General features: G+C 39.6%; 2 protein-coding genes and 1 long non-coding RNA gene across 5 annotated transcripts in view; 1 reads left to right on the top strand and 2 right to left on the bottom strand.

Annotated features, from left to right (window-relative positions):
* The window catches only part of LOC141622328 (uncharacterized), a 2,296-nt gene extending 2,237 nt beyond the window's left edge, over window positions 1-59 (top strand). Inside the window, exon 3 of the long non-coding RNA XR_012532946.1 lies at window positions 1-59. This exon is cut by the window's left edge and continues 131 nt beyond it. This is a non-coding gene — a long non-coding RNA (uncharacterized LOC141622328).
* A 31,294-nt stretch (window positions 60-31,353) lies between these two features.
* Window positions 31,354-34,810, bottom strand: LOC141617344 (ras-related protein RAB1BV-like). Of its 3 annotated transcripts, none has more exons than XM_074434533.1 (9): window positions 34,650-34,810; window positions 34,321-34,377; window positions 33,224-33,312; window positions 33,018-33,118; window positions 32,647-32,712; window positions 32,295-32,392; window positions 32,105-32,167; window positions 31,709-31,801; window positions 31,354-31,625 (listed from the first exon to the last, which is right to left on the bottom strand). In XM_074434533.1, exons 1-9 carry the CDS (start codon window positions 34,782-34,784, stop codon window positions 31,542-31,544), a joined length of 786 nt encoding a protein of 261 aa, XP_074290634.1. In that variant the 5' UTR covers window positions 34,785-34,810; the 3' UTR covers window positions 31,354-31,541. The 3 variants fall into 3 exon arrangements, with proteins under 3 accessions (XP_074290634.1, XP_074290642.1, XP_074290637.1); XM_074434541.1 differs by having other exon boundaries at window positions 34,321-34,450; window positions 34,650-34,737; XM_074434536.1 differs by having other exon boundaries at window positions 33,224-33,296; window positions 34,321-34,450; window positions 34,650-34,737.
* Window positions 34,811-38,416: 3,606 nt separating this feature from the next.
* LOC141590784 (uncharacterized) lies at window positions 38,417-52,982 on the bottom strand. The gene is made up of 6 exons (XM_074411345.1): window positions 52,680-52,982; window positions 45,652-45,758; window positions 45,094-45,229; window positions 44,456-44,659; window positions 43,737-43,942; window positions 38,417-38,572 (listed from the first exon to the last, which is right to left on the bottom strand). Exons 1-6 carry the CDS (start codon window positions 52,919-52,921, stop codon window positions 38,499-38,501), a joined length of 969 nt encoding a protein of 322 aa, XP_074267446.1. The 5' UTR covers window positions 52,922-52,982; the 3' UTR covers window positions 38,417-38,498.
* Between the last annotated feature and the right edge of the window lie 19,107 nt (window positions 52,983-72,089).

Below are 72,089 nucleotides of genomic sequence, written 5' to 3'. Positions count from 1 at the left end.
TTTTTCTATTTTGGGTTGTATCATTATGTATTTTCTTACCTTTAGCGGTGTTAAGTAAATTAGATTGTAGCAATTGCAGGGTTTTTGACACTCTTCTTGAGTTGGATTGGTTGTGAATGGTTTAGGAAGAAAAAATTTTTGAAATTGCAGGTTTTTGGACTAGTTGAACCATTTACAAACATATCCTATCAGTTTTTCTGCAGAATTTACGTATTTAATTAAGGCTAGATTTAAGGGTGTCACAGTTGGTATCAGAGCTTATTTCTCCCGATGCACGTTTGTGCACCCCACTTAGAATCACTTGACCTTTGAATAATAAACTTGAGAGAAGGGTAGGATGGGTAGAGTTAGAATTTTATGTGGTAGTCTGTTTGTGATTGCTAATTGTTAGGTACTAATTGATTTTCTCCTTTGTAAGATGGCTCTCCAATAGATGTAGATAATGCAATCTTACCTTAGTTTTCCAATCTCGTTGTTTATTCGTCTTTCCAATTCCTCTTCTCTCGCCTTGGTAACTACCTTTCAATTCTTTCTCCCGATTTATCTTAGGTTCGTTTTCTTCTTATAATAAAGTCCATGTGGACACCTTCCTTTTATTCCGCAGCATAGTTCCCTTGTTCAAGAGAACCCAGTTTTGAGAGAATGTATCATTGGAGGGCGTGAACGAGTGGAGAAATTGATGGTTTAAGGTTTGAGTTGTATAGGAGAATATAATTTGGGACCCTTTGGTTAGTCTTGTTAGTTGTGCTTGATATGAGAATTTAGTGAATTGAGAAATACCTTGGGATTTATGTCTATAGAGAGCTTGTTTGTTATAGATGATTAAGCATGAGTACTACCTTAGCACATAAGATGGAATGAACCTAAGCTACTTCATTTGAGAGTCTCGATATTTCTTGTGGAGAATTAAAGGTATGATAGTTAGCCCTAATCCTTGTAGGCCTTGAAAGGAATACAATAGGACATAGATGTTGCTGAATGGATTGGTATTGTACTTTGGAATTAGTTAGTTTGTTAAACCTTTTAAGTTGACCAAATCTAGTATAGAGTAGCCCTTGTTGACCTTTCGAAATTTGAGAACACGTGGTTGATCTTAGTAATCATATCTGGATTTGGGAATTATGGTGGAATGTTGTTCAATGTAGTTCGTGAGTTCAAGGATGTGATTTGAGGATATAGGTTTGACTAAGTAGCCGAGTTTGGGTTGGGCTTCCATAATCATTTTGGATATGAGGGTTTAATAATGTATATGTTATCGTGTGGGAAATGTTAAATGTGGGATTATTTGTTGGTTTTAGTGGGTGATATTGATTACTACTTGAAGTATGTTATGAGAGTGAGAGTAAGCTACATTGTTGGGAAGTCTTAGCACTTGTTTTGGTAACTAGAAAGGGTAATGGTTTGGTTGACACCAATTGTTAGGTTAAAGAACATAGTTTCACTTATGGTTTTAGGAACTTTGAGGAGATAAAGTGTTGTTACAATTAAGACCTTGATCCTTGGGAATTTGATGGTAAGTAAGTTTTAGGATGTCAAATTTGAAAGAATATTCCTTGAGATGTGGATGACCATAATGGTTTGGTGATGTGATTTGGCATTCTAGTTGACTCTTGAGAGTTCTTGAGTTGAGAGAGACTTAGTGTTGAGAAGAATTTGTTAACCCTAAAGATTTATAGACCTTGAGGTCACATTGAGTACTTGAGATGATGGGATGATGTTGCAGCTGAGTGTAGATCCGCTTTCGGCAATCCTTAGTAAGAAAAAGGATAGAAAACTTGAGATCCTATTGATTTTTTCAGAGTTTGGGGTTGGTATGTTACTACCTTGTTTTGAAATGAGAATCTTGTGGAATATTTGAGGAACTTTCTCTTGGAGTTTATAGCTTGGTATTGGGATTCTTGAATGAAGGTTTACTTTTTGAGGGAATCGTAGTTGACACTAGTTGGATATGAATATAGCTTTGTTGGAAGCTATGACCATAGGCTTGTGGAAGTTGTTTTTGAATGTTTGAGGATTAGGAACGATGAGATTACGCTTATAGTGGAATACCTTGTTTCAGGGAATAGATTAGGATGAGGTAACATAAGCAATTAAGGAAACCCTTGGGAGAGATGTGATTATGAGTTTTGTTGTTAGGAAGTTTTTGGAACCGTTTTGGGTGTTGTTGTAGTTTGTGATAAAAGTGTTTGGCATTTCCGTGTTGTCTGATTTTCCTTCTTCCTTGATCATGAGCGTTACTGCTCATACCTCTTTTCCTTACTTCATCATACTCCTCTCATAAGTTTGATGTTGGTAACCTTTGAAACTCCGTCTTTGACACCCATTTAGGTTCGACTTCAATTCTTACCTCAGGATATTCATACAACTCTTTTGATTATTATTCTTATTATAGAACTTTAAGCTAAAATTTTGAAAATGCTTTTATGATTTTTTATGGTTTTAACATTAATGAGTGTTAAATCTCGTTGTTGGAGACGTCCCAATAATGGGTTTTCTCATTTATTGGTGTAGAAATATTTTTATATCTTGATATGAATGTGGATGTTCTTGTCTGATCAACAAGAGTATCACCGTTTCATTGGAAAGATACCTATATTTTCTTATAACTATAATTTCTCCTTCTGAGTTTCGAGGACGAAACTTTTTAAAAAGGAGGGGTGATTGTAACGCCCCGTAAATTTTGGATCAGATTAATATATTTCAAAATAATTAATTAATCAAGTAAAATTTGACATTAATGTATTTAAAGTAAAAATAATTCAAAGAAATATAATTTTATTATATTTTGAAGAAAAGTATTTATTTTGATAGTTTTGAAAGGTTTAAAAATAGTTTAAACCGTGTAAAACTCTTTATTTCGAAATAAGGGCGTATCGTGGGGAAAATGACAATTCTTTTGAACGTTGGGTAAATGAAATTGGAAATGGGTCGTATGAATACTCAATTTTCTTGTAATCTCGTGTTTAAAAACTTTGGTCTTGACGGAATTTGCGTTTGACTTACGGATTTAATTATTATTGAAACGAGTCAAACCCGACTCGTAAAAATCCCGACTAAAAATCCCGCACTTCCTTTTCCTCCTTTCCTTCTTCCCTCACGCGGCATCCCCTTCCCCTTTACCTTTCTTTTTCTGATTTTTTGTTCTTAGGATCATCATCATCAACATCAAACCAAATAAAACACCATTTTCATCATTTCAAGCTTAAAATCGCCATAATTTCTTCGTTTCTTATCGGATTTTCACGAAATTTACCTTTCCGGAATCCCCTCGCCGAGATCTACAACTTAGTATGTTCTAATTTAAGTTTTCATTAAGTTGTTTTAAGACCAATTTTCGGAAATTCGGTATTTTTGCTTAATTATTGTGTTTTTATTGTTTAATTAGGTGAAGATTTGGTAGACGAGTTCGGGGACTCGTATATCGTAGAGGATAGCGGCTAGTTGTTGTTAGGGTTTGGGTTTTGAGGTGCTAATTGCTTATTTTCTAGCTTAAGGTAACATATTTCGAGTTACTCGACGAAAGATCGTCACAATCTTTGTTGTTTTGGATGTTTTGTGATTTTTGGTTTAAGTAATAATTTTCACATGTTAAAATATGGTTGCATGCATGCTTAATTTATGCCTTTTGGTTAGTTTAAGTTAGGATATTAGTAATGGAACGATTAATTAATGATTAGATGATGTTAAAGCGAGTTAAAATGAAGAAAAAAACGGAAAAATAAGAGGAATAGGGTGACGGGCAGCAGGCCGGCAGGCCCGTGGCAGGCCCACGGCTAGCCCACGGCTGGCCCGGGTCGGCCCGTTGCTTGTTTCGCGGTTTTCCATGTTTTGTCCGTCATTTTAGGTTCATTAAGGATGTAATTAGAATAAGTACACATGGTTAAACTTGTGAAGTGAGTCATAATGGTAACTAAAAGTTATGTTAATGGTAGAAAAATTATGTTATATTGATAATTATCACATGATAGGATAGTTTACAAAATGAAATTGTAATTAATAGGCTCAAAATGAATTTTATAGTGATAATTGTAATGTTTTGTTGATTGTGTAAAATCGAGCCTTAGTCCCTTTGGATGATGAGATGTCGATTAATTGAGTGATTGGTCAGCCGCAATTTGACCCGTACCTGTCGCAGGGCTGGGGTTGCGGATAAAAATTCGGTTGGATGAAATTTTGAATGAATTAGATAGTCGGCCTTTTTCTTGTTTTAGGCCATTCATTATATATTTGTTTCACATGTGTAGTTAGTTGAATTCAAGTAGCTTCTTATATTGTAGAAACGGCCCTAGATTCCCTGAAGCCTTTAATTTGGTTAATATTGCTAGAATTGGAAATTTGTATTGAGGATTCTGTTGGTTTATCTGCTGAATAGACAATTATATAGCCTTTCACATGATAGAATATTAGAATTCATGTTGGTAAGTAGGACTTTTTGCCCTTTTATGGTTAAGTGGGTGTCTTACTTGACTTGTGTGGTGAGTCTTGTGTGGTGTGGGCTAAAGTATTCAAGCTGGGACTAGCTGGGACTAGGTCCTAGGTGAGTATTTCGGCCTTCATCATAGATAGGTCTTTATAGTCTCTGACGAGTATATGTTCACTGCTTGATAGCCTTTGTGTTCCTGACTAGTGGATTTAAATCCAAGTTGGGGCATGACCTCAGGTACTTATTTTGATAGTATGGGGTCAGCTTAAGTACTAGCCAACCCTTCGGTGGTGTCCTTAGGGTACTCACTTCACTTTGTTTTAAAAAAAGTTGTGGGTCTTGGGTGCGGTGGTGTGTATCCGCATGTCTAGGTCTGCGCAGATTTTAGGCTAGGGTTGTGTTGTCTCTTGGCCATGTTTTATTAATATTAACCGCTGAGCCAAGATACCGGTTCGATTACTTTCCCTACCTCGTGGTATAGACTCGAGTTACAAAGTGACTATTGACCGTGCTAAGAACTTATGCCTGTCTTTGATATATTGCCCTTTCTTGTATGGTGATTTTATGAACTGTAATAGGTGAGATGTAAGCGATTCTGATTGATAAAGTTTGGATTACTATTTGTTATATGATTCACATGATAGTTTAGTTTGGTCAGTTTAGGGGTCATTTGTTAGAATACATGATAAGTAAATGGTTTATCAAATTGTTTACATGTTACATTACATGTTACATTAATTTTGACGATTCGTGGTCGGGAGGACTCGGAAGTTACTCCCCACTGAATTGTGGCTTTCGTGTTTGTATAAAATGCGATTGACGGGTTGATGATGCTTTGTTGGGGTCACAGACGAGCTAGTGAGCAAGGAACCTTGGACCTAGTTTTTGGCTATTCTTATAGTAACCCTTTTATCTTTTGGTTTGTATATTATTTGAAGGGACATATGTCTCCCTTTTTCTATTTTGGGTTGTATCATTATGTATTTTCTTACCTTTAGCGGTGTTAAGTAAATTAGATTGTAGCAATTGCAGGGTTTTTGACACTCTTCTTGAGTTGGATTGGTTGTGAATGGTTTAGGAAGAAAATTTTTTTGAAATTGCAGGTTTTTGGACTAGTTGAACCATTTACAAACATATCCTACCAGTTTTTCTGCAGAATTTACGTATTTAATTAAGGCTAGATTTAAGGGTGTCACACTGTTTTTCAATCACGCGTCCTACCTCATTCCAGGAGTTAACCTGTTCGATTTCAGCTTCAAATAACGAGCTTTAACGCATTTTTCATGATAATCCGAGTTTCGGTGAATGCTGGTTTCTGGCACACCGGCACCCCCAAATGTCTTCCGTTGGTGCTCAAATTTTGCGTGGCCTCTTTATCTGACCCCAGGAATTTCTATGCGATTTCCGGAGAATTTTGTTCCGGGACCCCGGAATCCCGAAAAACCGTGTATTATACACTTCAATTTCAGCCGTTCAGGAGGTCGTACCGGATCCGGTTTCTTTTTCTCCCTGTTTTTCAATCACGCGTCCTACCTCATTCTGGGAGTTAACCTATTCGATTTCAGCCTCAAATAACGAGCTTTAACGCATTTTTCACGATAATCCGAGTTTCGGCGAATGCTGGTTTTTGGCACACCGGCACCCCCAAATGTCTTCCGTTGGTGCTCAAATTTTGCGTGGCCGCTTTATCTGACCCCAGGAACTTTCTATGCGATCTCCGGAGAATTTTGTTCCGGGACCCCGGAATCCCGAAAAACCGTGTATTATACACTTCAATTTCAGCCGTTCGTGAGGTCGTACCGGACTCGGTTTCTTTTTCTCCCTGTTTTTCAATCACGCGTCCTACCTCATTCAAGTAGTTAACCTGTTCGATTTCAACCTCAAATAACGAGCTTTAACGCATTTTTCACGATAATCCGAGTTTCGGCGAACGCTGGTTTCTGGCACACCGGCACCCCCAAATGTCTTCTGTTGGTGCTCAAATTTTGCGTGGCCGCTTTATCTGACCCCAGGAACTTTCTATGCGATTCCCGGAGAATTTTGTTCGGGACCTTTAATCCCGAAAAACCGTGTATTATACACTTCAATTTAGTTACCGTTCGTGAGGTCGCAGGACCGGTTTCTTTTTCTCCCTGTTTTTCAATCACACTTCCTACCTCATTCCAGGAGTTAACCTGTTCGATTTCAGCCTCAAATAACGAGCTTTAACGCATTTTTCACGATAATCCGAGTTTCGGTGAATCTTTGGTTTCGCACACCGGCACCCCAAATGTCTTCCGTTGGTGCTCAAATTTTACGTGGCCGCTTTATCGACCCAGTAATTTCTATGCGATTTCCGGAGAATTTTGTTCCGGGACCCGGAATCCCAAAAAACCGTGTATTATACACTTCAATTTCACCTGTTCAGAGGTCGCATCGGATCCGGTTTCTTTTTCTCCCTGTTTTTCAATCACGCGTCCTACCTCATTCCGAAAGTTAACCTATTCGATTTCAGCCTCAAATAACGAGTTTTAACGCATTTTTCACGATAATCCGAGTTTCGGCGAATTTGGTTTTCGCACACCAAGCACCCCAAATGTCTTCCGTTGGTGCTCAAATTTTGCGTGGCCGCTTTATCTGACCCCAGGAACTCTCTATGCGATCTCCGGAGAATTTTGTTCCGGGTGCCCGGAATCCCGAAAAACCGTGTATTATACACTTCAATTTCAGCCGTTCGGGAGGTCGTACCGGACCCGGTTTCTTTTTCTGTGACACCCTTAAATAACGCGATAAACTAACACCTAAAATCTACGGAAAAACTGGTAGGATATGTTTGTAATTGGTCCAACTATATAAAAACCTGTAATTTCAAAAAAATTTCTAAACCAATCACAACATTTCCAACATTCCCAAGAGGCGGGTGCCAAAACCTGCAATGCTAACGAACTAATTTACATGCCATAGCTAACGATAAGAAAATGTAAAGATACAAACCCAAAATAGAAAAGGGAGACATTTGTCCCTTCAAATTATATACAAAACCAAAAGTTAAAAGGTTTACTAAAAGAAAAAGCCAAAACTAGGTCCAAGGTTCCTTATGCTCACTAGCTCGTCTGTCTTTACCAAAAAAAAAAAACTAGCTCGTCTGTGACCCCAACAAAGCATCAACAACCTGTCAATCGCATTTTATACAAACACGAAAGCCACAATTCAGTGGGGAGTAACTTCGAGTCCTCCCAGCCACGAATCGTCATAATTAATGCAACATGTAGTATAACATGTAAACAATATGAAAAACAATGAAATTATCATGTAATCTAACCTATGACCCCTAAACTGACCAAACTAAACTATCATGTGAATCATATAACAAATAGTAATCCAAACTTTATCAATCAGAATCGCTTACATCTCACCTATTACAGTTCATAAAGTCACCATACAAGAAAGGGCAATATATCAAAGACCGGCATAAGTTCTTAGCACCGTCAATAGTCACTCTGTAACTCGAGTCTATACCACGAGGTAGGGAAGTTAATCGAACCGGTATCTTGGCTCAGCGGTTAATATTAATAAAACATGGCCAAGACACAACACAACCCTAGCCTAAAATCTGCGCAGACCTAGACATGCGGATACACACCACCGCACCCAAGACCCACAATTTTTCTAAAACAAAGTGAGTACCCTAAGGAGTCCACCAAAGGGTTGGCTAGTACTTAAGCTGACCACTTACTATCAAAATAAGTAATGAGGTCATGCCCCAACTTGGAAATAAATCCACTAGTCATGAACACAAAGGCTATTAAGCAGTGAACATATACTCGTCAGAGACTATAAAGACCTATCTATGACAACCACAACAACCTGCAAGAGATATTCAATACCCATTTCAATTCTAGCAAATTTTAACAATATTAAAGGCTTTAGGGGAAACTAGGGCCATTTTTACAATATAAGAAGCTACTCAAATCAACTAACTACACATGTGAAACATAAATATAATAAATGGCCTAAAACAAGAAAAAGGCCGATTATCCAATTCATATAAAACTTCATCCAACCGAATTTTTACCCGCAACCCCAGCCCTGCGACAGGTACGGGTTAAATTGCGGCTGACCAATCACTCAATTAACTGACATCGAATCAGTCAAAGGGACTAAGGCTCAGTTTTCGGCACAATCATCAAAACATTACAATTATAGCTATATAATTCATTTTGAGCCTATTAATTACAATTTCATTTTGTAAACTATCCTAACATGTGATAACTATCAATATAACATAATTTTTTTTACCATTAACATAATTTTTAACTACTATTATAATTCATTTCCTAAGTTTAACCATATGTTACTTAGTCTAATTATATCATTATTGAACCTAAAATGACGAACAAAGCATGGAAAACCGCGAAACAAGTAACGGGCCGACCCGGGCCAGCCGTGGGCCTGCCGTGGGCCTGCCATGGGCCTGCCGGCCTGCTGCCGCCACCCCTACACCTCCATTTCTCCATTTTTGTTCAGTATAAGACCGTCTGAAACATAATTAATCGTCCCCAATACAACTATGTTAACTTAAACTAACAAAAGACATAAATTAAGCATGCATGCATCAAATTTTATCATGTGAAAATTACTACTCAAACAAAAATCACAAAACATACAAAAACAACAAGGATTGTGACGATTATTCGTCGAGTAACTCGAAATATGTTACCTTAAGCTAGAAAATGAGCAATTAGCACCTTAAAACCCAAACCCTAATATACACTAGCTGCTATCTTCCACAATATACGAGTCCCCAAACTCGTCCTCCAATTCTTCACCTAAAAAAAACAATAAAAACACAAAAATAAGTACATAAACCGAAATTTGCCCAAAATTCGTCTTAAAACAACTTCAAAAAAACTGAAATTAAATTATACCAGGTTGTAGATCTCGACGAGAGGATTCCGGAAATATAAATTTTATGAAAAACCGATAAGAAATGCAAAAGTTATGGTGAAATTAAGCTTTGATTTGGGTAAAAATGGTGTTTTCTTATTTTTTTGGAGATAGAGGAAGATGAAGATAAGAAAATCAGAAAAAAAAAAAAAAAAAAAAAAGGAAAGGGGGAGGGGAGCCGCGGGATAGGAGAGGAAGAAAGGAAGGAGCGGGTTTGAGTCGGGATTTTTACGAGTCGGTTTTGGCTCGTTTCAATAATAATTAAAACCGTAGGTCAAATGCAAATTCCGACAAGACCAAAGTTCTTAAACACTAGATTACAAGAAAATTGAATACTCATACGACCCATTTCCAAATTCGTTTACCCAATGTTCAAAAGAATTGTCATTTCCCCCCGATAAGCTCTTATTTCGAAATAAAAGATTTTTACACGGTTTAAACTATTTTTAAACATTTCGAAACTATCAAAATAAATACTTTTCTTCAAAATATAATAAAATTATATTTCTTTGAATTATTTTTACTTTAAATACTTAAATATCAAATTTTATTTGATTAACAAATTATTTCCGAAATATACTAACGGTCCGAAATTACGGGGCGTTACATTTTCTCCCTGTTTTTCAATCACGCGTCCTACCTCATTCAAGTAGTTAACCTGTTCGATTTCAGCCTCAAATAACGAGCTTTAACGCATTTTTCACGATAATCCGAGTTTCGGCGAACGCTGGTTTCTGGCACACCGGCACCCCCAAATGTCTTCCGTTGGTGCTCAAATTTTGCGTGGCCGCTTTATCTGCCCCAGGAACTTTCTATGCGATTCCCGGTGAATTTTGTTCCGGGACCCCGGAATCCCGAAAAACCGTGTATTATACACTTTAATTTCAGCCGTTCAGAGGTCGTAACGGACCGGTTTCTTTTTCCTGTTTTTCAATCACGCGTCCTACCTCATTCCGGAGTTAACTGTTCGATTTCAGCCTCAAATAACGAGCTTTAACGCATTTTTCACGATAATCCGAGTTTCGCGAATCTTTGGTTTTCGCACACCGCACCCCCAAATGTCTTCCGTTGGTGCTCAAATTTTGCGTGGCCGCTTTATCGACCCCAGGAACTTTCTATGCGATTTCCGGAGAATTTTGTTAGGGACCGGATCCGAAAAACCGTGTATTATTATACACTTCAATTTGACCGTTCGGGAGGTCGACGGACCGGTTTCTTTTTCTCCGTTTTTTTCAATCACGCGTCCTACCTCATTCCAGGAGTTAACCTGTTCGATTTCAACCTCAAATAACGAGCTTTAACGCATTTTTCACGATAATCCAGTTTTGGCGAATTTGGTTTTCGCACACCGCACCCCCAAATGTCTTCCGTTGGTGCTCAAATTTTGCGTGGCCGCTTTATCTGACCCCATGAACTTTCTATGCGATTTCCGGAGAATTTTGTTCTGGGACCCCGGAATCCCGAAAAACCGTGTATTATACACTTCAATTTCAGCCGTTCGGAAAGTCCTACCGGACCCGGTTTCTTCTTCTCCCTGTTTTTCAATCACGCATCCTACCTCATTCCAGGAGTTAACCTGTTCGATTTCAGCCTCAAATAACGAGCTTTAACGCATTTTTCACGATAATCCGAGTTTCGGCGAATGCTGGTTTTTGGCACACCGGCACCCCCAAATGTCTTCCGTTGGTGCTCAAATTTTGCGTGGCCGCTTTATCTGACCCCAGGAACTTTCTATGCGATCTCCGGAGAATTTCGTTCGGGACCGGAATCCGAAAAACCGTGTATTATACACTTCAATTTCACTAGTTCGGGAGGTCGTCAGGACCGGTTTCTTTTTCTCCTCGTTTTTCAATCACGCGTCCTACCTCATTCAAGTAGTTAACCTGTTCGATTTCAGACTCAAATAACGAGCTTTAACGCATTTTTCACGATAATCCGAGTTTCGCGAACGCCGGTTTTCGCACACCGGCACCCCCAAATGTCTTCTTGTTGGTGCTCAAATTTTGCGTGGCCGCTTTATCGACCCCAGGAACTTTCTATGCGATTTCCGGAGAATTTTGTTCGGGACCCCGGAATCCCGAAAAACCGTGTATTATACACTTCAATTTCACCGTTCGTGAGGTCGCACAGGACCCGTTTCTTTTTCTCCTGTTTTTCAATCACGCTTCCTACCTCATTCCAGGAGTTAACCTGTTCGATTTGACCTCAAATAACGAGCTTTAACGCATTTTTCACGATAATCCGAGTTTCGGTGAATCTTTGGTTTCGCACACCGCACCCCAAATGTCTTCCGTTGGTGCTCAAATTTTGCGTGGCCGCTTTATCTGACCCCAGGAATTTCTATGCGATTTCGGAGAATTTTTTCAGGGACCCAGAATCCCGAAAAACCGTGTATTATACACTTCAATTTCAGCCGTTCCGGAAGTCGTACCGGATCCGGTTTCTTTTTCTCCCTGTTTTTCAATCACGCGTCCTACCTTATTCCGAAAGTTAACCTATTCGATTTCAGCCTCAAATAACGAGCTTTAACGCATTTTTCACGATAATCCGAGTTTCGGCGAATCTTTGGTTTCGACACACCGCACCCCCAAATATCTTCCGTTGGTGCTCAAATTTTGCGTGGCCGCTTTATCTGACCCCGGGAACTTTCTATGCGATTTCCGGAGAATTTTGTTCCGGGACCCTGGAATCCCGAAAAACCGTGTATTATACACTTCAATTTCAGCCGTTCGGGAGGTCGTACCGGACCCGGTTTCTTTTTCTCCCTGTTTTTCAATCACGCGTCCTACCTCATTCCAGGAGTTAACCTGTTTGATTTGACCTCAAATAACGAGCTTTAACGCATTTTTCACGATAATCCGAGTTTCGCGAATCTTTGGTTTTTTGCACACCGCACCCCAAATGTCTTCCGTTGGTGCTTAAATTTTGCGTGGCCGCTTTATCGACCCAGGAACTTTCTATGCGATCTCGGAGAATTTTGTTCCGGGACCGGAATCCCGAAAAACCGTGTATTATACACTTCAATTTCACCCGTTCGGGAGGTAACAGGACCCGGTTTCTTTTTCTCCTGTTTTTCAATCACGCGTCCTACCTCATTCAAGTAGTTAACTGATTTCGATTTGACCTCAAATAACGAGCTTTAATGCATTTTTCACGATAATCCGAGTTTCGGCGAATCTTTGGTTTTCGCACACCGGCACCCCCAAATGTCTTCCGTTGGTGCTCAAATTTTGCGTGGCCGCTTTATCTGACCCCAGGAACTTTCTATGCGATTTCCGGAGAATTTTGTTCCGGGACCCCGGAATCCCGAAAAACCGTGTATTATATACACTTCAATTTCAACCGTTCGGGAGGTCGTAACGGACCCGGTTTCTTTTTCTCCCTACTTTTCAATCACGCGTCCTACCTCATTCAAGGAGTTAACCTGTTCGATTTCAGCCTCAAATAACGAGCTTTAACGCATTTTTCACATTAATCCGAGTTTCGGCGAATGCTGGTTTCTGGCACACCGGCACCCCCAAATGTCTTCCGTTGGTGCTCAAATTTTGCGTGGCCGCTTTATCTGACCCCAGGAACTTTCTATGCGATTTCCGTAGAATTTTGTTCCGGGACAACGGAACCCCGAAAAATCGTGTATTATACACTTCAATTTCAGCCGTTCGGGAGGTCGTACCGGACCCGGTTTCTTTTTCTCGCTGTTTTTCAATCACGCGTCCTACCTCATTCCAGGAGTTAACCTTTTCGATTTCAGCCTCAAATAACGAGCTTTAACGCATTTTTCACGATAATCCGAGTTTCGGCGAATCTTTGGTTTCTCGCACACCGCACCCCAAATGTCTTCCGTTGGTGCTCAAATTTTGCGTGGCCGCTTTATCGACCCCAGGAACTTTCTATGCGATTCCGGTGAATTTTGTTCGGGTCCCGGAATCCGAAAAATCGTGTATTATATACACTTTAATTTCACCGTTCGGGAGGTCGACGGACCGGTTTCTTTTTCTCCCGTTTTTCAATCACGCGTCCTACCTCATTCCAGGAGTTAACTGTTTGATTTCACCTCAAATAACGAGCTTTAACGCATTTTTCTCGATAATCCGAGTTTCGCGAATCTTGGTTTTCGCACACCAAGCACCCCAAATGTCTTCCGTTGGTGTTCAAATTTTGCGTGGCCGCTTTATCTGACCCAGGAACTTTCTATGCGATTTCCGGAGAATTTTGTTCGGGACCCCGGAATCCCGAAAAACCGTGTATTATACACTTGAATATCGCCGTTCAGAGGTCGATCTAGGACCGGTTTCTTTTTCTCCTGTTTTTCAATCACGCGTCCTACCTCATTCCAGGAGTTAACCTGTTCGATTTCGGCCTCAAATAACGAGCTTTAACGCATTTTTCACATTAATCCGAGTTTCGCGAATCTTTGGTTTCGCACACCACCCCCAAATGTCTTCCGTTGGTGCTCAAATTTTGCGTGGCCGCTTTATCTCACCCCAGGAACTTTCTATGCGATTTCCGGAGAATTTTGTTCCGGACAACGGAACCCCAGAAAAATCGTGTATTATACACTTCAATTTCAAACTGTTCGGGAGGTCGTCATAGGACCCGGTTTCTTTTTCTCGCTGTTTTTCAATCACGCGTCCTACCTCATTCCAGGAGTTAACCTTTTCGATTTCAGCCTCAAATAACGAGCTTTAACGCATTTTTCACGATAATCCGAGTTTGGCGAATCTTGGTTTTCGCACACCCGGCACCCCCAAATGTCTTCCGTTGGTGCTCAAATTTTGCGTGGCCGCTTTATCTGACCCCAGGAACTTTCTATGCGATTCCCGGTGAATTTTGTTCCGGGTCCCCGGAATCCCGAAAAATCGTGTATTATATACACTTTAATTTCAGCCGTTCGGGAGGTCGTACCGGACCCGGTTTCTTTTTCTCCCTGTTTTTCAATCACGCGTCCTACCTCATTCCAGGAGTTAACCTGTTTGATTTCAGCCTCAAATAACGAGCTTTAACGCATTTTTCTCGATAATCCGAGTTTCGGCGAATCTTTGGTTTTCGCACACCAAGCACCCCAAATGTCTTCCGTTGGTGTTCAAATTTTGCGTGGCCGCTTTATCTGACCCCAGGAACTTTCTATGCGATTTCCGGAGAATTTTGTTCCGGGACCCCGGAATCCCGAAAAACCGTGTATTATACACTTGAATATCAGCCGTTCAGGAGGTCGTACCGGACCCGGTTTCTTTTTCTCCCTGTTTTTCAATCACGCGTCCTACCTCATTCCAGGAGTTAACCTGTTCGATTTCAGCCTCAAATAACGAGCTTTAACGCATTTTTCACGATAATCCGAGTTTCGGCGAATCTTTGGTTTTCGCACACCGCACCCCCAAATGTCTTCCGTTGGTGCTCAAATTTTGCGTGGCCGCTTTATCTCGACCCAGGAACTTTATATGCGATTTCCGGAGAATTTTGTTCGGGACCACGGAATCCCGAAAAACCGTGTATTATACACTTCAATTTTGTACTGTTCGGGAGGTCGTACGGACCCGGTTTATTTTTCTCGCTGTTTTTCAATCACACGTCCTACCTCATTCCAGGAGTTAATCGTTCGATTTCGACCTCAAATAACGAGCTTTAACGCATTTTTCACGATAATCCGAGTTTGGCGAATCTTCGGTTTTTCGCACACCGCACCCCAAATGTCTTCCGTTGGTGCTCAAATTTTGCGTGGCGGCTTTATCTGACCCCAGGAACTTTCTATGCGATTCCCGGTGAATTTTGTTCCGGGACCCCGGAATCCCGAAAAACCGTGTATTATACACTTTAATTTCAGCCGTTCGGGAGATCGTAACGGACCCGGTTTCTTTTTCTCCCTGTTTTTCAATCACGCGTCCTACCTCATTCCGGGAGTTAACCTGTTCGATTTCAGCCTCAAATAACGAGCTTTAATGCATTTTTCACGATAATCCGAGTTTCGGCGAATGCTGGTTTCTGGCACACCGGCACCCCCAAATGTCTTCCGTTTGTGCTTAAATTTTGCGTGGCCGCTTTATCTGACCCCATGAACTTTCTATGCGATTTCTGGAGGATTTTGTTCCGGGTCCTCGGAATCCCGAAAAACCCTGTATTATACACTTTAATTTCAGCCGTTCGGAAGGTCGTACTGGACCCTGTTTCTTTTTCTCCCTGTTTTTCAATCACGCGTCCGAGCTCATTTCAGGAATCAACCTATTCGATTTCAGCCTCAATTAACGAGCTTTAACACATTTTTCACGATAATCCGAGTTTCGGCGAATGCTGGTTTGTGGCAAATCGACACCCACAAATGTCTTCCGTTGGTGCTCAAACTTTGCGTGGCCGCTTTATCTGACCCGAGGAACTTTCTATGTGATTTCCGGAGAATTTTGTTCCGGGACCCCGGAATCCCGAAAACCGTGTATTATACACTTCAATTTCACTGCTCGTAAGGTCGCATCGGACCTGTTTCATTTTCTCCTCGCTTTTCAATCACGCGTCCGAGCTCATTTCAGAATCAACCTGTTCGATTTCAACCTCAAATAACGAGCTTTAACACATTTTTCACGATAATCCGAGTTTGTGAACGCCGGTTTTCGCACACCGCACCCCAAATGTCTTCCGTTGGTGCTCAAATTTTGTGTGGCCGCTTTATCTGACCCCAGGAACTTTCTATGCGATTCCCGGTGAATTTTGTTCCGGGACCCCGGAATCCCGAAAAACCGTGTATTAAACACTTTAATTTCAGCCGTTCGGGAGGTCGTAACGGACCCGGTTTCTTTTTCTCCCTGTTTTTCAATCACGCGTCCTACCTCATTCCGGGAGTTAACCTGTTCGATTTCAGCCTCAAATAACGAGCTTTAACGCATTTTTCACGATAATCCGAGTTTCGGCGAATCTTTGGTTTTCGCACACCGCACCCCAAATGTCTTCCGTTTGTGCTTAAATTTTGCGTGGCCGCTTTATCTGACCCCATGAACTTTCTATGCGATTTCTGGAGGATTTTGTTCCGGGACCTCGGAATCCCGAAAAACCCTGTATTATACACTTTAATTTCAGCCGTTCGGAAGGTCGATCGACCCTCGTTTCTTTTTCTCCTGTTTTTCAATCACGCGTCCGAGCTCATTTCAGAATCAACCTATTCGATTTCAGCCTCAATTAACGAGCTTTAACACATTTTTCACGATAATCCGAGTTTCGGCGAATGCTGGTTTGTGGCAAATCGACACCCACAAATGTCTTCCGTTGGTGCTCAAACTTTGCGTGGCCGCTTTATCTGACCCGAGGAACTTTCTATGTGATTTCCGGAGAATTTTGTTCCGGGACCCCGGAATCCCGAAAAACCGTGTATTATACACTTCAATTTCACCGTTCGTAAGGTCATCGGCCCTGTTTCATTTTCTCCTCGCTTTTCAATCACGCGTCCGAGCTCATTTCAGAATCAACCTGTTCGATTTCAACCTCAAATAACGAGCTTTAACACATTTTTCACGATAATCCGAGTTTCGCGAACGCGGTTTTTCGCACACACGGCACCCCCAAATGTCTTCCGTTGGTGCTCAAATTTTGCGTGGCCGCTTTATCTGACCCCAGGAACTTTCTATGCGATTCCCGATGAATTTTGTTCCGGGACCCCGGAATCCCGAAAAACCGTGTATTATACACTTCAATTTCAACCGTTCGGGAGGTCGTAACGGACCCGGTTTATTTTTGTCCCTGTTTTTCAATCACGCGTCCTACCTCATTCAAGGAGTTAACCTATTCGATTTCAGCCTCAAATAACGTGCTTTAACGCATTTTTCACGATAATCCGAGTTTCGGCGAACGCTGGTTTCTGGCACACCGGCACCCCCAAATGTCTTCCGTTGGTGCTCAAATTTTGCGTGGCCGCTTTATCTGACCCCAGGAACTTTCTATGCGATTTCCGGAGAATTTTGTTCCGGGACCACTAATCCCAAAAACGTGTATTATACCCTTCAATTTCACCGTTCGGGAGGTAAATAGGACCGGTTTCTTTTTCTCCTGTTTTTCAATCACGCGTCCTACCTCATTCCGGAGTTAACTGTTCGATTTCAGCCTCAAATAACGAGCTTTAACGCATTTTTCACGATAATCCGAGTTTCGGCGAATCTTTGGTTTCGACACACCGGCACCCCCAAATGTCTTCCGTTGGTGCTCAAATTTTGCGTGGCCGCTTTATCTGACCCCAGGAACTTTCTATGCAATTTCCGGAGAATTTTGTTCCGGGACCCCGGAATCCCGAAAAACCGTGTATTATACACTTCAATTTCAGCCGTTCGGGAGGTCGATCGCCCCGGTTTTTTTTTTCCTGTTTTTCAATCACGCGTCCTACCTCATTCCAGGAGTTAACCTGTTTGATTTTGACCTCAAATAACGAGCTTTAACGCATTTTTCACGATAATCCGAGTTTCGCGAATCGCCGTTTTCACGCACACCGCACCCCCAAATGTCTTCCGTTGGTGCTCAAATTTTGCGTGGCCGCTTTATCTACCCCAGGAACTTTCTACGCGATTTCCGTAGAATTTTGTTCCGGGAACCTTTAATCCCGAAAAACCGTGTATTATACACTTCAATTTCAGCTGTTCGGGAGGTCGAATTAACCCGGTTTCTTTTTCTCCTCGTTTTTCAATCACGCGTCCTACCTCATTCAAGGAGTTAACCTTTTCGATTTCAGCCTCAAATAACGTGCTTTAACGCATTTTTCACGATAATCCGAGTTTCGCGAATCGTTTGGTTTTCGCACACCAAGCACCCCAAATGTCTTCCGTTGGTGCTCAAATTTTGCGTGGCCGCTTTATCTCACCCCAGGAACTTTCTATGCGATTTCCGGAGAATTTTGTTCCGGAATCCCGAAAAACCGTGTATTATACACTTCAATTTTCGCCCGTTCGGGAGGTCGTAACGAACCCGGTTTCTTTTTCTCCCTGTTTTTCAATCACGCGTCCTACCTCATTCCGGAAGTTAACCTGTTCGATTTCAGCCTCAAATAACGAGCTTTAACGCATTTTTCACGATAATCCGAGTTTCGGCGAATCTTTGGTTTCGACACACCGCACCCCCAAATGTCTTGATTGGTGCTCAAATTTTGCGTGGCCGCTTTATCTGTCCCCGGGAACTTTTATGCGATTTCCGGAGAATTTTGTTCGGGACTTTAATCCCGAAAAACCGTGTATTATACACTTCAATTTCATACGTTCGGGAGGTCGTCGGACCGGTTTATTTTTCTCGCTGTTTTTCAATCACGCGTCCTACCTCATTCCAGGAGTTAATCGTTCGATTTCAGCCTCAAATAACGAGCTTTAACGCATTTTTCACGATAATCCGAGTTTCGGCGAATGCTGGTTTCTGGCACACCGGCACCCCCAAATGTCTTCCGTTGGTGCTTAAATTTTGCGTGGCCGCTTTATCTGACCCCATGAACTTTCTATGCGATTTCTGGAGGATTTTGTTCCAGGACCTCAAAATCCCGAAAAACCCTGTATTATACACTTTAATTTCAGCCGTTCGGAAGGTCGTAATGGACCCTGTTTCTTTTTCTCCCTGTTTTTCAATCACGCGTCCGAGCTCATTTCAGGAATCAACCTATTCGATTTCAGCCTCAATTAACGAGCTTTAACACATTTTTCACGATAATCCGAGTTTCGGCGAATACTGGTTTGTGGCACATCAACACCCACAAATGTCTTCCATTGGTGCTCAAACTTTGCGTGGCCGCTTTATCTGACCCAAGGAACTTTCTATGTGATTTTCAAGGAATTTTGTTCCGGGACCCCGGAATCCCGAAAACCGTGTATTATATACACTTCAATTTCAGCCGTTCGGAAGGTCGTACCGGACCCATTTTCTTTTTCTCCCTGTTTTTCAATCACGCGTCCGAGCTCATTTCAGGAATCAACCTGTTCGATTTCAGCCTCAAACAACGAGATTTAACACATTTTTCACGATAATCCGAGTTTCGGCGAATGCTGGTTTGTGGCACACCGACACCCCCAAATGTCTTCCGTTGGTGCTCAAACTTTGTGTGGCCGCTTTATCTGACCCGAGGAACTTTCTATATGATTTCCGGAGAATTTTGTTCTGGGACCCCGGAATCCCGAAAAACCGTTATTATACACTTCAATTTCACTGTTCGTAAGGTCGACAGGACCCTGTTTCTTTTTCTCCTCGCTTTTCAATCACGCGTCCGAGCTCATTTCAGAATCAACCTGTTCGATTTCAGCCTCAAATAACGAGCTTTAACACATTTTTCACGATAATCCGAGTTTCGGCGAATCGCCGGTTTTCGCACACCGCACCCCAAATGTCTTCCGTTGGTGCTCAAACTTTGCGTAGCCCCTTTATCTGACCCGAGGAACTTTCTATGTGATTTCCGGAGAATTTTGTTCCGGGACCCCGGAATCCCGAAAACCGTGTATTATATACACTTCAATTTCAGCCGTTCGGAAGGTCGTACCGGACCCGTTTTCTTTTTCTCCCTGTTTTTCAATCACGCGTCCGAGCTCATTTCAGAAATCAACCTGTTCGATTTCAGCCTCAAATAACGAACTTTAACACATTTTTCACGATAATCCGAGTTTCGGCGAATGCTGGTTTGTGGCACACCGGCACCCCTAAATGTCTTCCGTTGGTGCTCAAACTTTGCGTGGCCGCTTTTTCTGACCCGGGGAACTTTCTATATGATTTCCGGAGAATGTTGTTCTGGGACCCCGGAATCCCGAAAAACCGTGTATTATACACTTCAATTTCAGCCGTTCGGAAGGTCGTGCCGGACCCTGTTTCTTTTTCTCCCTGTTTTTCAATCACGCGTCCGAGCTCATTTCAGGAATCAACCTGTTCGATTTCAGCTTCAATTAACGAGCTTTAACACATTTTTCACGATAATCCGAGTTTCGGCGAATGCTGGTTTGTGGCACATCGGCACCCACAAATGTCTTCCGTTGGTGCTCAAACTTTGCGTGGCCGCTTTATCTGACCCGAGTAACTTTCTATATGATTTCCGGAGAATTTTGTTCCGGGACCCCGGAACCCCTAAAACCCGTGTATTATACACTTCAATTTAAGCCGTTCGGAAGGTCGTACCGGACCCTGTTTCTTTTTCTCCATGTTTTTCAATCACGCGTCCGAGCTCATTTCAGGAATCAACTTGTTCGATTTCAGCCTCAAATAACGAGCTTTAACACATTTTTCACGATAATCCGAGTTTAGGCGAATGCTGGTTTGTGGCACACGGGCACCCCAAATGTCTTCCGTTGGTGATCAAACTTTGCGTGGCTGCTTTATCTGACCCGAGGAACTTTATATGTGATTTCCGGAGAATTTTGTTCCGGGACGCCGGAATCCCGAAAAATCGTGTATTAATCAATTTCAGCCGTTCCGAAGGTCGTACCGGACCCTGTCTATTTTTCTCCCTGTTTTTCAATCATGCGTTCGAGCTCATTTCAGGAATCAACCTGTTCGATTTCAGCCTCAAATAACGAGCTTTAACACATTTTTCACGATAATCCGAGCTTCGGCGAATCTTTGGTTTCAGGCACACCGGCACCCCCAAATGTGTTTGTTGGTGCTCAAACTTTGTGTGGCCGCTTTATCGACCCGAGGAACTTTATATGTGATTTCCGGAGAATTTTGTTCCGGACGCCTAATCCCAAAACCGTGTATTATTCAATTTCAGCCTGTTCAAGGTCGCAGGACCCTATTTATTTTTCTCCTCGTTTTTCAATCATGCGTCCGAGCTCATTTCGTGAATCAACCTGATTCGATTTCAAACCTCAAATAACGAGCTTTAACACATTTTTCACGATAATCCGAGTTTGCGAATCTTTGGTTTCAGGCACACCAAGCACCCCAAATGTCTTCCGTTGGTGCTCAAACTTTGCGTGGCCGCTTTATCCGACCCGAGGAACTTTCTATGTGATTTCCGGAGAATTTTGTTCCGGGACCCCGGAATCCCGAAAAACCGTATTATACACTTCAATTTCGGCCGTTCGGAAGGTCGTGGGACTGTTTCTTTTTCACCTCGCTTTTCAATCACGCGTCCGAGCTCATTTCAGGATTCAACCTGTTCGATTTGAGCCTCAAATAACGAGCTTTAACACATTTTTCACGATAATCCCGGCCGGCGAATCTTTGGTCAGGCACGCCGGCACCCCCAAATGTCTTCCGTTGGTGCTCAAAGTTTGCGTGGCCACTTTATCTGACCCGAGGAACTTTCTATGTGATTTCCGGAGAATTTTGTTCCGGACCGGAATCCCAAAACCGTGTATTATACACTTCAATTTCACTGTTCGGAAGGTCGATTTTAGGACCCGTTTTCTTTTTCTCCCTATTTTTCAATCACGCGTCCGAGCTCATTTCAGAATCAACCTGTTCGATTTCACCTCAAATAACGAGCTTTAACACATTTTTCACGATAATCCGAGTTTCGCGAATGTTGGTTTCGGCACACCGACACCCCCAAATGTCTTCCGTTGGTGCTCAAATTTTGCGTGGCCGCTTTATCTCGACCCCGGGAACTTTATATGCGATTTCCGGTGAATTTTGTTCCGGACCACGGAATCCCGAAAAACCGTGTATTATACACTTCAATTTCAGCCGTTCGGGAGGTCGTACCGGACCCGGTTTATTTTTCTCCCTGTTTTTCAATCACGCGTCCTACCTCATTCCAGGAGTTAATCGTTCGATTTCAGCCTCAAATAACGAGCTTTAACGCATTTTTCACGATAATCCGAGTTTCGGCGAATCTTTGGTTTTCGCACACGGCACCCCAAATGTCTTCCGTTGGTGCTCAAATTTTGCGTGGCCGCTTTATCAGACCCCATGAACTTTCTATGCGATTTCCGTAGAATTTTGTTCCGGACAACGGAACCCGAAAAATCGTGTATTATACACTTCAATTTCACTGTTCGGGAGGTCGACTAGGACCCGGTTTCTTTTTCTCATTGTTTTTCAATCACGCGTCCTACCTCATTCCAGGAGTTAACCTTTTCGATTTCAGCCTCAAATAACGAGCTTTAACGCATTTTTCACGATAATCCGAGTTTCGGCGAATGCTGGTTTCTGGCACACCGGCACCCCCAAATGTCTTCCGTTGGTGCTCAAATTTTGCTTGGCCGCTTAATCTGACCCAAGGAACTTTATTTGCGATTTCCGGAGAATTTTGTTCCGGGACCCCGGAATCCCGAAAAACCGTGTATTATACACTTGAATTTCACTGTTCAGAGGTCGACGGACCGGTTTCTTTTTCTCCTGTTTTTCAATCACGCGTCCTACCTCATTCCAGGAGTTAACCTGTTCGATTTGAGCCTCAAATAACGAGCTTTAACGCATTTTTCACGATAATCCGAGTTTCGCGAATCTTTGGTTTTCGCACACCGACACCCCCAAATGTCTTCCGTTGGTGCTCAAATTTTGCGTGGCCGCTTTATCTGACCCCAGGAACTTTATATGCGATTTCCGGTGAATTTTGTTCCGGGACCACGGAATCCCGAAAAACCGTGTATTATACACTTCAATTTCAGCCGTTCGGGAGGTCGTACCGGACCCGGTTTATTTTTCTCGCTGTTTTTCAATCACGCGTCCTACCTCATTCCAGGAGTTAATCGTTCGATTTCAGCCTCAAATAACGAGCTTTAACGCATTTTTCACGATAATCCGAGTTTCGGCGAATGCTGGTTTCTGGCACACCGGCACCCCCAAATGTCTTCCGTTGGTGCTTAAATTTTGCGTGGCCGCTTTATCTGACCCCATGAACTTTCTATGCGATTTCTGGAGGATTTTGTTCCGGGACCTCGGAATCCCGAAAAACCCTGTATTATACACTTTATTTTCAGCCGTTCGGAAGGTCGTACTGGACCCTGTTTCTTTTTCTCCCTGTTTTTCAATCACGCGTCCGAGCTCATTTCAGGAATCAACCTATTCGATTTCAGCCTCAATTAACGAGCTTTAACACATTTTTCACGATAATCCGAGTTTCGGCGAATACTGGTTTGTGGCACATCGACACCCACAAATGTCTTCCATTGGTGCTCAAACTTTGCGTGGCCGCTTTATCTGACCCAAGGAACTTTCTATGTGATTTTCAAGGAATTTTGTTCCGGGACCCCGGAACCCCTAAAACCCGTGTATTATACACTTCAATTTAAGCCGTTCGGAAGGTCGTACCGGACCCTGTTTCTTTTTCTCCATGTTTTTCAATCACGCGTCCGAGCTCATTTCAGGAATCAACTTGTTCGATTTCAGCCTCAAATAACGAGCTTTAACACATTTTTCACGATAATCCGAGTTTAGGCGAATGCTGGTTTGTGGCACACGGGCACCCCAAATGTCTTCCGTTGGTGATCAAACTTTGCGTGGCTGCTTTATCTGACCCGAGGAACTTTATATGTGATTTCCGGAGAATTTTGTTCCGGGACGCCGGAATCCCGAAAAATCGTGTATTAATCAATTTCACTGCCCAAGGTAAATCAGGACCTCGTCTATTTTTCTCCCTGTTTTTCAATCATGCGTTCGAGCTCATTTCAGGAATCAACCTGTTCGATTTCAGCCTCAAATAACGAGCTTTAACACATTTTTCACGATAATCCGAGCTTCGGCGAATGCTGGTTTGTGGCACACCGGCACCCCCAAATGTGTTCCGTTGGTGCTCAAACTTTGTGTGGCCGCTTTATCTGACCCGAGGAACTTTATATGTGATTTCTGGAGAATTTTGTTCCGGGACGCCGGAATCCCGAAAACCGTGTATTATTCAATTTCAGCCGTTCCGAAGGTCGTACCGGACCCTATTTATTTTTCTCCCTGTTTTTCAATCATGCGTCCGAGCTCATTTCAGGAATCAACGTGTTCGATTTCAGCCTCAAATAACGAGCTTTAACACATTTTTCACGATAATCCGAGTTTGGCGAATCTTTGGTTTTCAGGCACACCGGCACCCCCAAATGTCTTCCGTTGGTGCTCAAACTTTGCGTGGCCGCTTTATCTGACCCGAGGAACTTTCTATATGATTTCCGGAGAATTTTGTTCTAGGACCCCGGAATCCCGAAAAACCGTGTATTATACACTTCAATTTCAGCCGTTCGGAAGGTCGTATCGGACCCTGTTTCTTTTTCACCCTGCTTTTCAATCACGCGTCCGAGCTCATTTCAGGATTCAACCTGTTCGATTTCAGCCTCAAATAACGAGCTTTAACACATTTTTCACGATAATCCCAGTTTCGGCGAATCTTTGGTTTCAGGCACGCCAAGCACCCCCAAATGTCTTCCGTTGGTGCTCAAAGTTTGCGTGGCCACTTTATCTGACCCGAGGAACTTTCTATGTGATTTCCGGAGAATTTTGTTCGGGACCCTGGAATCCCCAAAAACCGTGTATTATACACTTCAATTTCACTGTTCGGAAGGTAAATAGGACCCGTTTTCTTTTTCTCCCTATTTTTCAATCACGCGTCCGAGCTCATTTCAGAATCAACATGTTCGATTTCACCTCAAATAACGAGCTTTAACACATTTTTCACGATAATCCGAGTTTTGCGAATCTTTGGTTTGTGGCACACCGGCACCCCTAAATGTCTTCCGCTGGTGCTCAAACTTTGCGTGGCCGCTTTATCTGACCCGAGAAACTTTCTATATGATTTCCGGAGAATTTTGTTCTGGGACCCCGGAATCCCGAAAAACCGTGTATTATACACTTCAATTTTTCCTGTTCGGAAGGTCGTCACAGGACCTGTTTCTTTGTCTCCTGTTTTACAATCACGCGTCCGAGCTCATTTCAGAATCAACCTGTTCGATTTCAGCCTCAATAACGAGCTTTAACACATTTTTCACGATAATCCGAGTTTCGGCGAATCTTTGGTTTGGGCACATCGGCACCCACAAATGTCTTCCGTTGGTGCTCAAACTTTGCGTGGCCGCTTTATCTGACCCGAGTAACTTTCTATGTGATTTCCGGAGAATTTTGTTCCGGAACCTCTAAAAACCGTGTATTATACACTTCAATTTCAGCCGTTCGGAAAGTCGTACCGGACCCTATTTCTTTTTCTCCCTGTTTTTCAATCACGCGTCCGAGCTCATTTCAGGAATCAACCTGTTCGATTTCAACTTCAAATAACGAGCTTTAACACATTTTTCACGATAATCCGAGTTTCGGCGAATGCTGGTTTGTGGCACACCGGCACCTTAAATGTCTTCCTTTGGTGCTCAAACTTTGCGTGGCCGCTTTATCTGACCCGAGGAACTTTATATGTGATTTCCGGAGAATTTTGTTCCGGGACGCCGGAATCCCGAAAAACCGTGTATTATTCAATTTTAGCCGTTCCGAAGGTCGTACCGGACCCTGTTTATTTTTCTCCCTGTTTTTCAATCATGCGTCCGAGCTCATTTCAAGAATCAACCTGTTCGATTTCAGCCTCAAATAACGAGCTTTAACACATTTTTCACGATAATCCGAGTTTGGCGAATCTTTGGTTTCAGGCACACCGGCACCCCCAAATGTCTTCCGTTGGTGCTCAAACTTTGCGCGGCCGCTTTATCTGATCCGAGGAACTTTCTATGTGATTTCCGGAGAATTTTGTTCCGGGATCCCGGAATCCCGAAAAACCGTGTATTATACGTCTACCTTCCCCACAAAGGTATCTCAAATCTTTTTATGATATAGGAAATTCTTTTTTTTTTCTTTAGAGAATTTTCCGATACAAATTCATTGACATTTTGTGATGAGAAGTTCAACAAAAAAATATGTTCATCAGTCAATTTGAAATATATAAATACTATACTGAAAAGTTAAAATACTATAAACACCGTGCATATAATACACGGGATCTATTCTAATTTTATTTTATTCTAAAGAGTTTTTCTATCATGTACCCAGGGACGGACCCACCCTTATCCATGGTGTAGCACTTGCTACACCAAAGCTAAAATTTAATGTGAAGGTAACTAAATTTGCTACACCATAATTTGATCATTTATTGGGTGAAGTCGGATGACTTTCTTGTGATAAGTCTGTCTTGGGATAGGTGGGGTTGTTCTTTTCCTTTGCTTTGTCTGGGACTCTTTTCGTTGCTTTGCGTTTATCTGTGTAGTTGTGTCGGTTTCGGTTGTGTTGTTCAGGGTTAGTTTGTGGTGTTGGGAGGATTGGATGCGATGGTTCTCCACCAGTTTCAATGCTGTTGTTTAATTTTTTATTTCGTCATGTTTTTTCAAATAATCTCTCTTTATGGGAGGCTCTCCGATAGGACTAGTTGTGTTATATGGAATAACGGCCTTTCAAAGGCGTCGTTGGTAGTAATTGGTGGAAGTTTGGTCGGGGGCGCTTTTTTGCCTTTCTTATCACCTTACCTACTTCCTATTTTTCGCTATAAAAGAATAAGAAGATATAACATTATCACACGATGCATTTGTTTTTTTTTTAAATAAAATTACCCATTTAGTGCTAATAAATGAGTCCTCTTTTTATATAACGGGATCGTCTCAGAATGTGAGACCATCTCATACAAAACTAATTGGAAGAGAGGAAATGATTTTAATTATTTTTGATAGTTGATAACACAATTTTGTTTAAAGTTAAATACTATTAAGAATTAGTATTGAAATATATTAATTGAAGAAAACGAAAAATTGACACACATCGATGTGGGCTTTAAAATTATGGGTTAATTATTGAGTTTTTTTTGTCAAAAACTACCTAATATTTTCCTCATTTTCGGAAATACTATCTAAAGTTTTTAATTTTGTGAGAAACTACCTAAATTTTCTTGACTTTTGTCGGACACTACCAAATTGAAAATCGGATCAAATTAGACAAAATTCTAACTCGAAAACATTATTTTTGGCATTGAACATACATTATTTACTATACTTAACCACCGTCATCTGTTTTGATTAGCTACTAACACATTTATTTCAAATTTTTTTTATTACAACTTTTACTAGTTTGGCCGAGATTGTGGCTAATTTGGACAAAATTATGATTAATTCGATTGACATTTTGACTTATTTGTCGGAATTTTAGTTCAGTTGGAAAAAAAATTGTCGAATTTGCTCATTAATTTCAATTTGGTAGTTTTCGCCAAAAAGTAAAAAAATATTAGATAGTTTCTCCCAAATTTTAAAATTTTAGGTAGTATTTATGAAAATGAGGTAAATATTAGGTAGTTTTTGACAAAAAAAAACTCTTAATTATTCAATAGATAACATTCCATTAAGTAGTGATTGTTTTTTAACAACTTCGTAATTTTGCTACACCATACTTAAATCTCTCGGTTCGCCCCTGCATGTACCATTTGGCGCATGATAAGAGGTTAAGAAACGAAAGATTTACATCAATAATCCTCTAAGGGGGTGTTTGAATGGAATGGAATAGATTTAATCCGAATGGATTCTAAATCCATTCCAACCCCCTCTAATCTCATACCCAACCTTTAACCCAAGATTCTAAGTCAATTCCATAATGTTTAACATTTCATTCCATTCTAAGGTTCAACCAAACAATATAAATCAAGTATGGGGTTTAGAATACATACCACAATGGCAGGGCCGTCTTCGAGATTTCGGTGGCCCGGTTTAAAAGTTTAAGATGAGGCCCATATTATCGTAACTTTAGTTAAAGACAATCAACATTTACCCAAATTTTCATAGAGTATACAATAAATATTATTCTTACCATAGACACAAATATCTGTTTCATATAAATAAATGTCAAAAATCGTTTTTATTTTAGTTATGCATATTTTTTTAGAAATATGTCGAGGTCATATATCGATAGTACAAATGTAATGGGGATTTAAGGGTAGTAGTCTCAATTTGTAAAAGTCAACTGAAAATATTGAAATGAAGTTTATATACTAAAATAACAGTAATCTCTTAAGAGACCTTCTCTCTTAAGAAATTGTGCTAAACTAATTTGGAGCCACAAATTTTACCAGAGATAATAAGAAAGGAAAATAGAATACAATTAAAGCTCCTTCCCATGAAATATTGAAAAACTAAATCAATACTATATATTAATTTCAGAAACCAAGGGACTTCAATGTAATTAAAGAAAAATATACAAATTAATTATACTATATAGTTTTAAATCACTAGCACCGTGTGATGGACCCAATTAAGGGATCTCAATGCAAATATTATATAGTTTGGGTTAAAATTAAATTATATAGAAGCTTGGTAATTTTCCTAAACATTTGTAAGAGACTAAAACATGGTCAATTTCCTTAAAATAAAATAATTAATTAATATGGTCAATTTCAAGGAGACTAAAAGAAAGAAGATGCTTGATAATTTTCCTAAATATTTATTGAAGACTAGAAGATGGTCAATTTCCTTAAAATAAAATAATTAATTAGTATAAACATGCACACTTATGGTATTAATTATTATCATCATAAAATTATAAATTAAATTTAAAATCTATGCAATTTTATTAAACTTTATAGGTTATTAGATGTATAGAGATGTTAATTATTTAACATACAAAAATATAATATAAGTAGGTTATAAATAATTCAAGTTAGATTCCATAATATATAATATTGCATAATTCTTTCGATTTGATTTAATGCATATATGTAATATATTTATATAAATATATAATCCCCTTAAAATTGCATACCTAAGTAGTAAAAGTAATTTCGTAGTAAAGAAAAGAATCGTAGTAACATTGGATATAGTTATATGATAGTAATCACTCATTTAAATAGTAAAAGTAACAATATTATCAGCGAGATTAGTGAAAGTGGTAGTAACAACAACGGGAGTAGTGAAATAATCAATATTAATGCGTCAATAGTGAAATTAACAATAATTACGGCGGGAGTAGAGAAAATATCAATATTAATGCGGCAGTAGTGACAGTAATAATAATTACGGCGGGAGTAGTGAAAGTAACAATGATTACGAGCAAGTAGTGAAATGTTATTACTATTGTTTCATTAATAAGAGTAAAATATTAATAACGGGAGTAGTGAATTTGTCTCAAAATTTATTTCGTCGTAATTTTAGGATATGTCATAGAAAAATATATTAATGATAAATTTATAGGTTATGCAACTTTAAGTAATTTTATTTAATGAAAAAAAAAAAATTAATGGTAAATAGAGGTAGCCCGGGCGAAGTCGGGCACCAATACTATAATAATATAATCTAAGAAAACTACACTTAAAAAAGTGATTAAATATATTAGTAGAATGTGGGCCCTACGGCTTTAAAAAAGCAAAAATGCTCAAAGTAGGAGTCGAACTCCAACAAATGCTTTGGGAATTGACATAAAAACCATTGTACCATTAGTAGTATTATGTTACAAATTGTATTACCAAATATATGTTTCTAAACAAGCAAATAAATTGGGCCCCCAAAATTTTGAGGCCCAGTACCATTGCGCATAGAGCGCCTAGGCTTAGACGGGTCTGCACAATGGTATGACATTCCAATCCATTTCATTCCTTCCCCTAAGTATGGTAATCATTGATAATCCTCTATTGTAAGTGACTTTACCAGTTGCGACCGGAAACAGCCACATAAATCTTGTCTGAATCTCATTGAGTCAGAGTTCTCCTCCAAGTCTCCAGCAAGAAGCAAGTTGTGCAATTAGAGCTGATCATATGACCAAGCCCGCTAGTCCGATTTGGCCCGATTTTACGCCGGGCTTGGGCCTCGATTTTAGGCTCGAAAAGCTCATGGCCCAATTCAATATAATAGGGCCGGGTTTGGGCCGCCTTTACGGCCCGAATTTTGACTCGGCCCGGTCCGAACATATGCAAAATTTACGAATATGTAGAATTTAAGAATGTTAATAAATAATAAGCATTAAAATAATTTTAAAATCAATTATTGTATTGTAAATAAGCCGTAGTCACTTGTTTACATTTATTAGTTTTATAAGGCTTAGTATTTTCCGTTACTAGTATTTATATGATAAAGAATCGATTAATGATTTTGTATCACACTAGTGCCGATAAATTGTTTACCATTATCGGCGTGCTAAGTCAATGTTTTTGAGCCTAAAGAACAACAAATATCAAACCAATTACAACACTACAACAACATACAGTGAGCACCGCACTAAAACATATTATTACACAACTAAAAATTGTGAATTTAGTTTGTATGAGTCGTCTTAAGCAGTAGGTTCATAAAAGCTATATTAGGTACTACGCCTTAATTGACAATACTCTAAAAAATCACATAATTTTATACGGAAATTTTGATAACAAATACACAAACTATCTAACTTCATAATGGAGATTTCTAAACTTATTTCAAGAGGAAAAATATTTAGCCCGAAATGACCCGAACCAGCCCGAAAGCCCGCATGGACCAAGTTTGGGCCTATAAAATAGGCTCGTACTTGTAGCCCGACTCAACCCGCACACTTGGGCTTATTTTAATGCTTAGGCCCGGCCCATGATCACCTCTATGTGCAATATTTAGCCCGAAATTACCCAAACCAGCCTGAAAGCCCACTTGGGCCAGGTTTGGGCCTATAAAATAGGCCCGCACTTGTAACCCAATCCAACCCACACACTTGGGCTTATTTTAATGCTTGGGCCCGGCCCATGATCACCTCTATGTGCAATCTCCTCTGTCTAAGCCTATTAGTCTAAAAAAAGTGAATGCTCCTCGTGGCTTCCCGTGAAATGTTAGATGCATGCAAATTCTCAAAGGTGAGTCTTTAATGAACTAACGGCAGGTAGTGAAAGCTGATGAATTCGAGCGCCATGCTGGGTGCCAGACCAAACACCCAAATTATCGTATCAATTTTGAGAATGGAAAGACGATATATGGTGTTGTTCAGAAACTGAGTAGTACTCCTGATTACATGTTATCTGGATAGATTGAGACTGCTACTGGTTCGCCTATTAATCAAAATGCCTTCTCTGCTTGGAAAGGTTCTCTGCTAATCCATTGTAGAACAGGCTTCTGTATTAATCTAACACAAACTGTGAATGAAGTCGACAAGCAATATCTATGATGTGCTCTAGAACAAGCCATGGTGCGTGTAGTAAAAGCTTAAACCAAGTTTTCTTATAAATTAGAAATAATCTTTCGCACACTAAAACAAAAGAATGATGGTAGTATTAAATATTACAAGCATCCATCAATGAAGTCACCATAATCAAACCCTACTGTTACGTGCACACAATGCCACTTAGCTAACCTTGTCTGATGAACTTCGTCACTTCTTAAGAGCCACAGCAAGCTGATTTAGCAGGGGCTGAGTTGCCATCCTGTTGGTCTACACGTCCAATTGTAATTGGGCCTTGAGCCTGTAGTCAACATTGGTAATAAGGAGCCGATAACTGTAAGACAAATAATAATGGCTAGCAAATTCGGAGATCAATTGACTTACCTCTTGCCTGGTATCGGAATCTGCCAGCCTTTGCTTTATGTCCCTGCCTATCGAAAAGAAGACCTCCTCAACATTTAGATTCGTCCTTGCACTCTGAAGAACAAAAATTCTTTGATCAGAATTTTACAATAGACACCATATTTTAGAGCTAAAAGAGGATAATACTATTTGTGGCTGACTGTAGTAATCAGAGTTTTGATTTACCTATGTTTCCGTTGTGTTATTTAATATACTCCCTTTACCCTGATAAATTGTCTATTTTACTCGGGGGTTAACTCAAATATTCCCAACGTTGACGGATATATTTTTCACAGTAAACAATAATTATTACTTTTCTGAAAATGATAACATGAAAACAGTTCTTTGATAACTAAACAATCAAAGACAACCACTCACAGTCTCAAAGAATTTAATTCCATACTCATCAGCTAGTGCTTGGCCTTTAGCTCTCGGGACAGCCTGTAAAATATAAAGCAGAAAATCAGTAACATTGAATGCATTCCTGGCTGCCAAAGCGGTTCGAGCTTAAATGGATCATGTCATGTCAGTATGTCATAGCTGTTATTAGTACATAGTACATCCTTACCCTTCTACTCTCATCCATATCAGCTTTGTTCCCTACCAATATCTTGTTAACATTGTCGGAAGCATGCTGCTCAATGTTCCGTATCCAGTTTCTGATATCTGACGAGAGCAAAAACAAGTTACATGAAAGAACAGAAATGCTGCTCTTTAGCAAAATAGCGACTCTCTAAACTAAATTGTGGGCCTTGTGACCATTAATCAGCCTCCTGTTTTTAACGCAGAATAACTAAATAAAATGAGCTATGGTAGATTGATAGGACTATGCGTCTTAGGTCATTAACTAACTGATAACAGCGTAGGATAATATAGAATCAGATTGCATTACTGAAAGAATCCAACGAAAAGAGAATTACTGTTGAATGACGATTCATCAGTAACATCGTACACCAGAAGAATACCCATAGCTCCTCGATAATAAGCTGAAACAAAGATATGGTGGTCAATCACAGAGGTTTGCCTTCGTTGCAACCACAGTTATAATAAAAACAACCACAGAATGATTGTATACGAATATCAATAATTACAAAGAAGATAATACTCGAAACCAACCAAGACTTCCTATTAGATGATTCAAAAACTGTGTATAAAAATAGTGTTTGGAAAAGCATTGCTTCGCAGACTTAGTGTTACAAATAGTAAAATTTACTCTGCAATATGAAATGGCTAACAAAATGAACGCCCGACCTGTGGGTAGTATAACGACAATGGAAAACAGAAGAATTACCAGTTGTGATGGTTCTAAATCGTTCCTGACCAGCAGTATCCCAAATCTGAAGCTTAATCCTCCTTCCATCGAGCTCTATGGTTCGGATCTTAAAATCGATACTGAAAGAGTAGATAAGCACTAATGAATGACGACATTTTTAACTACAAAAAAAAAATCGAAACCACGTATTCAATCAAGCATGAGACCTACTACCTACTACCTACCCAATGGTGGTAATAAAATTTGTTGTGAAGGTACCATCAGAGAATCGCAGGAGGAGGCAACTCTTACCCACACCTGCAAATCCACCCAGCTTCACCGTTAATTTTGAGCATTTTGGATACACAAAAGATCAACAGTTCCTTTATGGAATATAAGAAAAACCATTGAAAATATGAGAAGGAAGATGAAAGATAGATAATAATCAGCTGCTATAACTGAAAAGGTACGGAAAGCCAAATATGATATACTGCGTAATTAAACATGAACTGCCAAACAAAGGAACAGTAAATCAGAATCAAGCGCTTTGTGAGCCTGCATATTCAGCTTGTGTTGTAGGAGCTCACAAGTCACAAGCCTACTATCATTATCAGTTTTGGACGCTCACAAAAGAAACAAACTACTCTAGTCACACATTAATTCATTCTTAGTTTAGCTATGATTGAGCTGTGTTCCTCGTCACAAACCAACAAAATGTCCGCTTCAACCAATTATATCACTTCTACATTCAGACCAACATAATGTCCGCTTCAATCAATTATATCACTTCTGCATTCAGACCAACAAAATGTCCGCTTCAATCAATTATATCACTTTTACATTCAGACCAACATAATGTCCCCTTCAATCAATTATATCACTTCTACATTCAGCTACCATAACTAAATTACCCGGGCATCTTTACAGGCGACTCTCAACTCACAACATACCAAACGATTTCATAAATTATCAATAAAATAAAGTTGTAAAGTAAAAAAGCATTCGTCCTGAGGACAGCTAAATCATCAATCATCAATTAATTATATGTGCACTCCAAATCAACAATGTACTCCCTCGGTTCCAATCATTATATCAAAATAATCCTCGCAAACAAATGAACAAGACGGAGGGAGTAATTCATAACATTGTGAGGTGTTTGGATTACGAAACCCTCACAAAGTCACAATGACATATAAAAATATAAAGCTGGCACGATCAAACGATGTCCAATATATAAATTAAACAAATCAATCAATCAATCAATCAATCAATCAAAGATCTACAACAATAAAAACAAAGGTAAAAAACAAATACAAGAAAAATAGATAAAAGGCATACATACCGCTGTCGCCAATAAGAAGAAGCTTGATGAGATAATCATAATCAGCTCTCGCCCTCGCTGGTGGAGCAGCCATTAATATTAATTAATTAATTAATCAGCCGTTGAAAACCCTAGATATTCGTAATGTTTCCTATACATACAATTCAATTCAATTCAAATTCAAATTCAAATCAAATAATAAACGCGAAAATTAACCAGAACAATATCAATATATAGAGAGAAAGAAAAAAGAGGAAAAATAAGGAAGGAAATATGATTGGAAATAAATAAAAAAATAGGAAATTAGTTTTTTTAAAAATATAGAAAGATTCGAAAAGTGAGAAAAATACTTGATTTCCCCGGATATTTTCGATGTTGTTGATTTTGGAGAGATATTTCAAAGAGGAGGAAGGCAACTGCCAACTAGGTTGCACCAAAACGGACACGGACACGACACGACACGGACACGTGACACGGCATCCCATGAAATTTAGGACACGAGACACGGCATTTAAATTTAATAAAATATATATTCTATAGTTATATATGTGTGATTTTATTTTTGAAAAAGTATTTTAAATTTAAATAAGTGAAAGTAAAACTTACGTTAATTATAACTCATTCTCATTTTCCAAAACCAAAACCAACTTATAATCAGTCTATTTCGACATCTCATTACTAGTCTAAATAACATCATTTGTCTCCAATTCAACTTATTTCCCCACCAAATTTAACCATATAACAACTCTCGTCATTTAACTTAAATTCAACTTGATTCCGTTTGGAGGCCAGGTGTGTCCAAATACCATGGACACGGCTCAAAATACCATGGACACGTGTCGGACACGTGCCGAAACAAAAGATGAAAGTTAGACATGGCTTTACAAGTGTCCGACACGTTTTGACGTGTGTACGATGAGTGTCGTGTCCGACACGGGTGTCCGACACGGGAACACCGATTAGGAGGAGTGTCCGTGCAACCTAGACTGCCAAGTATATATGCACAACTAGGGATGACAATTTCACCCGCATCCATCAAAACCCGATCCACCCGATCCGAAAAGATGGATGAAAACCCGATTTAAATGGATGATGGATGGATGACGGATGAAACGGATGATGGATGACAGATGGGTTGGATGAAGAAATTCCATCCGCCATCCATCCATCACCCGATTTTATTATTTTTTATTTAATTTTTTTTACATATAACACATTATTAAGATATAAAATATTTAAATTTTCATATTTTTCTACTCTCAATATAAATATTTTGTGAACCTAACCACTAGAAAGTTAAACTAAAATAGTTATCTAACTTTATTTTTGTAGAGAAAAAAAAAATCATTATTTTTTTTAACTTGAAATATATAAATACACAACACCCGTTTATCACCCGATCCACCCGTTTCATCCATGGATGATAGATGGATGGATGACGGATGATATGTTTCACGGATGACGGACGGGTTGGATGAGATTTTAAAAGGACGGATGGATGACGGATGAGGCTTCACCCGACCCGAACCCGATCCATTGACATTCCTATGCAGAACGCAATATCCCAAAACACAAAATCAACCCCATTTCCTTTAACACAAATTCTTATTTCAGACCGCCATATCCGTCTGAAATTGTCAGACGAATACCATTTTCTCTCACAAAAAACCCATTTAGGGTGTGAGTGGGAAAGCACATGGGGTGTCCCACCACCCATGTGCTTCTCACTTGTGAGAGGTCTTATTGCGGTCTGAAATAAGGCGGTCTAAAACAAGACAGACTATTCCTTTAAACATTTCAATTTATAATTCAACTAGTTTTAAACCCGTGCAAAATTGCACGGGTATGTATTTGGGCCGGTATTAATGTTTTTGGATGAATTTTTTTTATTTGCATTTCTATTGTAATTATATAGTTGGTCTAAATCAGCGATCTATATAACCTCTAATGTAACCCTAACTTCCCCACTATTGCCATTAAGCCACATGCCCACAAATGCACTCCTTGCAAACTGCTGTAACTGTTGCCATCACTTAATTAACTACACATGCCATTATGTCAGCATAACTGATTATCTGATTTCATGCAGTTTACGATTTGAAGTTTGACGGTTCAAGTGTATTTAACATGACGATATTAATGTTGCCTATAAAACGTACTTGTCGAAGTAGAAATTACTCGGTAACCTATAATTATCATCTTCCGAGTTCCGAGTGCGTGATTGATAGTAAAGTTGCCATAAGTTTTGCTCTAAGTAAATAAATCTTCGGTGATGAACGACTTTCTGTACAGATCTGAAAGGATTATTTAAAAAAAAACATATGTTAACGTTTTACAATTGTGTCATTACCGTGTTATATTTAAAAAAAATGTTTTTAAGAACAATTTTGAATCATTTGTCTTATAATTTTTTAAAATTGGTAAATTTAAATATTTCAATAAATTTATAAATTTATTTTGTTTTTTTAACGAAATAAAATATTTAATTTAGCTTTAAATGCTTGTTGGAGTGTAAATTTACTTTGTAGCCTATCATTGTCACTTACCATTTTCGGTGTACGCGGCTGGTAGAAAAATTTATTTTATTTTTAAAAATATATCGTACTATCTAGTTTTAAAAATTATGCAAGTTATGTAATTTATTCGCATTATATGTAATTCATTCCCGTAATTAAATGTAATTTATTCTCGTAATTTTATTATTATGTAATTTTTTTATTAATTATGTAATTCTTTCCGATTATTTGTAATTAATTTCATTTATTCCGATTTTTAATGCATTCCGCTTATATGCAATTAATTTCATTTATTCCAGTTGTATAAAATTATTTCATAGAATTTTTTCTAAGACGGAAATTGTCGCATGTTTGTATTGTCGGACGATTTAAAGAACTAATTTCTTTGCACACCAACGGGTCCCACCATAACCTGAATTTCCAAAAAAAAAAAGAAAAAAAAGTTGTACAAATGACGTGGCGCATCCTGCATTCAGTATTGTCTTCTGAATTAATAAAGATAAGATTTACTTTACAATTTATTTACATTTTATTCCTTATTCTTCATTTGCAAGTTTTTCTATTAACAAGTTAATTTCATTTTTTGCATTACTTTTATTCATTCGTCATTAGATCATTTATATTATGTCTGATTCATTCGTCATTAGATCATTTACATTATGTCCGAGTAATTTCCTTGGTCTAGAGATTAAGGAAGTCCTGCTAAATAACTAATCACAAATGTTAAAATGAGATGTCACGATAATAAAATAGTTTATAGTTCTATAACATGTTTGCATTATATTGTTTAATCTTTGGTTATTGACCGTAATCGTGGATTAAGTTTGTTAATTCATTCTAAAAGTCGAGAGGCACGGAATTGAATTACACTAAGCATGTGTAGTAGGACGACCTAGTCATAACGAGAGTTCTCTAGGACCCGGTCTATGATTGACACTAATATCGAGAGGTGGGTGTCTTTAGCCTAAACAATTTATCATTATCAATGCATTTCTAAATTAACATATCGAGAGGTTTGAAATACTATTCTATACAACCAGACTAGACACTTATATAGCACAAAGAACCCTGAAGATGGCAATGTTTTGCATTAACAACCTCAAAAGCCAACTCATACCGACATATTTGTCTAGGTGAATCGATCACTTGTTGAAATGCATACACCCAAAATAGTATGTGTGTCTACTGTTGTTCTGTACAGAAGCTTGTCACAGAGAGCAGTTACAGCATAGAGGCATGCCAAGAGTACGACACAAATGTCAACTTTAACAAGTGATGTTCCGAAAACATCCAGTTTAGTAAGGAACATATAATTTGAAAAACACCATGTAAAGAGACATTACTAAAGATCATCAAATGGCTAAATCAACAATACAACATTAACCTAATGTCTCAAACGATCTAATCTATGACAGGATAGGGGGGTTGTTATTAGGATGTACAACCTTCGCTTAATTTTTCCAACACAAAGGGGTGTCTTGAAAGACAAAAAAGCACAATATTGTACTGCCCTTGCGGCTCATTTGATACCAAGCAAAAATAAAGACCAAAAAAACAACGTAGAGAGTATTACATAAAGACGGTCAAGAGTCTTGGTTAATCACTTGAATTACCATCATCTGCATTTTCACGTTCGCTCACAAATTTTTCTATAAGCCTCTTACTCTCGCCATCAAGAACTGATTACCTTGTTGAATCACCATCAGTCAGACCATCATTAAGCACAGGATCAGAATTGCAGAGAACTAGAGCGACACCTGAACCGGAAACACATATATGGGATTAGAAAAGCCTCGAGAATGAATAAGTGTAAAGATATAATGATAAAATGAACACCAAAAAAAAGAGAAAGAAGCCAAGAATACAACAAGGAATGCAAAAAAGGACACTTGAATGCAATGGAGGATGCAAAAAAGTTGTTGATGGGATCCTTGTAGGTATTTAAATTTTAAAGTATATGCACACAAAGTTTACACTATTCCACCCCTCGTATGCTATATTAACGATATTGCAGCTACAAATGCTCAACCGAAATCCCAGTGATCTTGGTTGTTTAGATTAGTCTTTGTGCATATCTTTTATTCCTTAATTTGTGTATTTTGTTACCTACTTTTCCTCATAGTCTTTAGGTTGTTCTCTATCTCTTGTACTATATATTCTCATGTACTGTATACTCGATATTCATTAATTCAATACATACTTTACATGGTATCAACTCCGATATCGATCCTAACCACTACTCTCATTCTCGCTGTACTTGGCTTTCGATCAACCATGGAAACCAACTCCAACACCCTCATTCCCAACAATGACGAACCCAACAAACCCCTTCTCTCCATCTCGTTTCCTACTTGCACCAAACTCACCCCGACAACCTATCGTTCATGGCGTTTTCAAATCACCCGTCTCCTCCAAGGATTCGGTCTCTTCTGTTTCCTTGATGGAACCACCACACCTCCACCAAAAACAACAACCCCTGCCGCCACTGAGACCAAGCCGAACCCAGACCCTGTACCAAATCCGGTATACAATACGTGGTTCAAACAAGATCAATTGATTCTTGGTGCACTCGCTGGCACACTTCATGACACGGTTGCACCAATAATCCTTGATTGCACCACATCCCACGATGCCTGGAACCTCCTAGCATCGACCTACGCTAACCCTTCTCGTGGTCACATACTACAATTAAAAGACCGCCTCAAAAACATCACCCTCGGTGACAAATCCATTACGGACTATATGCTCGCCATCAAAACATGTGCCGCAAACCTTGCCCAACTAGGTAAACCCGTTGACAGTGAGGACATCACCACCCAAATCCTTGATGGACTCGATCAAAATCTTTACAAACCCGTCATCGACGCCGTTCGTGCTCGTGACGTACCCATCACCTTTGAAGCTCTCCATGAGAAGCTTATTAACCATGAACTCATCATCAGTAAACAACCCAATCCTACACCATTTACACCCTCGGCACACGCTGCTTCCAGCCGTCCCTACACCTATTCCACACCACGTTACTCAACCCATCAAAACCAGTCTCGACCCATGTACCATGCACCCAACCCAACCACGAACTCGTCACCTCGTTATCAATCCCAAAATCAAACCCAATCTCAGGCCCCAAAACCCTTCCTAGGCCGTTGTCAATACTGTCGCGGAAAGGGTCATGTCATTAGCGATTGTCCCGATTTTAAACGAGACTACCCTAATGTAACATTCCCTCCTCCCAACCCACGGCAAACCCGACCCTATGCCCATACCGCTACTGCCTCCTCCACCCCTTCCTCGTCCTATCTCATTGACAGTGGTGCTTCTCACCATGTTGTTGATGACCTCACCAACCTCTCGCTCCATGCCCCTTACGACGGACCTGATGATATCGTAATCGGGGATGGCTCCTCTCTTCAAATTACCCATCATGGTTCTTTTTCTATTAACTCTCTTCTTTTCAATAATGTTTTAGTTGTCCCTAATATTTCTCGTAAATTGCTTTCCGTCTCTCAATTTTGCACAGACAATAATGCCTATGCCTTGTTCTCACCTAGCTCTATTTGTTTCAAGGCCATATCGACGGGACAAATACTCCTTCAGGGACACTTCCGTGACGGAACTTACGAATGGCAACCATCGTCCTCATCAACCCACGCCTATTCCGCAACCTCCAGCTCTTGGCATCACCGTCTCGGCCACCCATCAAATGCAACCCTCAAATTATTAAATTCTAAATTTAATTTCCGCATTTCTGATTTTTCTTATTGTACTTCGTGCTTAATGAATAAAAGCCAAAAGCTCCCTTTTTTTGTTTCGACTTTAACCTCAACCGCGCCTCTTGACATCGTCTATTCGGATGTTTGGACCGCACCAATCATTTCTCATGACAAGTTCAAATACTACATCATCTTTGTCGACCATTATAGTCATTACTTCTGGTTATATCCGATTAAAAATAAATCCGACACCCGCACCATATTTCATCAGTTTAAATCCATCGTCGAAAAATTCTTTAATAAACCTATTAAACAATTTTACTCCGACAATGGCGGAGAATATAAGAAATTAAATCCCGAGCTCCTTAATGATGGCATTACTCATTTAACCTCCCCACCACATACACCCGAACACAATGGTTTTGCCGAACGCCGTCACCGACACATTGTCGAAACCGGCCTTGCTCTTCTTACTCAAGCTCAGCTGCCGACCTCCTTTTGGCCATATGCTTTTTCGACCGCTGCCTACTTAATAAATCGACTCCCTACACCAACTCTTCAAAACAAATCGCCCTATGAAATTCTCCATCATCGACCACCAAATTATCATAAACTCCGCCCCTTCGGCTGCCTTTGTTTTCCATGGTTACGACCTTACACTGCTCACAAAATGGAGCATCGCTCCAAACCCTGCATTTTTGTGGGTTATTCCACGACCCAGAGCGCTTATCTTTGCTACGACCCATCATCTTCAAAATTGTTCACATCTCGCCATGTTCGATTCGTCGAATCCGAGTTCCCATACCCTACCCTCTCTAAAACCACCTCATCGACCACTCCCACGACTGACCACTGGTGCACCCTATCCCTCCCCATCCTTGACCTCACCCTACCTCACACCACGCCCACTCCCTCTGACCCCGAACAGCCACCCCCATCACCTCAGCAACCCCCTCCTTCACCTCCTTCACCGAATCCTCCCACTCCCATTACCATCTCTCCCTCACCATCCCCGTCACTATCACCCTCACCACCCCCACCACCCCCACCACCTCCTCCACCTTCACACCGTGTTGCTACTCGCCTTTCCCACAACATTATCAAACCTAATCCGCGCTACGCCAAAACTGCCGTCTCACCCATAACCCATACAACCCCCACTACCACCAAACAAGCTCTCATAGATCCTCGCTGGAGAGCCGCCATGATAGATGAATACCAAGCCCTTTGTCGAAATCAAACCTGGACCCTAGTTCCTAGCTCTCAAGCCCACAATGTTATTGGTTGCAAATGGGTTTTTCGTGTTAAGTACAACCCGGATGGGAGCCTCAAACAACATAAGGCTCGTTTGGTTGCAAAAGGATTCCTTCAGCGACCCGGTATTGATTACTCGGAAACCATCAGTCCGGTAATCAAACCTACCACCATACGACTCGTTCTCACCATTGCCGTCACTCAACATTGGCATCTTCACCAAATTGATGTCAACAACGCGTTTCTTCAAGGCACGCTTACTGACACCGTGTTCATGACACAACCATCAGGTTTCGTCGACCCGGATAAACCCGACTATGTCTGTAAGTTGCAAAAAGCCCTCTATGGTCTTAAACAAGCCCCGAGAGCCTGGTATACCGAGCTCAAATCCTATTTAATTACTTATGGTTTCACAAACTCCATATCCGACCCTTCCCTTTTTATTCTTAAAACGACCACCACCACCATCTTAGTTCTTGTTTATGTTGACGATATAATCGTCACCGGACCAAATAAACATCACGTTCAAACCTTCATCAACCACATTGCCACGAAATTTTCGCTAAAAGACCTAGGCCCGCTATCCTTCTTCCTCGGTGTTGAAGTCACTCCAACCAAATCGGGACTTCATCTCAACCAAACTAAATACCTATCTGACTTACTTCACAAATATAATTTTCACGAGTGCAACCCTGCTTCCACTCCTATGCTACCACATCCACCTCTCACTGCCGAACCATCCCAACCTATTCATGAGCAGACTGACTATCGAGCAATCATCGGTAGTCTTCAGTACCTCTCATTAACTCGTCCTGACATTGCATACTCCGTCAATAAGCTTGCCCAGTTCTTAACCCACCCCACTGTTCTTCATTGGACAGCCTTAAAGCGGCTCTTACGCTACCTTCGTGGTACCCTTCACCTTGGCATTCATCTTACCAATTCGACCCCTCTTCGTCTTCATGCTTACTGTGACGCAGATTGGGGTGGTGACACCTCGGATTATATATCTACTTCGGGCTACCTTGTTTATCTTGGCTCAAATCCCATAAGCTGGTCCTCTCGCAAGCAGCGGGCCCTTTCCCTGTCCTCTACTGAAGCCGAGTTCAGGGCAGTAGCTGCCACGACCTCCGAACTTTTATGGCTCACTTCTCTTCTACAGGAGCTTGGCATTCGTGTTCCTCAGTCCCCCGCCATCTATTGTGACAATTTGTCTGCTACTCATTACTCCGCCAATCCTGTTTTTCACTCCCGAATGAAGCACTTGGCATTCGCGTGCAACACATTAATGGCAGCAATCAATTAGCCGATACACTTACCAAGCCATTACATAAACCACGATTTCTTGAGCTGTCATCCAAGATTGGTCTTCGTCTCCGACTGTCCATCTTGAGCGGGAGTATTAACGATATTGCAGCTACAAATGCTCAACCGAAATCCCAGTGATCTTGGTTGTTTAGATTAGTCTTTGTGCATATCTTTTGTTCCTTAATTTGTGTATTTTGTTACCTACTTTTCCTCATAGTCTTTAGGTTGTTCTCTATCTCTTGTACTATATATTCTCATGTACTGTATACTCGATATTCATTAGTTCAATACATACTTTACATGCTATACTACGTATAATATGTACAACCCTATGCGCCGAGCATAACGTGCATATTACCGTTTCCAACCACTCTATCCCAAACATCCAGCAAAAGTAAAATTAAGTGATCCACAAATAGGTAGTCAAGCCATGCCACAAATTAAATGAGCAGTATGGCTAGAATAAATCAAACATCCCCCAAAACATTAGGCTGTAAATCTAAGTTTACGAGTAGTCCACTTATACTGCAATTGAAGCACAGCCGCACCATCTATAAGAGCCGCAAAACTAACAGATACAGGTCACACAAAAATAGCATGAAAGGAACAACAGAAACACAGATAAAAGAACTTAGATGCAGAATACCTTCGGGTGTGCATCTCCTTCCGAAGTTCTGCATTCCGACATAGTTAGCTTTGACGGCGCTATTATTGTAAACCAAGAGTGTGGGGAGATTACGATCAGGGTAATTAGGAATACAATCTGTAGATATAATTTTGACAAACTTTGTTGCTGGGTATCGTCTTGCCAGCTCCTCCAGACAATTCAGGAGTAAGTCACAAGCAGCACATCTGACAAAATTTAAGTACAAATCAATGGTCCAAACTCCAAACAAAGTAAGGAGTAATAACATATGAACAATTAGAACCTTTAATTGAGAGATTTCATCGAGGGGAGTTGATTTCAGTAATCCACCCCAAAAACATCCTCACGAATTCCTATTAATAAGAGAAATCACACAACTCAACAAGCTGATTGTTGACTTCACACAATCCTCTTACTAGAAAATGTAAATTAAAAATTGGTATTTGGAAATGTTTGTGCAAAAGGTAGGCAGCTTGAAGTTATTTAAAACGGTACACTAGCGATTATACCAAATAATCAAATATACAGCATTGTACTGCAATTTTTAAAATGAAGAATTCACATTTTATTATTATACGTCATATTCCTAGGACATAGTCCTACACATGTACTACGAGTTAGGACCTAAACATACTGAGAATATTTCATCTGATTGCAGAAATGTAATTCTATAAGTGCAGTGCTAATGTGCTATCTCACAGCTGTCTAAGTCTTAACACAATGCACCAATAGCCCACTTTGCACAGTTACAGCAACAATAACATTCTATCAGTGCCACAATGTCTCCCGCCAATGAGGTAGGGAGGATGGGGTGGAAGTAGGCATCATTAGGCTTACCCCTGTGATTACAAATAAGAGGCCATTTTTCCATGACCGTAATGCAAAATTGCAAACCAGGGTTACAAGGAATGAATTCCTTTTCACTGCAAAAAAAAAAAGCAAAACTACCTTAATGAGCCATTTTGCTTAATTCCATGTGTCCATCATAAACAGAACCTAGAAATTGTTAAATTTTTTGCTCTATTGGAATAGGAAAATCACCCACATTATACCAAAGTCAGACACGTGTTTTTTATCCGTAGTGATATGATTCCCCACTAGGCACTAGCCAATTAGAACTTTTTAATCGATGTGTATTGTAATTTTATGTTGCCAGTTTTCATAATTTGTAATGAGGGGATCACATGTTATAAAAGTAAAAGTGGACAGGCAAAGCTTTGTGCTATCCTACAGACAGACATGTGGGGAGGTAGGTAACTAGGTAGATAGATAATAAGAAAAATTGAATTGGTATGTCAAGCTACCAACTTTCTTAGTTTTTATCGGATTGAAGCATGGAACGACTGAACAATGATACAATGCAATGGAGCTATGAACATATACATGGTACATTGAGTGCCAGCAATCAAGATAGGGAACAGATGGCAGATAGATAGGTAAATTGAATTGGTATGCCAAGTTACCAACTTTCTTAGTCATATCAGATTGAAGCACTGAACCACAAAACAGTGATACAATGCAGCGGAACTATGGAACTATAAATGGTAGATTGAGTGTCATCAATCGACCTTCCTATGATACACATAATCGGCTAAAAGTATCAAAGAGTTCGACTATTATTCTTTTGACAAACTCTCATACCATTAGTCTAAAATCTAGTGCTCAAGTGTCATAATTCATAAACTAATGTCGGAGAGTCAAGTGTTGTACAAATGTACGAGTCATAACATGAAGAGTCGAGTAACAAAGCCTACATTACCCCCTCAATCCTCCCACTCTAAGGTCAGCACTTCATGTGCACCAAGGCAGTTCATCACCAACATAACGAAACCGATGCAAAAATCACCAGACCTCAGCCTATAGCAGTAGATATCACTCTAAGCTAAGCATATAAGAGAGTCAAAACACAAGCTTCAAACAAAGATCACAACTTTATTATAAAAAGCAGATGAATAAAATCCGACCCGGAAAACGAATTTCGCGACTTTAGCAGCTTGCTTCATCTCCTCCAACCTCTTCCTCCTACATCACATACATAATCAAATCAACAAACCCTAAACACACCAAATCCACACCAATAACTCATAACAAACTGAATCAATTTCATCAAAGGTAAACAAATGATTGGAATGAAGGGATTAATAAATACGAGATACAGTCCGTCAAAGTTTATTTCTCGATAAAAGGGATATGATATAAGAGTTCAGGAATTAATCGAGAAACCCTAGAAATCAAAATAGGATTCCTAAAGATGAAAGGAAATCGAATTGTTGATTTATATTGAATTGAATGTAGATGATTACAGAGAGAAGTTACAGAGAGAATTGTGTTTGTATGATTGATGAATGAATAATGAAATACTATAGAGTTGCTACTTATATACTCTACTTGTAATAACCTGCTGGTAACAGCCTGTAACTGACTTCCCAACAGATTTTCCCGCCACTTCTTCTAACAACCACTTTCTAGCTTGTAACAGCTTTTGACAGCTGGCCACATAACTACCCACTGTGCTATTAATTCCTTTTGACAGAGTGTGCACATATCAATCCATCCCCCTTAACCAACAGCTTGTCCTCAAGCTGCATCCAAATCAAAATTAGGGAACCTTCTCTTGATGTCATCATAAGGCTCCCAAGTAGCATCCTCTTTAGTCGAGTTTGACCATTGGACCAACACATAAACCATAGCTCCTAATCCCTTCTTGACCAACCTTCTACTTAGAACAGCCACAGGTTCAGCTCTGATCTGCTGTAGTTCATCCACCTCTGGCAATGATCTCACCACTGGTGCAAGCCCCTCATGCCTTCTCAACAAAGAAATATGAAAGACTGGGTGAATTTTGGCGTTTGCTGGAAGATCCAATTTGTAAGCTACCTGCCCCACCCTAGCTTTCACAGGAAAAGGTCCAAAAAACTTGGGAGACAACTTGGCACAAGTCCTCTGTACTACAGATTGTTGTCTGTAGGGTTGTAACCTGACATAGACCAAATCACCCACAGCTAACTCCTTCTCCATCCTTCCCTTATCCGCCATCTTCTTCATCCTTTCTTGTGCTCTTTGCAAATGAAACTTTAACATTTTAATACATTCTTCCCTGGCACTTAAGCTCCTATCCACTGCCTCCACCTTACTATCCTTTAAGACATAAGGTATATGTAAGGCTGGATTTTGTCCATACACAATCTCATAAGGGGTACTCTGAGCAGATGTATGAAAATTTGTATTGTACCACCACTCAGCCAATGGAATCCACCTTGCCCATTCTTTAGGTCTTTCACCAGTCATGCACCTCAAATAGGCCTCCAAATACCTATTCACTACCTCCGTTTGCCCATCCGTTTGGGGGTGATAGGCTGTAGACATCAACAAATCCACCTGCTGCAATCTGAACAATTCTTGCCAGAAATTGCTCAAGAACACCTTATCCCTGTCACTTACAATGGACTTGGGCATTCCATGTAACCTGAACACCTGATCAAGGAAAAGTTGTGCCACTGTAGTGGCAGTGAAGGGATGACTGAGCACAAGGAAATGTGCATATTTGCTCAATCTATCCACCACCACTAATATAGTATCTTTGCTCTGAGATTTGGGTAGTCCCTCAATAAAATCCATGGACATGTCTATCCAGATTGCACCTGGGACAGGCAAGGGTTGCAGCAATCCTGATGGTTTTTGCAAAATTGGCTTACACCTCTGGCACACCCCACATTGCCTGATGTAGTTCCTGACTCTTCCCTGCATGTTCTTCCAATAAAACATTCCCTTGAGTCTTTTCAGAGTAGCTTGAACTCCTGAGTGCCCTCCCAAAGGAGAGTCATGTATCAATGTTATAATTTTGCCCCTTAAATTCTCGTCAGCTCCTACCACCAACCTCCCTTTCCTTCTTAACTCGCCATTTTCCCAGGTATATTTTCCCTGATTCCCACCTTCTTCCAATTCCTTAATTATCCTCTGGACATCCACATCTTGTTCCCAACTTCCTTTAATAAGCTCCATTAGATCAGTTTGCAGCTGAGAGACCAACATGGTCATTAGTTGCTGACCTGTCACCATGGATAGAGCATCAACAGCCTTGTTTTCTTCTCCCCTCCTATATCTAATTTCATAATCTAATCCCATCAACTTGGGCAGGCATTTACTCTGAAATGGTGTGGTAATTTTCTGTTCCACCCAATATTTGAGACTGAAATGGTCAGTTTTGATCACAAAGTGCCTACCAGTCAAATAGGGCCTCCATTTCTCCACAGCAAAAACCAAGGCCAACAGCTCCTTCTCATAGGTAGAGTATGATTTAGCTCTTTCTGAAAAAGCCTTGCTAATATAAGCAATAGGATGGCCGTCCTGTGACAGCACAGCCCCCAATCCAACATCTGAGGCATCTGTTTCTACTATAAAACTTTTATTAAAATCTGGAAGAGCCAACACAGGTGCATTAATCATGGTTGTCTTAAGACTCTGAAATGTCTTTGAAGCCTCCTGATTCCATACAAATGCATTCTTCTTCAGCAAATTGGTAATGTAACACCCCCATACTCCGAGTGCCTTACCAGGACCACTCAGGTATGAAGACATCACCATCTCGGTTGCCCGAGGTATGATAATCAAATAGACAAAACAGAAACAACATTTATTATAAGTAATTTAATGAATAAGTACAATCCTCGAAACCAAACTGAAAGTACAATACATTATTCCAAACTATCTGTTCTCAACTGAAATGTAAATAAATACTAAACTACAGCGGAAGACTCTATCGTCATGTCGTGGCCATCCCAGCTATCCCAGTATCATCTCTATACCTGTTCAACATCTGCTCACCATCCCCGAATGGATCACCGCAGGTTTTACAAAACAATACCGGGGTCAGTACTAATCACACAATCAATATAGATAACAACAATAAGACAAACAGACAAATTTGAACCGTCACACACACACATACACCACCAACTCCCATCATCTCAATATCGATGTCCTTTGGACCCATTACGCCGATGGGGGACGCAGCCGTTCCCACCTAAGCCCCGCTCATCGTACGAGCGATAACCCCGTCCATTAATGTGCACATCCCCTTTCGTGGCGGGTTCCACGAAGGGCGAAACTAGGGCGTGAGATCACTCCCGCAAGTGACCCCACTCGGCCGAGAACGCATCTCGAGAGCCACGAAACCAATCACAATCACAATCACAATCACAATCACAATCACAATCATCATATCAAACAACTAATTACAAAGACATCACCAATATCCCATTATGGGACTAATCGAGTAGGAAATCCTACCCGGAAAGCACAACACGCAGACGGTATCTACAAATGTGTCTCAAAACGCCTCTTCTACGAATTCTCCTCCTAACATATAACACATAAAGACTACCAATTACTTACTATTCATAAAATCCCCAAATCCTAAATTAGGGTTTGACCAAACCTAGCAAAACATTATATAAATTACATTAAAAGCTTACCCTCGACGCAAGGAATCCAACGACACGAACTACGATACGAACCGACCGTCTGAACTCCGGGAATTGTCAAGGATGCGATTAGGAAGATGATGATCGCTTTCTCTCTTAAACAGGTTTTAGGTTTTGGTAAAAGTGAATTAAAACAACGACGATTATGTTTAAATACCCTAATCGCATAATTAACAAAACCCGCGAAAAACTCCCGTCAAAGGGACACTTTCGATCGAGTACCCAAGGTACTCGATCGAGTACCTCTACTCGATCGAGTGCTGACTACTCGATCGAGTGCCCAACAGGTCAGAAACTATTTTACTTCGCAACTTACCCTTACTCGACAGAGTAAGGGCTACTCGATAGAGTACCCCAAGACTTATAAATACGGAGTATTACAGGTAAGTGGTTTGCTAAGGATCCCATACCAACGTATAAATTTCTGTAATACCCCGTAAGTCCCAAAACCCTCTCAACTCCTTCACATTAGTGGGTTCAGGCCACTCCACCATGGCTGCAATCTTAGAAGGTTCAGTTGATACCCCATTCTTGGATATGATGTGCCCCAAATACTCCACTTCAGCCGTCCCAAAAGAACACTTGGACATCTTGGCAACCAAATTATGTTTCCTAAGCAGCTCAAAGGTGATTTTGAGGTGCTGCAAATGTTCATCCAGTGTCTTGCTGTAGATGAGGATGTCATCAAAAAACACCAAAATGAATTTTCTGAGGTATGATCTAAATATAGTGTTCATGAGATGTTGAAATGTCGAGGGAGCATTGGTGAGACCAAAAGGCATCACCAAGAACTCATAATGGCCTTCATGAGTTCTAAAGGCCGTTTTCTCAATGTCAGGAGGGTGCATCCTAATTTTGCCAGTACCCAGACCTTAAATCCACTTTGGAAAAGATGCTTGAACCTTGCAATTCATCTAAAAGTTCTTCAATCACTGGTATAGGAAATTTATCTTTGATAGTAGACTTGTTCAACTCTCTGTAATCCACACATAACCGCCATGTACCATCCTTCTTTTTAACCAGCACAATGGGTGAAGAAAAGGGACTCTGACTTGGCCTGACCACCCCATTGTCCAGCATTTCTTGCACTATCTTCTCAATGGCATCTTTTTGGATGACTGGATATCTGTAAGGTCTGACATTCACTGGAGGAACCCCATCCTTCAAATGAATCCTGTGATCCTGCTCTCTATGGGGAGGCAGAGATGTAGGTTCCTTGAAGATATCGTCATAGGATGTCAAGAGTTCCCTGATTCTTTGATCAACAGTGGACTCTTGAATTGTTGCTAACTCTCCTTTATCCACAGGGTAAGCTTTTATAGCAAATAACTGAGCACCTACTTCCTCCTGGGGTAGTTTAGCCACCATATTTTGCATCTGTCTTCCACTCATCCAGTGCAAAGTAGAGGCAGCTTGTGATCCTCTCAACACATGTTTCCTCCCTTGGAATTTAAATTCCATCCTTAGCTTACTGAAATCCCACAACACAGGCCCCAATGACGTGAGCCATTGAATGCCCAACACCATCTCACAGCCCCCTAATGGTACTAACATCACATCAGTGCTAAACTCATGACCTTGCAACTCCCACCTGAACTTTTCACACATTGATTTACTGATAATGGTTTCCCCATTAGCTACAGAAATCATCAAAGGACAAGTACTCTTGGATTTACACCCCAATTTCTTAGCCACGTTAACATCTAGGAAGTTGTGGGTACTCCCAGAGTCAATAAGGATATGCAAAGCATTTCCCCTTACTTTACCCGTTACTCTCATTGTCTGGTAAGTGGTGTTTCCTATTATAGCATTTAGAGAAATAAGTGGGGGCATCTCCTCCAACTCAGCACAACTCTGGTACTCCTGCCCATTCCCCTCACTATCTTCCAATGGCATTTCATCAGACACCACAGTAGTAATCTCAATACTATGCAACTGAGCCCTACACTTATGAGTAGGAGACCACTTTTCATTACAAGTAAAGCACAAATTCTTTGCTCTTCTGTCAGCTACTTCTTTCTCACTTAATCTTGCAGTTGTTATCTTTTTATTTTGGGCCTGATTCCAGGGGGTTTCTGACCAGAAGAAATTTCTTGAAACTGGGAGTTTCTGGTCTGAAATGGTTGGCCAAAACTGGGTTTGGCGACAGGTTTCTCTAGCAAGGGTTTAGATTTCCTCATGAAAGAAGAAATAGTAGCTTCCTGAAGTTTAGCTAATGCAAAAGCATCCATTAAACTCTTTGGTTTGTGCATTCTTACAGTATTTTGTATGTCTGCATCTAAGCCCTTCAGAAAACAACTCAAAGCTTGTTTCTCAGACAAATCTGTTCTATTCAACAACCCATCAAACTGTTCTTGGTATTGTTCTACAGTCCCCTTTTGTCTTAAGTTCATAATTTCAGCCATGGGGTCATCAAAAGAGGTGTTACCAAACCTAGCAACAATGGCGTCTTTATACTCCCCCCAACTAGGCCAATTCCCAAATTCCCGTGTTTTCATTAGTGATTGATGCCATAACAGTGCCTTCCCCTCCAAATGAATCGACACCATTTTTACTTTAATGTTCTCTGAGGTAGAATCAACCTCAAAAAACTGATCACATTTGTAAATCCATCCTAACACATTATCACCATTAAACTTGGGAAATTCTACCCTTGAAAAACGACTGAAATTGGAATTAGAATTGGGGAAATTACCAAAATTAGGGTTTGGGTTATTACCAGGAAATAAAGACCCAATTTGCCCAGAATTTCCAGAATTTTTCTCCAAATTCACAACCCTTGTACTCATTGCAACCAATTGCCCCAAGACTTGCTCAATTCTTGAATTCATGCGATCCATCTTTTCATTTAACCCTGCCGCAATTGAATTGCTGCATTTAGCTCCGCCTTGTCCTGATTATGAATCCTCACAAATTCCCCTAAATTTGCTTCGATATTAACCATGGATTCACCCAAATTCTTCACCTTGTCCTCCATTGACTGGGTAACTTCTTCAATTACATTTTCAGAGTTTCTTGCGTGTTTGGGCGCCATTTTTAATCAAGAGAATCCAGGAAGGATCTCTGATACCACTGATATAAGAGTTCAGGAATTAATCGAGAAACCCTAGAAATCAAAATAGGATTCCTAAAGATGAAAGGAAATCGAATTGTTGATTTATATTGAATTGAATGTAGATGATTACAGAGAGAAGTTACAGAGAGAATTGTGTTTGTATGACTGATGAATGAATAATGAAATACTATAGAGTTGCTACTTATATACTCTACTTGTAACAACTCATTGTAATGACAGAATCGACTTCCCAATGATTTTCCCGCCACTTCTTCTAACAACCACTTTCTAGCTTGTAACAACTTTTGTGTTGCCACATAACTACCCACTTTGTGCTATTAATTCCTTTTGACAAAGTGTGCACATATCAGGATACCAAGTGAATTTTCCGTAAATGTAATAAACCTGTAGTCTTCGAGGAAGCGATCGTCATCGAAATCATCCTCGAGATCTTCAAGTTCATCATGAGTTTTGGAATCGATCCATGATTTATCTTTAGGTAAAGAATCTTCGTCATCGGCCGGAGTAAAATCAGGGGGTTTGAATGCAGGTGGCTTCTCAGGTAAGTTACCGAGTTTACGCTGAATGTCGTCCCACTGTGTTGAAGTTCCTTTTAAGTCCTTGTACACGAAGTGATAATCCGCCATTTTTATTCAACGAAGGTTCTAAAGTAGAAGATTGTTGGTGTTTACGAGGGAACAAAATGGAGAGCTTCTTTGGAAAGAAGAAACAGATCTGGTCACGATATAGTGACACTAATTACTACTCCGTAAATACTAATGTCTAATAAACCTCGTGGATTGATGTATTCAAAGTGTGTGGGCTAACATTTGGCCCAATTTAGATTGCTAAATATCGTCGACATATTACTTCTGGTCGTCGACTTTGTCCCAACATTTTCGATTGGTGCATTGTATTTGTATCCCGTGCAATTTAAATTATCGAGTTATTACTCTTGTACTCCGTATAGATTTTAATTTCTTACGAATATTTTTTTACTTAAAAGCGTGGAAAATGAGCGAGAAACTCACTTGTTGAAGTTAGGGACTAAGTCGGGAAAGTGGGAAGTACGAAGTAATTTGTCGATCATGTTTAACACAACCCGAGCATCAAGCATGTCACCGGTGATCCGAATTTTAATATGTGATTGAAATTACTCTTAATGCCCCCAAGCTGAAATCTGATAATGAATATCTCTCAACTGCGACATCTATTTAAATCGGTTCAATAATTTCTCCTTTCCTCATTAATCGGAACACCCTATCATGACTGTCTAGTTCATTAGCATGACCATATGTAAAACATCATACTTGTAAGTTGTACTCCGTAATATCTAATTTTGCATTCCAGTAACCACATAGTGCAAGGAGATAAACATAAAATGAGACGAATGATCTAATATGTACAGATTAAACTTACAGTTATAGCAGTGCTTTTTTAGCTTAAGAGGAGGAGAGTCGCACAACTTCATACCTCTCTAGTCTGTCAATGAAAATACAGATATGCCCTTGTTGCATACATTTAATATAAAACTTTCCCGATAGCCAATGATGCAGTAAGCTTGCTGAGGTAATAAAACAAGGGCATATCTGTAATCATGCATTAGTTATCCCTTGTTAACACCTTTATCGAGTACACAGCAAGCTTAAGCTATATTATCTCATTATCCTCATCACCACCATATGTCAAAGATAACTGCCTATAACCTCATTTCCATAATCACTCCTATTTCTCAAGGCTCTCTTACTTTAACAGTTCTCATACTTCAAATCAATCTGCACACCCCTAACCTATACCATAAGGCTCGTAGCAAAATCACCATACTAACTCTCCATTATCACTGCAAACCAACATACCTTGCTATGTAAAGCACTTATCTTCCAGAAGCATAACTCCCGATCCACACTCGTTACTTATACTCACACTAGATCCTCAAGTTCTTTCCTTCATTACCGCAAAACTCATACATAACTTAATATGACACTAATTCCCCCAACACCCTACACTCACTGTCCCAACAAAAGATTATGAACTACCTGCCGCTTTCAGATCATTACAACACATGTTCCACGAATCATTTTCCATTACCATGTCTACTAAAGCCTTATCTAGAACAAGATCAAAATTACTGTAACAACCTCTCACAACCGTGTCCCATCAATAGAACATCACTATACCATGACAACAACGAAAACATACTCAACTCTATTTCATATCATACTCTACCTCATTCTTAACTTAACCTGGTAAAGAAAACATCAATAAGCAAGACAACTGTCTACATGTTCAACCAAAACTCACAAGGAACAACAGCAAACAAAACAACAATCTATGTATAACTGGTATGCGCTTTCGAAAACTCGTATCATAATCATCCCGCCTACTCCACCACAACCGGTGACGGCATCACAACACCGCCACCAACAGCCACACCACAATGCGAAAATACCCGCATCACAATACTAAATACCGTGCCCGGATCACCACCGGAGGCACCACAACCACATCGATAGACATCACAGCTACATACAATTCCATAAATACTGACTCGGAAATAACCTTTCGGACAAGAAAACTTACTCAAATCCACTTTACTCAATCACAACGCAACATATTATATGAATTAAACAGATAAGCATCTCATGAACATCATCTCTACCATTTCACGGAATACACATGTGTTATTAATACACATAAAATTATAACTAGCCATGTCAAATTAATCAAATTATTACCTTTTTGGATATCATTCAATTAAACTACCGTGTCCAACATATATATTACAGAACATTCATAAAACAGCTTTATAATTATCACACCATACCACTTCTTGTGAGGTCAGAACCTCACACAAACATTTACACATATCATAGACCCGTAATCACAACCAACTAGTCAATCCTGACCACGTAAGTTACCACTCAACAAAGGTTACCTGTTGTCCGAGCTTAACTCGCATGCCCCTCATCACATTCTTCCATTCGCATCACCAAGACCTTTCGCCATACATAACCATACAGCTAACACTCATTATGAGAAACCACCTCCTAAGACTATGTCTTATACTTCCTGACAACCATACTTTTATCAATTCAGTCTTTACAAAATCAGCCTCTTTAGAATTGCCACTTTTCTAATATACCCTTAACCATAACCACTAGTCAAAGACCATAACACTACCTTTGTCAGGACATCAAACCTCTTCACTCATCTCTAAACATCATGATTTCTTTTCTATCTTTGGTTAACATCCCAAACAACGAACATCGAATCCATGAACAAAATTACCTCAACATTCTTCCCAATATTTTCCTTAATTGAATCATCATCCATTTTTCCACCAAAATCTCATATCATGCAGACATTCTACTAACTTCTTACTTTCCTTAATTTCTCGAAACTCATTATTAAACATGTTGTCCTGAAGCTCCCATATAACCATTAACTAACATCCTCATGATAATATCACACATTTCGATGATTCCTTACCTTTATATCACATAACTCCGGTGAATATTTTCCTCAGCTTACTTTTATCCTTCTTTTCTCTTTACACTCAATAATACCAATTAATAGTTCAACTCCTTATTCCTTCTAGCTAACTCTTTAGAAATCCAGTTACCCTTTCGTTGCTCCAAAACTCAAATTCCATTATTTTCTACCGACATCATCCCACTCTTTCTTACCATGGATCTTCTCTTATTATGCTATCACTCACACTTGTCACTAATCTATCCATAGAATCAACGTTTAATGTTCAAACAATTGCATCTCCCTTTTTACATCTCTAGAAATCATAATTCATTTAATACCGTTAATTACCCAAGGAAATCACACGGTAGTTTCGTCTCTCGATAACACAAATTTCCAAACTCACTACTACCGCAAATCCACGTCGCGACATGTCCCATTAAGTTCGCTATATACCACTATTTCCAAACGACCTTTCATTACATATGTTCTTACTCAACACTATTTCTAGCCATCTCCCTCCATAATTTATTATACATCTCAGGTTGCTACTATCCACATCCTTTCTTTCAATCTTTTCATTCTCATGTTCCTTAAACTTACGTCATGCCTTGCCCACATTCACTTACATTTTCATTACTCAACATACAATCATGTCACTCATCTCGTCTCACACAACATGCTCTATGCCTCAATTAAGTCTTACTAATCCCAACACATATAAATCATGTCCTCCCCACCGAACTCATACTCATCATAGGTGCCACTCTTTACACCACAAAATTGGGTAACTTACGCGTCAAGACCAACATACATGTAAAACAATGCATAAAGAAGCAATATAACGCCTTTGAATTAAACATAATATGCAACAAAGTCAAAAGATAAGCATATGACCCAAAATAGGGGTCACTAGATCGAGTACAGGCCACTCGATCGAGTAAGGGACTTACTCGATCGAGTAGGTGAAGATCAGAAGCACGTAAAACAAATTACCAGGGCTACTCGATCGAGTAGCTAAGGTACTCGATCGAGTGCCCCCTTACTCGATCGAGTACCAAGGATACTCGATCGAGTACCCCAATTCTCAAGACTTGCCCAGTTTTCGTAAAAAAGTCATAACTCACTCATTTCTTGGTCATTTTGGACGTGTGACCTATCGTTAGAATCGTAAAAGAACAAGCTATCACCTCCAATTGGAATCACATTAAAATCATTTACGCATCTCAAGTTATAACAGTTTAAAGACAACTTTGCTGTAATCAGACGACATAATTATTTGATTTTTACTTCCAAACAACTTAAACAACAACCAAGTTAAACGAAAACAACCCAAAACTCATAAAACCAGTATTCATAATCATATGTTACTATTTTCAAAAGCCAAACAACAACATTCATCATGCACTTAGCTTATCTAACTTGCCAATTATGACTTACCCACATGTTTTTATTCTATCACTTTTCGTAAACAAAATCACAAATACATGACATCAAGTCCCCTATTCAAATGTTACTACCACGATGATTCATCTTTTCCACTAATTCATCCATCATATCACATATTTATCCACCATATACGTTCAACATATTCACCCAAAGACATGTTCAATTCATACTCCTAACTTCGTATTTTTTACTCAACACGACAACAACAACATGTATACTTACACATCGCTTTATATATATATATATATAGACAAAACACTTTTCCTTGCGTAATTATAACATGTCAAATTACATGTATCCATAATTATACTTTCATGCTTTACAATCAACCAACATACAATTCACGTCATTATCACCTTTCATCCATCAATTCATACAACATACTACTACATAAATACACACAGCACACAATAAGCACATAACGATCCCGACACATATCCCATGGTGACCGGTTCAAAATTGTAGGGCGAGTTCGCGACTTTAGGACGTCTCCCAAGTCTTTGCATTAGCTCCTACAACCTTTACCCCGGGTTCATTTTAATTGACTCCCTAGATTCATTAGATTCATTGGTTACAGGTTTCAGGATCGTCGCTCTGATACCATTTGTAACACCCCCATACTCCGAGTGCCTTACCAGGACCACTCAGGTATGAAGACATCACCATCTCGGTTGCCCGAGGTATGATAATCAAATAGACAAAACAGAAACAACATTTATTATAAGTAATTTAATGAATAAGTACAATCCTCGAAACCAAACTGAAAGTACAATACATTATTCCAAACTATCTGTTCTCAACTGAAATGTAAATAAATGCTAAACTACAGCGGAAGACTCTATCGTCATGTCGTGGCCATCCCAGCCTATCCCAAAGATCATCTCTATACTGTTCAACATCCGCTCACCATCCCCGAATGGATCACCGCAGGTTTTACAAAACAATACCGGGGTCGTCGTACTAATCACACAATCAATATAGATAACAACAATAAGACAAACAGACAAATGAATCTGTCACACACACACATACACCACCAACTCCCATCATCTCAATATCGACCGTCCCTTTGGACCGGACCTAGCCCGCCATGGGGGACCGCAGCCTGTTCCCACCTAAGCCCCGCTCATCGTACGAGCGATAACCCCGTCCATTAATGTGCACATCCCCTTTCGTGGCGGGTTCCACGAAGGGCGAAACTAGGGCGTGAGATCACTCCCGCAAGTGACCCCACTCTGCCGAGAACGCATCTCGAGAGCCATCGAAACCAATCACAATCACAATCACAATCACAATCACAATCATCATATCAAACAACTAATTACAGCACATCACCAATATCCCATTATGGGACTAATACTGAGTAGGAAATCCTACCTGGAAAGCACAACACGCAGACGGTATCTACAGCTGTCTCAAAACGCCTCTTCTACGAATTCTCCTCCTAACATATAACACATAAAGACTACCAATTACTTACTATTCATAAAATCCCCAAATCCTAAATTAGGGTTTGACCAAACCTAGCAAAACATTATATAAATTACATTAAAAGCTTACCCTCGACGCAAGGAATCCAACGACACGAACTACGATACGAACCGACCGTCGAACTCCTCGGGAATTGTTAAGGATGCGATTAGGAAGATGATGATCGCTTTCTCTCTTAAACAGGTTTTAGGTTTTGGTAAAAGTGAATTAAAACAACGACGATTATGTTTAAATACCCTAATCGCATAATTAACAAAACCCGCGAAAAACTCCCCGTAAACCGGACACTCGATCGAGTACCCAAGGTACTCGATCGAGTACCCCCCTACTCGATCGAGTGCCCCAGCTACTCGATCGAGTGCCCAACAGGTCAGAAACTATTTTACTTCGCAACTTACCCTTACTCGACAGAGTAAGGGCTACTCGATAGAGTACCCCAAGACTTATAAATACGGAGTATTACAGGTAAGTGGTTTGCTAAGGATCCCATACCAACGTATAAATTTCCTGTAATACCCTGTAAGTCCCAAAAACCCTCTCAACTCCTTCACATTAGTGGGTTCAGGCCACTCCACCATGGCTGCAATCTTAGAAGGTTCAGTTGATACCCCATTCTTGGATATGATGTGCCCCAAATACTCCACTTCAGCCGTCCCAAAAGAACACTTGGACATCTTGGCAACCAAATTATGTTTCCTAAGCAGCTCAAAGGTGATTTTGAGGTGCTGCAAATGTTCATCCAGTGTCTTGCTGTAGATGAGGATGTCATCAAAAAACACCAAAATGAATTTTCTGAGGTATGATCTAAATATAGTGTTCATGAGATGTTGAAATGTCGAGGGAGCATTGGTGAGACCAAAAGGCATCACCAAGAACTCATAATGGCCTTCATGAGTTCTAAAGGCCGTTTTCTCAATGTCAGGAGGGTGCATCCTAATTTGCCAGTACCCAGACCTTAAATCCACTTTGGAAAAGATGCTTGAACCTTGCAATTCATCTAAAAGTTCTTCAATCACTGGTATAGGAAATTTATCTTTGATAGTAGACTTGTTCAACTCTCTGTAATCCACACATAACCGCCATGTACCATCCTTCTTTTTGACCAGCACAATGGGTGAAGAAAAGGGACTCTGACTTGGCCTGACCACCCCATTGTCCAGCATTTCTTGCACTATCTTCTCAATGGCATCTTTTTGGATGACTGGATATCTGTAAGGTCTGACATTCACTGGAGGAACCCCATCCTTCAAATGAATCCTGTGATCCTGCTCTCTATGGGGAGGCAGAGATGTAGGTTCCTTGAAGATATCGTCATAGGATGTCAAGAGTTCCCTGATTCTTTGATCAACAGTGGACTCTTGAATTGTTGCTAACTCTCCTTTATCCACAGGGTAAGCTTTTATAGCAAATAACTGAGCACCTACTTCCTCCTGGGGTAGTTTAGCCACCATATTTTGCATCTGTCTTCCACTCATCCAGTGCAAAGTAGAGGCAGCTTGTGATCCTCTCAACACATGTTTCCTCCCTTGGAATTTAAATTCCATCCTTAGCTTACTGAAATCCCACAACACAGGCCCCAATGACGTGAGCCATTGAATGCCCAACACCATCTCACAGCCCCCTAATGGTACTAACATCACATCAGTGCTAAACTCATGACCTTGCAACTCCCACCTGAACTTTTCACACATTGATTTACTGATAATGGTTTCCCCATTAGCTACAGAAATCATCAAAGGACAATTACTCTTGGATTTACACCCCAATTTCTTAGCCACGTTAACATCTAGGAAGTTGTGGGTACTCCCAGAGTCAATAAGGATATGCAAAGCATTTCCCCTTACTTTACCCGTTACTCTCATTGTCTGGTAAGTGGTGTTTCCTATTATAGCATTTAGAGAAATAAGTGGGGGCATCTCCTCCAACTCAGCACAACTCTGGTACTCCTGCCCATTCCCCTCACTATCTTCCAATGGCATTTCATCGACACCACAGTAGTAATCTCAATACTATGCAATCGAGCCCTACACTTATGAGTAGGAGACCACTTTTCATTACAAGTAAAGCACAAATTCTTTGCTCTTCTGTCAGCTACTTCTTTCTCACTTAATCTTGCAGTTGTTATCTTTTTATTTTGGGCCTGATTCCAGGGGGTTTCTGACCAGAAGAAATTTCTTGAAACTGGGAGTTTCTGGTCTGAAATGGTTGGCCAAAACTGGGTTTGGCGACAGGTTTCTCTAGCAAGGGTTTAGATTTCCTCATGAAAGAAGAAATAGTAGCTTCCTGAAGTTTAGCTAATGCAAAAGCATCCATTAAACTCTTTGGTTTGTGCATTCTTACAGTATTTTGTATGTCTGCATCTAAGCCCTTCAGAAAACAACTCAAAGCTTGTTTCTCAGACAAATCTGTTCTATTCAACAACCCATCAAACTGTTCTTGGTATTGTTCTACAGTCCCCTTTTGTCTTAAGTTCATAATTTCAGCCATGGGGTCATCAAAAGAGGTGTTACCAAACCTAGCAACAATGGCGTCTTTATACTCCCCCCAACTAGGCCAATTCCCAAATTCCCGTGTTTTCATTAGTGATTGATGCCATAACAGTGCCTTCCCCTCCAAATGAATCGACACCATTTTTACTTTAATGTTCTCTGAGGTAGAATCAACCTCAAAAAACTGATCACATTTGTAAATCCATCCTAACACATTATCACCATTAAACTTGGGAAATTCTACCCTTGAAAAACGACTGAAATTGGAATTAGAATTGGGGAAATTACCAAAATTAGGGTTTGGGTTATTACCAGGAAATAAAGACCCAATTTGCCCAGAATTTCCAGAATTTTTCTCCAAATTCACAACCCTTGTACTCATTGCAACCAATTGCCCCAAGACTTGCTCAATTCTTGAATTCATGCGATCCATCTTTTCATTTAACCCTTGCTGCTGCAATTGAATTGCTGCATTTAGCTCCGCCTTGTCCTGATTATGAATCCTCACAAATTCCCCTAAATTTGCTTCGATATTAACCATGGATTCACCCAAATTCTTCACCTTGTCCTCCATTGACTGGGTAACTTCTTCAATTACATTTTCAGAGTTTCTTGCGTGTTTGGGCGCCATTTTTAATCAAGAGAATCCAGGAAGGATCTCTGATACCACTGATATAAGAGTTCAGGAATTAATCGAGAAACCCTAGAAATCAAAATAGGATTCCTAAAGATGAAAGGAAATCGAATTGTTGATTTATATTGAATTGAATGTAGATGATTACAGAGAGAAGTTACAGAGAGAATTGTGTTTGTATGACTGATGAATGAATAATGAAATACTATAGAGTTGCTACTTATATACTCTACTTGTAACAACCTGCTGGTAACAGCCTGTAACTGACTTCCCAACAGATTTTCCCGCCACTTCTTCTAACAACCACTTTCTAGCTTGTAACAACTTTTGACAGCTGGCCACATAACTACCCACTGTGCTATTAATTCCTTTTGACAAAGTGTGCACATATCAGGATACCAAGTGAATTTTCCGTAAATGTAATAAACCTGTAGTCTTCGAGGAAGCGATCGTCATCGAAATCATCCTCGAGATCTTCAAGTTCATCATGAGTTTTGGAATCGATCCATGATTTATCTTTAGGTAAAGAATCTTCGTCATCGGCCGGAGTAAAATCAGGGGGTTTGAATGCAGGTGGCTTCTCAGGTAAGTTACCGAGTTTACGCTGAATGTCGTCCCACTGTGTTGAAGTTCCTTTTAAGTCCTTGTACACGAAGTGATAATCCGCCATTTTTATTCAACGAAGGTTCTAAAGTAGAAGATTGTTGGTGTTTACGAGGGAACAAAATGGAGAGCTTACTGGAAAGAAGAAACAGATCTGGTCACGATATAGTGACACTAATTACTACTCCGTAAATACTAATGTCTAATAAACCTCGTGGATTGATGTATTCAAAGTGTGTGGGCTAACATTTGGCCCAATTTAGATTGCTAAATATCGTCGACATATTACTTCTGGTCGTCGACTTTGTCCCAACATTTTCGATTGGTGCATTGTATTTGTATCCCGTGCAATTTAAATTATCGAGTTATTACTCTTGTACTCCGTATAGATTTTAATTTCTTACGAATATTTTTTTACTTAAAAGCGTGGAAAATGAGCGAGAAACTCACTTGTTGAAGTTAGGGACTAAGTCGGGAAAGTGGGAAGTACGAAGTAATTTGTCGATCATGTTTAACACAACCCGAGCATCAAGCATGTCACCGGTGATCCGAATTTTAATATGTGATTGAAATTACTCTTAATGCCCCCAAGCTGAAATCTGATAATGAATATCTCTCAACTGCGACATCTATTTAAATCGGTTCAATAATTTCTCCTTTCCTCATTAATCGGAACACCCTATCATGACTGTCTAGTTCATTAGCATGACCATATGTAAAACATCATACTTGTAAGTTGTACTCCGTAATATCTAATTTTGCATTCCAGTAACCACATAGTGCAAGGAGATAAACATAAAATGAGACGAATGATCTAATATGTACAGATTAAACTTACAGTTATAGCAGTGCTTTTTTAGCTTAAGAGGAGGAGAGTCGCACAACTTCATACCTCTCTAGTCTGTCAATGAAAATACAGATATGCCCTTGTTGCATACATTTAATATAAAACTTTCCCGATAGCCAATGATGCAGTAAGCTTGCTGAGGTAATAAAACAAGGGCATATCTGTAATCATGCATTAGTTATCCCTTGTTAACACCTTTATCGAGTACACAGCAAGCTTAAGCTATATACATGAAACAGTTGAATTGCCTCAGGAAAGTGAACAGATCAATCCAACAATTCAATTACTAAAATGATGCATATCTTAACTAGCAGTCACCGGTTACCATGATTTGAGAACGATTCGGAGTTAACTCGTGTTTCACTACTAGTTAGTGTACTTCCTAAGAACAATTGAGAGATGAACACTAAACTGACAGTCAGCAAATGCGACAAAAGCATTATGATGGATCTACTATATGAGTAATTGAGTATCACAATGAATTTTCAATTGAGTAAAAACCGAAAAGGCGAAAAAGAGAGATTTCAGAGTACATGAATGAAATTTTTAGTAGAATCGAAGGTAATACTGCAGAAAAGAGTAATTAAAAACCGACAAGGCGAAAAAAAGAGATTTTAGAATAAACTCATTCATTAATTCCTAAACATAGAAACGCGGAGATAGTTACATCATCATCATCATCAACCATAGTTCAATACGACTAAACATTTCATTCAAGACAAAAGATTAACCTAGACAGTAGACAGTAGACACCACTACTCATTCATTAATTACCTACAACACAATACTTAACAAACCTAATCCAGAAACAGCCAGAGACTAACCTAAAACCTCTACAATTAATAGCTAGGAAACTTAGTAACAGCCTTAGTACCTACAGAAACAGCATGCTTAGCCAATTCACCAGGAAGAACAAGTCTCACACCAATCTGGATTACTCTTGTACTGTCGTCACTCTCACCAAGGATTCAACTGGATTACAAAAAATGCTAGTATGAGCTCTAGGTCTTTTATCACCGTATAACCTCTAGATGAACACATGCAGTGAAACTCCAAGTTATCATTCACCTAAGCAAATGAATAACAGTACACGGCATGTTTAACTTGTACCTCGCGGGACTGGGTGCCATCTATATGCACATGTTAGGTTCATATACCTATTATTAGACTCCTCTAATAATGAACTAATTAACTTGTTAATTATTTGTTCTTTAGATCTGGTGCATGCATAACAAAATAAGAGATTTATAAGGAAAAACAATATCCCTTACATTGGTAGTTGGTTCGAAAATATGGGCACAAGTAAGGTCACCTCCCTTCACTTGTTCTTGAGCTTAATATGATGGATGATCCTCCTAAGACTCCAAGTATAGAAGACACTCCGATAAGTTGCACCCAAGATTAATCCCAAAAATTCCTACTAATATTAACTAGATATGTAGTAGAAACTAGAAATGTAACCTTAATAATACTAATATTTCTAGTATTACTACTTCTAGTAATAGATTGAGTGTATTAGTATTTGTGAGAGTTTTTAGCAATTTGCATGTGAGGGAAAGTAAGTGGAAAAACAAGTAAAAACCAAGAGGTAAAAAAATGAGCAACAAATGCTCATATTTAAGGGCCAAAAACCGGTGGCCTTAGAGCATTAGAGGGAAAAATTTTCCTTTTGTTTTTACTCATTTGTTTAGTCTAGGTAGAGTAGTGTAAGAATAGGTATATGATTAAAGCTTGTGTGTTGTGTCACAATCACACTTTAATCAAAACAAACAAAAGACAAAAGATCATCTTTTGCTCTTCCATATGACCGAAATAATGGAGCCATTTTGGTCCATTTTTGCCTTTTGTCATTTGTCCCACAAATGCTTATAAGTCATATGTTTAACTATCTTACATAATTAATTATTAATGTAATCATTTAACACTTAAATATTACAACTAATAATATAATATACACTCCACTATATGAGTAGTATACTACCATTATATCAACATATAATGGGTCTTATAATTACTAGTTAGTTAAAATTACAACTTCTTGTAACCTTAAATAACTAATTACCTCTACCTCAAAACTTATAAAATACCTCAACTAATTTAGTAATTTAACACTTAATTACTAAATTAAATCTTATTTAATCACATTACAATAAGACGTAAAATTGCACTCCCATAATTAAGGAATTAATTAATCAGACGCATACAATTAATTAAATATCTATTTGGGCCTCATCCTATAGGTGTGACCTAAAGGGATCAACTGACCACCACCGTCACACGACAGTAATGTCAAACTCTAGTTAGCCAATCATTACCGACTAATGACGATCAGTCGACTATATAAAGAATCATCCCTCACGTATTCTTAGTATGAGATTTAATTATGATATTAAATCATGTGATCGCACTATTGTTGAGGACACATTTCCCAACAATCTCCCACTTGTCCGAGACAAGTGTGCGTCACCAATTCTCTTGTCCTATTACAATCTCTCACTCAATGCAAGGTGTCTTGCAGGTCGTACTTGCACTTGATCATATCTTGAGTGGTTTTCTTGATCTGGAGATTAACTGTCTGACCGGAATTATCTATCAAAGATACCTTCCGAGCGTGGCCACGCATTTCCAGTTAACTACTCCTCGAGTGGCCTTGAGGTTTCAAACAACCCTGATAAGGGGTGGACAATTCCTATCGCCATATTCCCTTCGTTCAGCCACAGTCCATCATAACCCAAAATATACCCAGTTTGACCTCATTTACGAAATCGTAGAGTATAAATCAAAGCTAATCAGAAGTTGTGCCAACTTGGGCGAATAGTCTCTAGTCAAAAGAATTGACTCATAAGAATACTATAGTAGCTCTTGCCACGACCAGGCTTTATGAATTACCAGAACTCTATAAGCGGTCACTGCCCGACAGAGTGTCCCATACAGTCTGTGTTGGGTTCCTTATGATTGATGATAACATGCCCATTTGATGTGTGCTATCTTAGTTTACCTTTTCAGGATTTATGATTAAATCAAGCTTGGATTAAGAAGTGTTGAAGTTGTTAATCATCCCATTGTATCGAGTCTTAAGTGTCATCTAATGTACAAGTGAGAAAGTAGAGTATCTTAGAGTAATAAAAACAGTCAAGACGACTGTTACTTTCACAAGTAACAGCTGCCTGGACTGTTGCCTCAATTCGTAACACTTGAATTCTTTTTATCCTTTTATCTTTCAAAAGCCTTTTCGTGTCTCTTATTTTTGAAAGATAATCTTCAGATTTTATAAGGATTTGGCCTTCAATAAAGAGTGGTTTGAATAATTATCATTTTCAAAATGTTTCCTCTTTGTGCAAATTTGACCCTTTGGTCTTTTAGAAAACAAGAAATGCTTTTTGCCATATTTGTGTAAACTTGTCATCATGTGACTTGTTTTTCCCTATTTGTTTTCTGAATTTGCATGAGCTTTTATGGATAATTTTCAAACACTCTTTCTCTCTTTTTGCCCTTGCATAAGAACCTTCTTTGGTGCAAGTATTGGGTGGTTGTTGAAGCTCTTCACATGTGAGGTCTTTGACCCTTCAAAACCCTAACAACTCCCTTACTCATCCTCTCTATAAAAGGCGTGCCATCCCTTCATAAAAATCCCAAGACTTTTTCTGAAATTTATTTCAAAGTTTGCAAATTGTTTTCAAAGCTTAAAACCGTGTTTATTTTGCAAAACTTCTAAGAGTCTTCAAGTTGTTACAATCTTGGCTACTGTTACTTTAACATACTAAACTCTCTTGCTTATGAATTGTTGATCTTGTAAAAGTTGTCCACCTCAATTCTTTGTTAAGAATAAGATAGTGGAAACTTGATCCTTATAACATTCTAAGTGTGTTAGTAGAGTTTAGGACGGAGTAGTCTTCAACTCTTTGGCAACCGGAGTAGGTTGCGGGTTGGCGTGTCATAAGAACGGAGTAGTTCTTGGACTCGCTTTACAACCGGAGTAGGTTGGTGTTTTTATTGTACGGGTCTTTTAGTAGTCGGAGTAGATCACTAAAAGAAATCAATAAAAAGTAGATTGGACGTAGGCACTTGAGTATTTGCCGAACCAATTCAAAATCTCGTGTTTGATCTTTCTTTTATTTCCGCTGCAATTTTATTGTGTTTGTTTTGCTTTGCTTAACCTTAGAAGTAACAGTTCATCATACTGTCACATTTGGTCTGCAGTTCGTATTCCATAAACTGAGACAAATAGCTACAGTCCGAACAGTTGTTACTTTCATACTTCAGCAAACATTCATCTTAATACTCGTTTAGTCTTTCAATACTATTCGAAGTATTTACTTATTTCTTTTGTTCTTATAACTCACTTTAAATCAATAAAGTTGAAGTTAAATTTTTAATAGTACCTAATTCACCCCCTCCCCCTCTTAGGTACTTGAATCCATAAACTCAACAATTGGTATCAGAGCCTCGTGCTCTTGATCGAGGCTAATCGCCTTAGAGTTTAATTCGTGGGTAATGGATTCCGAGAAACACTCCAAGATCCCGGTCTTTACCGGTTCGAATTTTGGATGGTGGAAACTCAAAATGGAACATTACATCAAAAGTATCGATTATCAATGTTGGAACATCATCCAAAATGGACCTCTCGTCATTGAGGAAACCGATATCTTAAACGGTTTCACCAAGACAAAAGAGGAAAGAAATTACAATGAAAACGACTTCAAACTTGCCGAAAAGAATTCCAAAGCAATGTCGATTCTTCAACGTTGTGTTGGTGAGGGGGAAGTTAGTCGAATCTCTGGATGTCCTACGGCAAAATCTATTTGGGATTCCCTTGTACTTGCCTATGAAGGGACGTCCCAAGTAAGAAAACACCGTATTGACCTTCTCATGCAACAATATGAGATGTTTAGAATGTCAAAGGACGAGTCCATAAATATTTTCTCTTCACGTTTTTCTTGTATTGTTAATGAGCTTAAAAGTCTAGGAAGGAATTTCGAGTCCGGGGACATCATTCAAAAAATCCTTCGTAGCCTAACCTCTAAGTGGCAACCCAAAGTCACCGCTATAGAGGAAGCTAAAGACTTGTCTACCCTATCTCTTCATGAACTAATGGGATCACTAATGGCTCACGAGTTTAATCTTGATAAGCATTCTAGTGAGTCCTCAAAGGGAAAGAGTCTCGCCCTCACATCCTCTCCAAGTGATGGAGAAGATGAGGAGGAAGACGAGTTTGCTATGTTCACAAGAAATCTAGCCGGGGTAGTCAATGGTCATGGAAGCAAAAGGTTCACTAATAATTACTCGAAAAAACGTTTTCCTAAGAAACGACCTAACTCCACCGTGGGATGCTTTAAATGTGGTGATAAAACTCATCAAATTAAAGAATGTCCCAAGTGGGATGAAATCAAATCAAAGGAAATAAGAGAAAAGGTTAAAAAGGACTATAAACATAGAGTCATGAGTGCTATTTGGGGAATGTCCGACTCCGAGGAAGATGAGGAACTCATCGAGGAGGAACTAGAGGCTAAAATGTGTCTTACAAATCATTCCAAAGAAAAAGTCTCAAAAACCTCAAAACTTGAACACTTAAGATGCCTCATGGCTAATCCCGACGATTCCGACTCCGATTCCGACAACGAGGTAAATCATCTAAAGGCCAAGGCTAGAACTTACTCCAAAGAGAAAGTATGTAAGCTTCTTGACCAACTTTTTGGTAAGTGTCGGTTTCAAAATGACAAGCTTGAGGTAATGCAAAATGAGATTGAGGAAATTGCTCAAGAGAACTTTAATCTTAAAAATGAACTAAAAGCAACAGACAGCGTCACTGTCACCTCTGAGGCTTATGATGAAGTTAAAAGAGTCAACAAGTTAAACAAACATTTGACTAAAGAACTAGAGCGTCTTAGGTTGACCCCCACGGACGTCTCTGACCTTGAAAATGTCAACACTACCTTGGTGATGCAAGTTTCCTCACTAACCAAGGAACGTGATGATCTTTTGAAGGACAAAGATGCTCTTGAGAATGAGATCTATGACTTTGTAGTTGAGGTTGTAGACCTAAGAGAAACAGTGTCTAAGACTGTTGCTTCTGACAAAGATTTAGACAAGTCAAATGAAAAGATTGAATGTTTGGTAAATGAAAACAAGTGTCTAAAAGGTGAGGTTGTTTGTCTCAAGAATGAAATAGAAGTCCTTCATGATAGGCTTACTTTTCTTCAAAAAGGTATGCCCGAATGTAGCACTTCTAGGTCCTCTCCTCATCATAGATCCGATGAATTCGTTGATCTAAACAAACGTCTTGATGAGATGACGTCTAAATATGAAGAGTACAAAGAACGAATCATGTACCTCGTGTCTAAACTCAACAACCACACCCACGACTTCATAGTTGAGAAAAGATTGTCTTTAGAAAGTGTTAACAATGATGAACTCAAGAGGGAAAAAGAAAAGAATTTGCATCTCCTCTCACGTGTCAATGACTTGACCAATGAACTTGTTAATGCTAAAAACATCACTGAAAAATGGGAAGGAAGTCAAACCGTGTTAAACTTCATCACGAATCAAACCGAGAGATGTAACAAAACTGCTGGTTTGGGGTTCAAATGGAACAGTCAGACAGACTGTTACATCCAGAAGCCTAAAAATGATTTTAGAAGGAGAAAGTATGTTGGTCTTCCCGAATACATTATTTGCAATTATTGTGGTAAGAATGGTCATGTCCTCAACACTTGTGAAAAAAATTTCATGACATTAACAAGAACATCAAAATAATTAAGCAAATATGGATTAGGAAAGATACCATAAGATATGTTGATCACAAAAGGGGACCCAAGTTTGTTTGGGTTCCTAAACTCAAAATCTAATCTTGTGTAGGGCTTGGTGAGAGGCGGCCGCAATTGGTACTTGGATAGTGGATGCTCTCGTCACATGACGGGTGATAGAAGCCAATTCCTCTCACTTAAAGCATATAATGGTGGCACGGTAAGGTTTGGTGACAAAAAGAAAGGTGAAGTAATTTGCATTGGAAAGGTTGGTAAGTCACCATTACTTTGTGTCGACAACGTGCGGCTTGTCAAAGGTTTGAAGCATAATCTCCTTAGCATCTCTCAACTTTGTGATAAGGGTAATATTGTAGAATTTAGTGCTAATATGTGTCGAATAATTGATGCCACTACTAATGAACTAATACTCGAAGGAAGACGTGTCAAAGACGTATACTTAACTAATTTGAACACTCTATCCGGTCACACCATGTCTTGCATGAGTGTAATGAACAATGATCCTTGGTTATGGCATAAAAGGTTTGGTCATGTTAGTACAAAAACTCTTAATACCCTTAAAAGACTTGACTTAGTTGAAGGTATTCCCAACATGAAGTTTGATTTTGATAAAGTATGTGATGAATGTGCTAGAGGCAAACATGTTAGAAGTTCCTTTAAATCCAAAAGAATTGTGAGCACATCTCAACCTTTGCAACTTTTACATATCGACTTGTGTGGACCAATGAGAACTAGAAGTAGAGGTGGTAGTCGTTATGTGTGTGTCATTGTTGATGATTACTCTAGGTTCGTTTGGGCACTCTTCCTAAGCTCTAAGGATGAGACATTTGATGAGTTTCTAATTTGGTTAAGAAAGATTCAAAATAAACTTGATTTAAAACTTGTTTCAATGAGAACCGATCACGGAACCGAATTCGAAAACTCATCATTTGGTGCTTATTGTGATGACATTGGTGTAGACCATAAATTCTCGGCTCCTAGAACCCCACAACAAAATGGTGTGGTTGAAAGGATGAATAGAACCCTTGAAGGAATGGCTAGAACAATGTCATTATCTAGTAAGTTGCCTAAGAACTTTTGGGCCGAAGCGGTAAATACCGCTTGCTACATTCATAATCGTGTCATGATAAGGAGTATTTTGAATAAAACTCCCTATGAGTTGCTACGTGGAAGAAAACCCAACATTTCATATTTTAGATGTTTTGGAAGCAAATGTTTTGTTCATAACAATGGTAAAAACAACTTGGGAAAGTTCGATCCACGTAGTGATGAAGGAGTATTTATTGGGTACTCCGATCATAGCAAGGCCTATAAAGTTTACAATAAACGAACCTTATTAATTGAAGAAAGCATCCATGTCATTTTTGATGAATCTAGTGTGCTTGGACAGGTACAAAACGTGGATGATGAAGATGATGACGATGACGATGAGTTTGAGATTGGTCTTGTTCGAAAGGACTTCGTGTTCGAAAATGAAGAAGCTCCCAACGCTGACTTGCAACAGACACAGGGACTGTCACCTTCAAAGGAGATCAGCAGCTCAGGGGGAACACGTAGTACATCTGCTACTGTTTCCTCTCTGGAAGCAACAGACCCAACGACTGTTGCCTCCACCTCCAGAACTGAAACAACCCAAAACAGTGAGGACGAAGATCCCTCCAGGCCAAAAGAAACATCCATCGTGGATCGATGTCTTTGAGGGGGAACAAGAAACCATTGTTCCAAAGAAGTGGAAACATCAAAGCTCTCATCCACTCACTAATCTCACAAGTGATCTCAACTCGGGAATTCGAACAAGATCATCCCTCAACAATCTCGCTCATCTCAATGAATTTTGTGCCCACAATGCCTTCCTTTCTCAAATTGAACCTTCGAATGTAACATCGCCTTGATGCGATGCAGATTGGTTGCTTGCTATGCAAGAAGAACTCAATCAATTCAAAAGAAACGAGGTATGGCACTTAGTTCCTAGACCGCCTAATCGTACCGTCATTGGTACTAGGTGGGTCTTTCGCAATAAGCTTGATGACTCGGGAGAAATTGTAAGGAACAAGGCTAGGCTAGTGGTGC

The sequence above is a fragment of the Silene latifolia genome, chromosome 1 (genome assembly GCF_048544455.1).
Source record: "Silene latifolia isolate original U9 population chromosome 1, ASM4854445v1, whole genome shotgun sequence".
NCBI classification, from domain to species: domain Eukaryota; kingdom Viridiplantae; phylum Streptophyta; class Magnoliopsida; order Caryophyllales; family Caryophyllaceae; genus Silene; species Silene latifolia.
The sequence above is the reverse complement of the archived record's forward strand: the minus strand, read 5'-3'. Positions and strand labels throughout refer to the sequence as shown.

Coding starts and splice junctions, on each gene's coding strand:
- LOC141617344 (XM_074434533.1), bottom strand. CDS start 34,784: ATGGGATGCCGTGTCACGTGTCCGTGTCGTGTCGTGTCCGTGTCCGTT. Junction 32,168..32,294: donor ATATGGATGAGAGTAGAAGG/GTAAGGATGTAC, acceptor TATATTTTACAG/GCTGTCCCGAGAGCTAAAGG. Junction 31,802..32,104: donor GAATTAAATTCTTTGAGACT/GTGAGTGGTTGT, acceptor TTTGTTCTTCAG/AGTGCAAGGACGAATCTAAA.
- LOC141590784 (XM_074411345.1), bottom strand. CDS start 52,921: ATGGCGGATTATCACTTCGTGTACAAGGACTTAAAAGGAACTTCAACA. Junction 45,230..45,651: donor TAAAGTTGTGATCTTTGTTT/GAAGCTTGTGTT, acceptor TTTGTGGTTCAG/TGCTTCAATCTGATATGACT. Junction 43,943..44,455: donor AAGTGGGCTATTGGTGCATT/GTGTTAAGACTT, acceptor AAATTTTGTCAG/ATGTGCTGCTTGTGACTTAC.